Below are 72,089 nucleotides of genomic sequence, written 5' to 3' on the forward strand. Positions count from 1 at the left end.
GATTAATTGGAGAAAAGAGTCTCATGGACTTTTCTGCCCAAGCTGGGTTCAAATCATGATCCTCAGATCTTAGGTCTTCTGAGTAGCTAAGATTATAGGTGTGAGCCACTTGGTACCACACTGTTTATAGGATTTTTTAACCAAAAAAAAAAATGGGAGAGATTTTAACAATATGACAGAAGAATTCAAAACTTGTGAAAGGTAACTTTCATATAATAGATATTCAATATAGAGTTCTTGAGGCAGTGAAATCTGTTTACTGCAGCAGTAGAACCTTCAAGAGTTCTAGCAAATTCCATGATTCTGGCCACTCTATCAACCAGTCTGTCTCAAAAGTCAAGTCGGCTTGAAGAAAGGCTGGTAGGGGCAGACCACATTGTAGAATTCAAATCGCTTTGAGATATTTTTAAATCTCCACTTCCTTTTATAAATAAAGCACCCTCTTTTTCTTATTTTGTTGAAGCAGGGTGAGTTCATTAAAAAGGAACACTGGAAAAACATGGAAATGCCCACATTCCCAACTCCATCTTTTCTCCAACCGTTTCCACTGAATTCATTTATCATGTATCACTAACCCTAGCTCTTTCCACACTTATCAGATGCTGACACTAAATTAACAGGTAGATTTTTAATCCTTTGATCTCAATTCAAATTTCCATTCCACCAAAGCAATCAAAACCACCAACATCTAGTTTTAGCCTCTGGGTAAATTAGGTTCTCCAAGTAAGAAATGAAACCAGAGAATAAATGACATTGTCATCTTCAATCAGAAAGTCATTACTTTTAGCAAAATGGAACAGAGACAGAAAGGTCCAGGATGAAGAATCAGGAAACAGGAGTGTCCACCCCATGGGACACTTTTAAATACATCACTATGACAGCAGCCCTTTCCAGAGGTAATAACACTATTAGGTCATGGTAATTTTCTAGAGACCCCAGCAGCCCCAGATGAAGAACATCTGGACATGGTTCAGATGATACAAATGTCTGTTTCCTGATGTTAAGGTTCCAATCATGTTGCTCTGTTTCATGGATCACCTTTTTTTTTTTCCAAAACCTCCTCTCAGATCAGGAAGTATACATAAAGTGCAAGCGGGATTCACTCCGATGTCCCAGGATCGTGTTTTGATAGTTGGTATCCCCAAGTCTTTCAATTAAACTGCTGGCCAATGACGATGAAGTTAGAAAATGAGCTCATCTGGTGAAGAGGGCATCTGAGGTGGGTGCAGACCTGGCAAGAAGACGCACTAGACAGGGGTGGGAAGCACGCAAGCAGTAGCGGGGATTTATGGTCACTTGAGGAGGCCATCTTTGGATCGCAACTCTTAAAGAGAGTTTAGGAACCATTCCAAAATGAATGAAGCCAGCAGATTTCAGAGCAGTCAATCTTTAGCAAGGGCAGATTCTGTTTTCCCTGGGTTGGAAACAGGAAAGAAAAATAAAGGGTCAAATTTGATGAGGTTTATATCAATTAAATAACTTTTCTGTTTGTATGTGTGTATGTATGTATACGTGTATTTATTTATTTATTTAGTGCCCGACATGGAGCTTGAACTCAGGGCTTCAAGCTATCACTTGTCCTTTTCAAACAAGGCTGACATTCTACCACCTAAGCTGCAGCTCCACTTCCAGTTTTCTGATGCTTGATTGGAGATAAAGTCTCAAAGACTTTTCTGTCCAGGCTGGCTTCAGACCTCAGATCCTCAGATCTCAGCCTGCTGAGTATAGTTAGCATTATAGGTGGAGTGTCACAGCTCCCAGCTGACTTCTCATTTTATAAAGCAACTTAAGCCTTCTGGTAATTTTGCAAAAGGTGTCTTGATAGGTAAACAGATCAAATGGTTCATAGGTTAGGTAATGTCACATACATTTCTTCACTGCAGACTTTTTTCTTTCTGGGGCTGGGGATTAAACCTAGGACCCTTTTCCATGGTAGGCAAGCACTTTATAACTGAGTTATAATCCCAGCTTTTACATCGAGACTACTGAGGGCCTTAGTGAATGGCAGTGTCGTACTTCAGGAGAGGGACTGTATACATTCTACAGCACTTCCCATATTTGATGGGGACCAAAAATGTACCTTTTCATTAACCAACTTGGCAGGGTTGATATTTTAGTGCAATATTTTCATTTTATTTTGAGATAGTCTTATTATGTAGCCCAATCTGAGCTCAAATTTATGATCTTCCTGCCTCTGCCTCTCAGTGTTGGGATTACAAATGGGCACTACCATGCCCTGCTTATTGCAATATATTCTGGGAAATGTTGCCTTAATATATTGGTGAGAGAGGACTGGAACGTTAAGTAAGACTCATTTTATGTTACACAAGCCATTTTAAATCCAGAGTTGTAATCCTATGCCAAAATACTAAATTGGTCACTGTAGCTGGGTTCCATTATCTTTGTGATATGCCAAAAATCACAATCCAAATTTAATATTGCACATGTATAGCTGACACTGATGACAAAAGTTAATGTCTATTATAATCACAATAAGTGGGCATCCTCAAGTGACATTCTTTACATTCTTTTTTTTCTGATTACACTCATCATATATGAAGCTAAGCCACAACTGAGATTAAACATAGTACATTATAAAAATCAATAAAATGCAAGTTATAAATTAAGTTGATCACAAGCCACAGAAAATGATTAAACACGTACTAGTTAAACTCCTGAATTTCTTTTTGGCTTCTGCCCTTTCTTCTGCATCAAAGTACCAAACAGTCATAGCATATCTGTGAACAATAAACAGGTGTTAGAACTGAGATTACAAAGAAAAAAACCAACTTATTATGAATCTCACATTTTAAAAGTCATTTGTTAAACCAACACTTGACATTTTACCTATCATTCCAAGTCCAACCCTATTTTCATTCAATAGCAATTTCTCTGGTTTCAACTGTGTGTCCATGGAAGAAAATACATAAGGACTCCTAGGTTGTGTGGCAGGTATTACCCGAGCGAGAAGAATTCAAATGATCCTATCAACAGAATCTTCCTTGAGTTCCTCAAGAATGTCAGGCCCACATAGGGAAGACAAAGATTCAACAAATTATTACAAGGAACTATGGCCTCAATAGAAAGGACTAGAAAGAATTCATTCTGCTAAAGACTGAGAGGCTCCAGTGGACATTAGAAAACAAAGCAAAGCAGATGAACGTGAGTGAACCTTTGAAAAATAACTTGGTGACATCACAGAACAGTGAAAACTCATGGCTTGCTTTGTCCAGTTTGGGACACTGAGGTATGGCTATAATTTAATAATGATGACATCAAGCTTCTACTTTGTTCCAGTGATTTGCCTTATCAGCTCCATGAGGTAGACTCTAATGGGAACTATTTCATGCATGTGGTATTTTTTAAGATTACTTTTGTAATTATTATAACTAGCCACAGTAATTTTTACAGCACCTCACTCCTTCTTTCTCCCCGCCAAGGTCTTCCAGTCAACCTTTGCCAATGTTTTTCCTGGACTAGGTCATACCCAGAGAATTCTGCCGCAAAAGACAGGTTCCAATGACTGAATCCCATAAACGAAGCCACAAACAGACTTTGGTGGTAGAATTAGAGAAGTGTTCTCTAGAGTACACTACAATTTGGTATTGAAATGCAATTCTGTTTGGGTTTCAGTGCAACTTGGAGATGTCTGGATGGGGACACAGGTGACTTTATTGAACTAGACTTGTTAAGGTTTTCATTCCAAAGCTCATATCCTACCTTCAGCTACTATTTATACTATTATTCCTCCTAATTACACCCCTATCTATATCTCTGGCCATACAATAAAGGTAAATAAGAGGCAGAACTGAGAAGATTTTATCAGGATCCCCTTTATCAATATTAAACATTACTAAGTTGTTCAATAACTGAAAACCTTCACATTCATGTGTTTAAAAAAAAAAAGATGTATATGTAGGTATCAGTGGCTCACACATTTAATCTGAGCTACTCAGGAGGCTGACATCGGAGGGTCAAGGTTGAAGGCCAGCCTGAAGAGAAATGTCCTTGAGACCTCATCTTCAATTAACCATCAAAAAGCCAAGCTAGAGGCATGGTTCAAATGGTAGAGCACCAACGATGAGAAAGAAAACTAAAAAAGTGTGAGGCCCTGAGTTCAAGTCCCAGTACCATCAAAAAAATTTAGAAACTTCTTCCACTTTTTGAGATATGGATACATTTAACCTAGGCCAATATTAAGCTAAGGGAGGGATAAAAAGGAATCAAAACAAAAAATACTCTTCCCTTTCTCAGCAATCTTTTTATGCTTGTAAGTAATGTTTTATAATCTTGCCTAAAGTGCACAGAATTCCTGATCTGTGATGGCCAACATTTCCTATGTTAATGTTTTTAAAGTGGAGGAGAAAAGGGAAGGCAAACGAGGAGAGAAAAACATAGAAATCTGGAATCCAATAGGCTCACCTAACAGAAAATAATCTAATAATCATTATTTTAAAGAAAAGTTAGATTTGTATACTCAAGACTCCCACGTTTCCCCTTTAATTCTTACTACTACAAACAAGTCAGGCTATAAGCTTTAGGGTAGAGCCAGTCTCTCCTACGCACAGATGTGATAAGTTTAGAGTTTTCTGGGAATTGGGGTTTGCATCATAAGCCCCTCAGCAGGAAATCAGGGCCTTGACTATTACCTGGTTGCATAGGAAGGCTGGACTTCATGTGGGTTCCTACGATCTGACCAGAAGAACAGAAGTCTATCAAAAATGGGCTCCACATCAGCTATGAATGACTTTCCTTCTGGAAATATTCTCAGAATCCCACCATGCAACTGAGGACAAAAACAAAGTAGATTACTTCCTGGCCTCACAGGCAACCATGGTAGTTTAGTCCCAACTAGAAACCACAACACCTTCTAAACGCCAAAATAATTTTTTGTTGTTTTTGTTTTCGGTGCTGATCCTGGGGTTTGAACTCAGGGCCTGGGCTCTGTCCCCTTTTGTGCTCAAGGTTAGCATTCTACTACTTGAGCCCACAGCTCCATTCCAGCTTTCTGGTGTTTAATAGGAGATAACAGTCTTACAGATTTGCCTGCCTGGGCTGGCTTTGAACTGTGATCCTCAAGTCTCAGCCTCCTGAGTAGCTAGGATTATAGGCATGAGACACTTTGTCAGCGAAACTCCAAAATTTTAACTTTAACCTCCTACTCAGTATCAAATTTTATCTCTATCTTAGCTAGAGATACTTTTCTTACACAAAGTTCTTCTATCTGTACAAAGAGGAAATACTGATTACTATGAGATAACTTCACATACAAGGGCCAATATCTAACTGTTCAGACCTAAAACAAAGTAGATAAAATCCCAAATCCTACTAGCAAGTTCCATCTCCTACTAACATCCTAAGAAATTTACCACACAGAACTTCCCTGCCATTACAATTTCTAGTTTTCTTCAGAACTCTTCTTGGTCCTATGTGATTGTGTTGGTTAAACATTATATATTCTTTTCCCTGAACTCTCTCAAGCCACTTTATCTGCACTTTTAATAATATATAACACTCTCTTGAACTGATTTATTTTTTTTAACTGTGTATTCCCAATCTGTCCTACTAGATCTACATTCTAGGTGGAAATCAAGCCTCATCCATCACAGCACAAAGCCTACCATAGCAGAAACTCCAATATTTGTTGATTCCACTCTGGGTAATACACTATTACTGACCCAATAACTTCATCCAGCATAGCACCCCTAAGAATTTTAAGAGACTTTAATGGATGTAGGTTGGTCATGTGACCAAATAAAGATAAGCTTTTTCGCTAATCCATTGGTTTCCTAGCTATTATTCTTTGGACCCCAGATACAATATTGCTTTATGACATCTAGATTCTGCTCTCATGAACAGGAAATGGAAATGAAGAAGGTTCAAAAAGTCAAACAAGCTTGTAAAGTTCTCTGACTTCTCAGACTCCTAAATCATTCTGAACTTTCGGAGCGCATCCAAAGTCCAGCCAAATATTCATAAGCATGGATGCAGACTTCATGTTGCAGTCTGTGTATAGCAGCTAAAATGCAAAAATGACACCCCCCCAAAGCCTCTGGCATTCACAAACCATGACATCTAAGTATGACAACAGGCCATGGCTGAGCTGCATGGCTGTGTGGGAAGACTCTCTGGAAGTGGTTCTATATTCTATAGTTCTGTTTTTGCAGACATCTTTCAATATTACTGCTGGCAGGGAAAAGCATGTATACTACTATGCGTTGAGATCACTTCAGCTCTTAATTAGACTATAAAATTCATTCTTAATCCTAACATAGTTAGTTATCTTTTCTTCAGCCATACTCTCCGCATTTTAACACTCACCTACCTACATTCCACCAAATTAATTTCTTAGTCACTTTTTTTAAGAGCCTAGCCAGTACTGGGGCTTGAACTCAGGGCCTTGTACTTTGCTAGGCTTTCTTGCTCATGGCTGGTGCTCTTCCACTTGAACCATCCCTCCAGTCCAGATTTTTGCTGGTTTATTGGAGCTGGAGTTACACAGACTTTCCTACCCAAACTGGCTTCAAATTGTGATTCTCTCCCTGAGTAGCCAAGATTACAGGCATGAACCACTGATTCCTGGCTCACAGTCATAATTTTTACCTCATGAACTCTAACTAGTTCAATAGGTGAGAAAAAGAGAAAATACAAACAGATGTAGAAATGATTCAAAAGCTGGAGACAGGGCTGGGAAGGTGGCTCAGTGGTAGAGCGCTTGCCTTGCATGCTTGAGGCCCTGGGTTCGATTCCTCAGCACCACATAAGCAAAAAAGAAAAAACCAGAAGTGGTGCTGTGGCTCAGGTGGTAGAGTGCTATCTTTGAGCTGAAGAGCTGAGGGACAGCGCCCAGGCCCAGAGTTCAGGCCCCACGACTGGACCAAAAAAAAAAAAAACAAAGCTGGAGACAGGGCTAGTTGGGATTCAAATCCCTTCCCAAGTGACCTGAATTCTTTTCCTAGTTGGAAATGGCAGGCTCTTTATCATGATCTCCCAAGCCTACCTTATCTGCCTCCACCCACCTTGCCAACACCTACCCCAGAACAATTTCCCATTATTCCAACATACCTTAGCATCCCAATTCTTGTTCAAGTAGTAGATGCAGGTGATACAGCGTCCATCACCATTGGGGTTGTCCACATGGCGAACATAACCTGTGCCATTTCCTGGATAGCAAGCCACCATTGCCTGCAGAAAAATCCCAAATAAATTGGTTGACAATTGGTGAACAGACATGCAATAACCTTCTTGATTGCTATCTGACATTCACATGTCCAATACCTAAACTTGAGTGATTACCGTAACAGAACATTAATGTAAATTAATATTGAGCATGAAAGTTTAACAAGCAGGCCACACCTTATGGCTCAGTCCAGATGTAACAATATCCCCGCAGGTCTAGAACCTTGTAGACTGTTAAGGTAACCTGTCTCCATCATCATTAGGATAGCCTGCCTTTCTTTTATGTTATTTTTGAAAGAAGTAGGTTCTAGGTTCCTATTGGAACCCTGATGGAGTTACTAGGTATGGGAGTTGGGTATGGCAGCACATCCTTATAATCCCACCACTAGGGAAAGCTGAGGCAGGATGATGGAGGTCAGCCTGGGATCTAGAAGGAAAGTGTAACAAAAACGAATCAAGAGCAGGGTGGCTTACGCCCATAATAGTAGATACTCAAGAGGTTGAGATCTGAGACTTGCAGTCCCTGCCTGGGCAGGAAAGTCTGTGAGACTTTTATCTCCACTTAACCACCAAAAAGCTAGAAGTAGAGCTATGGCTTAAGTCATAGAGCTCTAGCCTTGAGCAAAAACAGTTCAGGTAGAGAGTTCAAGCTCCAGGACCAGAATTAAAATAAAACAAGAATCGTTAAGCATGAAGCCTTAGAGATTGTCTGTTTAGAGAGCACCTTTGAATTGTGAAAACATTACATTTTATTTACAAAGAAACACTTCCAATAACAAAGGAAGCCAAGGCATGGTATACTAAATAAAAAGTTTAGAACAGAAGGAAGAGAGAAGGAAAAAATTAGGGGCAAAGAAAGCAATACTTGTTAGCCACACACCCAGAGAGATGTTCTTCAGGAAGAAAGATACTCAAAGTGTCTTACATCATATCTTTCTTCTGTTTTTGTTTTTCTTGGTTTGTACTAGTACTAGATATTGAACTCAGGGCCTCACCCTTTCACTCAGCTTTCTTAGTCACAGATGGTACTCTTCCATTTGGGCCATGCCTCTACTCCTGTGTTTTTACGCGTTAATTAGGGATAGAATCTCAAGGACTTTTCTGTCCAGTCTGACTTGGAACCTCAACCCTCAGATTTTAACCTCCTGAGTAATAGTTAGGATTACATGCATGAACTAGCAGCACGCTGAACATTATGTATTTCTTAACCATGTTTCTTTTTTTTGTGTGTCCGGTCGTGGGACCTGAACTCTGGGCCTGGGCACTGTCCCTCAGCTCTTCAGCTCAAGGCTAGCACTCTACCACTTGAGCCATACCACCACTTCTGGCTTTTTTTTTCTGCTTATGTGGTGCTGAGGAATCAAACCCAGGGCCTCATGCATGCAAGGCAAGCACTCTACCACTGAGCCACCTTCTCAGCCCTTAACCATGTTTCTTAATGTTTGTCCTCTTCCTGCCTGATAATTATTAAATCAGGTGACAATCTGAAGTTCTCTTCCTTTGCCTAAGTACTATCTACATCAACTAGGTGTGAAAAAACTGAAAGTCGCTTTAAACACGCTACTGAAATTACTATTATGGTACATTAAGCTTCTGTTGGGTGGGAAACTTAGAAGATTTAAAGAAGGCAAAGCACAAAATTCTTTTTTCTTTTCAGGACTCTCCTATCTTAAGACATTATTTTTATAAGGAGTTAGGAAAGTTTGGGGATAGAATAAAAAATACAGAAACCGTTCTGTTCACTGCTGTGATCTCAGACTAGGACTGTGCCTGAAACACAAAAAGTCAAACAATGAGTCAGTGAATAAATCAAAGAATTAGTGAATAGTTTTGTCTAAAGAATAAATTTATATTCTACCTAGATCAATGCTATTTCAGAGACCTTCCACAGACATACTTTCACTCATACATTTGGGGATCCAGTTCAGAAGATTCTCTGATGAACAGCCGAATTATTCCATGGGTAAAAATGACCAGTTGGGTAGAGCCCCATACAAACGCACTAAAGGCTCAATGAATCAGCTTCAATCAACTTCAAAACACTCCAACAGTAGCCTGAAAAATGTGGAGCTGGCACCTCGTGGCTATCTATCTATCTATCTATCTATCTATCTATCTATCTATCTATCTATCTACCTAGCTAGCTAGCTAGCTAGCTAGCTATCTTACCTGTTTGTCTATCTGTTTATCTTTCAAGGCTGAATGGTGGTCTGACTTTATAACAATATTAAACCTCAACTCATCAACTCCCTTATACTTTTGGACACACATGCAGCTAGTGATCCCCATATCCTGACTCTGAACCTTGAAAATGTCAACACAGGAGGTAACAGTGCTCAATAGGAAATGTTCTCATTATCTTACTCCTGTAGCTGTAAACTCCTCTGTACAGTATCTTTACAATATAAAAAAGAAAATGTCGGCACAGTCTTATCCTTAGAGTCCAAGTTTGACTGTTAGCTTGGAAGTGGGATTCCTGGAAGTGGAATTTTGAGGTGATTGCCAAAAAGATTTAACAAATGATGGTCTAACGAGCAGAGGATGGCTGGGAAAAGGGGATTGAGAGCAGATGGAAACAAGGACTTTCTAGAGAGGAGGAGATAAATGAAGTCACCTGGGATGGGTAGAGAAGATCTGTCAGGATTATCAGGGCCAATAATGAAAGTCACTATGGCCACAATCACTGGCTGGACTTCCTGCCATCTCAGCCTCCCCCTCCTCCCACTATGGGTGTCTGAAAAGAAAAGAGTGCTGTCAACTTTACATTCTTAAGCAGCTCTACTCCGAGACTGAGAAAGGTCAGCGGTCTGGATGCCAGCCATCTGTTTCATTCTACAATTCTACTGAGCTCAGGCTGTTTCTCTCCTATACAGAGGGACCTGTGTCAAGTAAACTAGGACTTGATCTAAACATCAAACCTAGGAAAAGCAACCAAGTTCTTTGGGGCATTTTGAAGTGTTTATTGGCACTCAGAACTCAGATTAGAATCCTGAAAACAAAACAAAACAAGGGAGCCAACAGAAGTACAACCTCTACTGTTGGCAGCAGGTATAAAACACATACAGAAAGGGGGCTGGGAAGGTGGCTCAGTGGTAAGAGTGCTTGCCTTGCATGCATGAGGCCCTGTGTTCCTCAAAATTCCACTTCCAGGAATCCCACTTCCAAGCTAACAGTCAAACTTGGACTCTAAGGATAAGACTGTGCTGACATTTTCTTTTTTATATATATATTTTTTTTATTGTAAATGTGATTCCTCAACAACACATAAGCATAACAAGCCAGAAATAGTGCTATAGGTCAAGTGGTAGAGCGCTAGCCTTGAGCTGAAGAGTTGAGGGACAGTGCCCAGGCCCAGAGTTCAGGCCCCACGACCAACAAAAAAAAACACATACATAGAGAAAGAGGACTTAGTGTTAGAGTGAAAGCCTGAAATGGAAGCAGAGTACCAGACTGAAAGAGAGCAAAGACCATTTATCTGGCCACAGTGCATACACATCCTCCCTCGTGGTTCCAGAAGCCTTGCTGTGCATCGTTTTAAACAATGGTAGGAAGTCATTGTGAGCCTCTGTGGGCTTGTTGAGACCCCACTGGCCAATGGGCTCCATGAGTTTTCCGGATTGGTGTCCTAGAAGATGGGTCTTAAATTGAGCACATTCCCCACTATGTCCTGGTCTTTGAGGCAGGATTTAAAACAACCAAGCTAAGGATGTGCTGAGAAGCAGAAGTTACTTAGTCACAACCCATCCATCCCATGCCAATTTTGTGCACGGGGCAGAAACAAACTCCGGAAATGGATCGGTCCAACTGTACTGCTATCTAAATCTCATTCAATCCAGGAAGGGATCTAACCTGTATACATAGAGGAAAGCGCTTCAATGCTTTATTGTGACGAGAACAGAGGGTTCAAATGATTATCCACCAAACATTGGCAAGCAGTGTGCACTGACACTCATCAGGAGGATGTCTTATTTATTTATTACAGGCTTTTCATTGACTAAAACTTCCTGAGTGGACTAATAGTTGAGATTTACACAAGTTTCATAAACACATTGGTGTCACTTACAACAGCACATATCTTGGGGTCTGGTTCTGTTCTTAGATGGATGGTCGAATCCATACATCCCCTAGCCTCCACTGGCCACCTCTTGGCCTACCCCTCCCCCACTCCTCCCCAGAGGCTGCTTTGCAGCTCTGTAGCAACAGGAAATGAGAGGAATGAACCAGGTGTTGCCGGGTTGGCTCTAGCCCAGAGATATGTGCTCTAGGCACCCTCCGTAGTCACGTTCGGGCAGGAAATGTGTATGTGTTCTTTAAAGATGTACACATAAGCTGGGTGGAGTGGCTCCCACCTATAATCTTAGCTATTTGGAAGACAGAGATGGGGAGAATCAGGGACTGGAGACCAGCCCAGGCAAAAAGTTAACAAGACCTCCACCTGTACCAATATAAAAGGGGCGTGGTAGTGTGTACCTGTCTTCTCAGCTACATAGAAAGTAGGAGGGTCACATACTTCAGGCTGGCCCAGGCATAAATAACAAAAGCAAAAGGGCTGGAATATGGCTCAAGTGACAAGAGTGCTTGTCTAGCAAGTTCAAGGCTCTTGGTTCAAACCCCAGTGCCACCAAATAAACAAATAGACCACTAAATAGATGTATACAGATCAAGCTGTATCTGGCAAATCCAAGTATAAAATCTGTTTCTCACATGCCACCAGCAGAACAACACAGTGGCTCTGTTGATAAGGGCTGTTGGTGAGCTGACTTCATAAAACACTGAATCTCAAAGTCCAAAGGTCAAGTTGAAAAATAAAAGTCTAAGATTCCTAATTGGATGCCTAAATGGGATGCTCAATCAATTGCAGGTCTTAACTGCATGTACAAACCATTTTAAACATTGGCATCAATGATCTACTGTCCATTCAGCAATGTTCATTCTTAAAACTTTCTGGTTACCACTCTAATAAATCACACTGTTCATCAGGAAGGTGGTTCAGTGGCAGAGTGCTCACCCAGAAGCCTTGGGTTCAATCTGCAGCCCCCACACACAAAAAAAAGGAAAAACACCTCATACCATGTTTGTTCATGGAAATATTTAATATTGTTCATGACTTTAGTGTCAGAGTCACTAGCAAAACTTGTTCTGACAAGTTACAGCAAATGGCCTTTTATGCAAAGTCCAACTAAGCAAATTAAAATACTCATCTTTTCCCTTTACAAAATTTGCAACAAATGAAAATCTATTGTTGCTTGACATTTAAACTTGCATTCTGATCTAGTAGTGAATATGAAATCTTTCTAGCTGCTAAGCAGAAATGCCCACCAACTTTTATAAGACTGGTTGTGAATTAAAAATGGTTTTGTTGTGAGGTACCAGTGACTCATACTTGTAATCCTAGTTACTTAGGAGGCTGAAATCCAGAAGTTCAAGGTTTGAAGCCAGCCCAGGCTATCTCTAAAATAGCCAATAAAAATGGCAGAACATCTTGTTAGCAAGACCCTATCTCAAAGATCTTGTGCAGAGCATGCTGGGAATAAAATACAACCTTAGTACAGCATAATCTGTATTTACTCTCTTCACGTCCCAGTTTGTTTATCTGTAAATTCATGAGGTAGCATGCTTATCTTCCCCTTTACTGGGATTTCAAAATGTCTTTCAAGAATCCAATGTAGCTTCCATTTCAGGACTTCCAAACCAGCCTGTGACCCTGCTCATGACAATAATTGACTATAGCCAACCGGGTACTCCCATGTTAGGACTCTGGTGGGTGTAGTGTGCACTGCTACCTACACTACCAGATTGGCTGCCATTTGCAAGAACAAATCTTCACATTTGATGACATTAGGAAGCAATGAGATCTTTAGGGAAACTCTCCTAAATGTTGTTGGTCTCAACTTGATAGTCAAGGTCAAAGATGGCACCTTCAGCCATCTCTCTTTACTAGGCTAAGCTACATCCCATCCAAAGTCAAATCTATACCCTAAGTACTATCATGTGTTACATGATAGTACACATCCCTGCTCCAAGTCTCCTTCCAATAAGTCCACTGGATACAGAGCAATGGGGACTCACAGCCCTTCCCTCCCACCATAACACACGACTATAGATAACTACATGTGTGAAGAATTAGTAAAGAAACACACAAACACTACTTAAGATTCAACAAGGCTTTGTTAGCCTAGAAAAACAACCAAATTCTGGATGCCTGTGGCTTATGCCTATAGGATTATAGTTGGAAGCCAACAGAGGCAGGAAGTCTGCAATTATCTCCAATTAACCACCAAAAAGCCGGAAATGAGTTGTGGCTCAAGTAATAGAGCTGCAGCCTTGAACAAAAAAGCTAAGGGACAGTACCCAGGGCCTGAGTTCAAGCCCCAGTACCAGCACTGAAAAAGAAAATGAAAGAAAAGAAAAGAAAAGCAGCCAAGCAACTCATCACAGCAGACAGCATTTACCAGGACATGTTTTCTAGCCAGACACAGGACTCATTTATATTCAAGTGGCAACAGCCTAGGTGACAAATTTTCAGTGTTCTCAGTCATCTGCGGACAGAGAAGCTGAGGGCTACACTTCCAGGGAGATTTTTCAGGGTAATCTGTGGTCAGCAGAGAGGCATATTGTTTAAGAGGCATATTGAGGTGGACAATGGACAGGGCAGTCATTGGCTAGATATTTGATACCCTGGCGTTTTGTTTGTTTGTTTGTTTCTATTTGTTTTGCTGGTGCTGGGGTATGAGCTCACCACCTCATACTTGCTTGATTTGCTTGCTTACATCTGGCACTATACTACTTGAGCCATGCCTCCTGTCTAGCTAACTGAAGATAGAGTATAAAATTTTCTGGCCAGGTTGGGTTCAGACTTTGCTCCTCCAGATCTCAGCCTCTTAATAGCTAGAAAAACAGTTCTGCAGGGCTCACATCTTGCATCTGTAAGGTACAATACTGGGATTTGGTAATTCATAGAGGGGTGACAGACAGCAAACAGTCTAGAGACTTTTTTTTTTTATGAAGACATGTTCCATACATGTGCCAGCAGCTCTAAAATCAAGATTCTCCTTTCTTAAAAAGATAAACAAAAAATAAAAACCCTGTAAGTATCCAAACTGCTATAGGCAGACATCATACATGAAAGGGCTGGGGTATTAATGGTGGTTAGGGGAAGGAGAAGGTTGGAAGGGGAAGGAGAAGGGGAACATGGGTCCACTTGCAGATGCTGGCATCTTAATAAAGACTCCTAATTGGACCTCTTAAAGTGTGGCTTCTCTGTGGGCTGCTGATCGAATTCCCCTATAGAAACCTTGGAAAGGAAGGGGAGGGGAGGGAAGGGAGGGGAGGGGAGAAGTTTGGAAGAGGCATTGTCTTTGCAAGTTTTGTTTTAAAAACAAATAAATAAAGACATTTTAAAAACAAATAAATAAAGACAAATTCAGACAAAATGTCAGATTCCATCATTTTCCCTTTCAGAGAAATAAAAGATAAGGTTAAGCTTGGTCTTTATCTTTTATCTAGAGATAAAAAGCTCTTACTCCAATAGAGATAAAAACTAAACCATTGAGAATAGGGAAAGACAAGTCAATTACTTGTTCTAGCTTCTGACCACTTTCTTAGTTCAAGGGTTTGGGGATCTTCAGGGTCACTTGTATCCACTGCTATCACTTATAAACTTATAAAATGAATGATGAACTTATAAAATACAATAAGGCCTCCCTAGAAGATAATGGCAAGGCATTTATATGCATTAAAAAGGGGAGGGTGCTTCTGGATTTTTTTTTCTGTCATGGGGCTTGAACTCAGGGCCTGGGTGCATGCTTGTAGATTTTTATTCATTCACTCCAACCACCAAGACTGGGATAAAGAAAGAGAATTGTAGAAAATGTAAGCATTAGAGAAAAAGTTAGGAAACTGCTCAAATAGTTATCAGTTATCTTGCTTGGCATTTTGCTTGGTATCTTTGTTGTTGGTTAAGATCACACCTAAGCTATTTCCTTCCTTCTAGTGCCTTCTAGTGAAAGACTGATGTCACAAAATGTAGGGGGAAATAGGAACTATGGTAACATAAGCTGTCTCCAGCTACTCTGCTTCCCTTTCCCAAAGTTCCATCAGATAACTCAAAATTCACAATGCCAAATAGTCAAATACCTATCAAGTTAGTAAGCCTTTTAAGAACCCAAAATTATTCATGAAAATATTTTCTACTATTCCATGTCCACCATAAAAACTATTTCTGTCTTCTTCATTCATCCTAAATCTATGCTAAACAATAATTCCATTCCCAGAACCTGTATACCCAGAACCCTACCCATTAACTTCTCCTCACAAGGTAACACAAGGCCTCACACTGAATTGTTAGTGCCTTAGGAACTTCAGTACTTCTGCATATGAAGAGAACGTATTACCCACTCTCAGCCTCCTTGACCAGATGAGTCTACCCGCCCTTCCAGGCCTGGTAAGAATCCTGTCTGTGGCTGGAAGGCTGGGAACCTATTATCTTCATTTTAAAATGTTAGGATGCTGAGATAAGCTTGGCCTTAACTTTTGGATCAGACAATACAAACAAGTATCAACTATCTAGACTTAGGAACCTTCAATTTAATTGTCTGGGTCAGAGGCAGCAGATCCAGACTGTGTAGTGTGTGTGTGTGTGTGTGTGTGCACGTGCATACACACACACACACACACACACACACACACACACACACGTGCATACACACAAACCACAAACCTCAGAATGATAGGTAAGATAGGTAAGGTGACAGTAGCTCATGCCTGTAGTAATCCTAGCTATTCTGAAGCATGAGACCTGAAAAATCACAATTGGAAGCCAGGCCAGAGAGGAAAGTTCATGAGACTCTTACCTCTAATTAACTAACAAAAAAGCCAAACATGGAGCTGGGATTCAAGTAGTAGAACATCAATCTTGTGAAAAAAGGAACAGACGTAGGCCCTGAGTTTAAGCGCCAGTATGAGTACCAAAAAAAAAAAGGGGGGGGGGATTAGAAATGTACTCATTATCTTGCCCATGTAATTGTAACCCCTCTGTACAGTATTTTCACAATAAAAAAAAAAAAAGAAAAAAAAAAAAGAAAAGGGATAAGCTCCCACTCCATCCCTGGAAAATATGTACACATTCTCACATTCTCTATGTCTTTCTCTCCTCCTTCCTTACTGCTTCCCCTTTGTCCCCCTTACACAAAACCGCAGGAGCTCCCTAGGCCTGTAAAATCTAGCCTTATGGACATGGTCAAGATTCCAGAGAGCTGTGCACTTCAGACATGAAGGCAAGAGAGAACTGTCCTCCCCCAAGAAAAACCACTGGAACTGTCAGACAACTAGAGATTTCAGAGAATATTGTCATTCCTCTCTCAATTGTGGTTAATTCCACCCTTTGGAGGGGATTCAGCCAGGGCCCTGCAATTAGGCACAGTAAACAGGGCTGGCCCCATGGACATATCAATACAGGCTGTTCGAGTTTGGGAAAGCCGCCCTTCCCGTGGAAGCCTGGCTTGCAGCCAGCTGGGTGATGACTGGGTGACAGGGCTACGTGCACTTCGTGAGGGTGGCAGCCAGCCCACACCCCAGCCGGCAGAGCACAGAACACAGCCAGTCAGCCTGAGAAGGGAAGGGCCACGGGGGAACCCTCCGCTCCGCCCCCATCGCTAACCCTGTCACCAGAGAAATGCTTGCAACAGGGGCTTCCTCACAATTACAAAACCAGCACAAGTCAGTCAAGCCCCGGCTGAGTCCATTTAAATAGGTCAGGCATTTAACCAGATCCTTTCAGCTGCCTCTCACCCAATGTTAACAGAACAACACCCCCCTCCCACCCCCTTCCACCGCCAACCACCCAGGTGGCACTTGCACATATCTTGTTTAATTTCTTGTTTAATGAGAAGGTAAGGAGCAGCCAGGTTCTGAGTCACTAACCCCTGTAAGTCATATATGGGCCTGGAAATGAGCATGTTTCTAAACAGAACAAATCCATGATTAATCCTTAAGGTAATGGGGGGAAGAGACAAGACTCATAACATTAAATGGTATTTCAACTTGAGAAAACAGCCTCATCAGTAAAAAAAAAAAAAAAGAAAAAAGAAAACCTCACCTGCAGCTCTTTAAAACTGATCTAGCTGGGCACAAGAGTAGCTTACTCCTGTAATCCTAGCTACACAGAAGGCCGAGATCTGAGGATCAAAGTTTGAAGTCAGCTCAAGCAGGAAAGTCCATGAGACTCTTAGCTCCAATTAACCACCAAAACTCCAGAAGTGGAGTTGTGGTTCACATGGTAAAGTGCTATCTTTGAGCAAAAAAGCTAAGGGACATCACCCAGACCCTGAGTTCAAGCCCCAGTACCAGCACCAAAAAAAAGAGAAAGAAAAGAAAAGAAAGAAAGAAAGAAAGAAAAGAAAAGAAAGGACAGGAAGGAAGGAAGGAAGGAAGGAAGGAAGGAAGGAAGGAAGGAAGGAAGGAAGGAAGGAAGGAAGGAAGGAAGCAATAAATAAAAAAGAAAAAGAAAGAAAGAAAGTAAAAAATCTGCTCATCTAGAAAAGATAAGGGATGCTGTGAGCTGCCCTGTCAGAGAATTACATATAGGTCTCTTTACATTTTCCACTCTGATCTTATAACACTGGAAGGAATCCATGATAACTTCAACAGAACTGGTAAGACAATTCTTTGTGAGTGGATAATATATAAAAACATCATTATCCATCAAAACATGCCAGGAAAAATGCCTTGAAGCAATGTTCGTGAGACAGGAGAAACATCCATATGCACTTCAACACTTGGAAAAGTCTATGTGCTAACATGAGAGGACTGACACACAGGAAAGCAGCGCAGTTAGAAATCATGAAACTCAGCCACCATATTTATGGACTGAACAAACACATATAGCATGCACTGTATGCCTGACCTGTGCTGGGAGCTTTGCACCTCTTACCTCATTCCCTCATAATACCCAACAAGGAAGGAATGTTTTCTCTAACTTACAGATGAAGAAGTGAAGGTACAAGAGGAGGGGTTTGTAACTTGCTTTTTTCCAGTGCAGTCTGTTTGTTTGAAGAACATAAAGCCTAAATCAGCTACACTTTACCAGTGAGGCTTTCTAGTGTTTTAACCAATGTACCACCATTCTACTTTTGAGGGAACCAGGAGCTTCAGGTCTAAAAGGCATAGTTATTGCTGCCAGACACTGGTGGCTTATGCCTCCAGCTGATTGCTCTGCTGATGGCTCAAGCTAATCAAGAGGGTGGGATCTGAGGATCGCAGTTCGAAGCTGGCTGGCCCTAAACAGGAAAGTCCATGAGAATTCATCTTCAATGAACCAGCAAAATACTGGAAGTAGAACTGTGCCTTAAGTGGTAGAATGGCAATCTTGAGCAAAAAAGCTAATGGACAACTCAGGGTCTAAATTCAAGCCCTCCTGCCAGTGCATATTCCTTATCTCCCCCCCTCCCACCCCACCCCCTCCACACACACATACATATACTCAGGGGAAATAAAAAAGTAGTATCTCTTAATATCCATATCCAGGTTCTAGGACCACCTCCATGGATGCCAAAACTTAAGGATGCTCAAGTCCTTTCTATAAAATGACAGATTTGTATGTAATCTAAACACACCCTACCACAGACATAAAATCATTTCTAGATTACTTTCAGTACCTAATACAATATAAATGCTAAGTAGTTGTTATATTATATCATTTGGGGGAAATGACCCAATTCTTTCCAAGTTTCAATACAGAACTAATTTTTTCAATATATTTTTTGATCTACAGTTGGTTGACTCTAAATATACAGGAAGATAATTGAATCTAAAAATACAGGCTGACTATATTTGACTCATCTTTCCAGGGTGATAAAAATGAAAAAAAAAAGAAAAAACAAAAATATGAGTATACTTGAAATTCAGTCTGTAAACTAAAAGCCTAAGAGGCCATTTGAACAAGTGCCACAAGGAAAGAAAATGGACTCTGAACCTGTGACAAAGCACCCATGTCTAAGCTGTTGTGCTTTTACCATTGCTGGGCTGATCTCAACCCACAATCAAGTTTCTGCATCTCCTATTGGACCCTCTTGCCTCATATAGAGTTGTCATCAGCCCCCATCTTATCCCAACACCAGCCTATAGGCTGAGCTATTCTTCCTTCTTACATTATGCAGGAGGAAGTCAGTCTGTCTTTAGAATCTTCCTGCATCAGGTCAGACCAACAGCAGCTACAATTTCCAGACTGGTGTCAGTCAGATGATACATGGCCAATGCAGAAATATGGCAAAGGATATGCAAAAATATCTTATTCCTAGGGGGGAAAAGACCCTGGTAAAAGACTCCAAGGGTGAAATCCATGTTCCCTACTCACATAAGCACAAAGCTTGTTTGTACAATGTCTGCACTCTACTACCACATCGATCAGAATTCACAGGATGTAGAACTTGTGTTAAATTAGGATTCGCCCAATATATTCTCACTGGCTTAGAGAAGGGCTGACATCTATAAGACCTGGTGATAGGGTAGAAAGTAGAAGGCTCCTCAGAGAAAAACACGTCTCAACTATTGTCAGGAATAGAAAAAGAAACCAGAAATAAAGGACTTAGGTCTGGGCCTGGGAGTTAGGGAAGTGGTTAATTTAATTATTCCCACACTCCTCAAAGATAGAAGATTTCCAAATATGGAAATTGAGAGAAACAAAAGCATGACTGGTTGGATATTATAGAGCTGAGTAGGTGAACCCACATTTCCAAACTGCTCCCAAAATATGGGAAGAGAAACATTACCTGAAAACAAGTAGTGTGATCTCCAGAGGGACCAGGAATGAAATTGCCTTCCCTCAAACTCCAAGATAAAGAACAACAACAACCAAGATTCTCTGACAGTGCTCCTGACTTATCAAACACAGACAAGCTCAAACCTTTAAAGTTCAATCAAAGCCCAGGAGAAGCACGAGGTAGCCACTCCCCCACCCCTACCTGATCAGAACTTTGATTCCAATCAAGCTAGTTTCCATTGATTTGTCTAGGTTTTCCCTATGAAAACCCCAAACCTCAGCCTTCTCTAACTTCCTACAGGCCACCCTCTCAGCCTGGAAAGCCACACTTCAGTTTTCTAGCGGGTGTTCACAGCTGGCACATAATAGATGCTCACTATTAAGGGAATCATCTGCTTCCAGGGCACTCTTTTCCAAACTGTACGCCTCTAGAGTCACTATGGTTCTTTGTTCTTCCTGGACCTTGAGCTCACACTTCTTTCCAGGCTGTTGGCTAAGCGGAAGGGAGTGACACCCATAGTAACTAATAAAGATTTTTTTTTTCCCCTTTGACTCATCACTACAGGGGAAAGTTGGGTCTAAACTTCCTAATAGATCTGGAAAACTCATCTGACTGGTACAAATCATAGAAAAGTTATAGACATATGTTTAACATGTATTCCTGAAAATCTTACAAATGAACTAAAAAATACCTGCTATGTTGAATAAGTTCAGATTTCATCAATCAAATTCACTGATTGTGATTGATTTTGTTTGCGTGTGTGTGAGCCATTGATTTTGTGTGTATGTGCAATTGATTGGATTGATTGATTGATTGTGTGTGTGTGTATGTGTGTGTGTGTGTATGTGTGTGTTCTAGTACTGGGGCTTGAACTCAAGGCTGGCACTCTACCTCTTGAGCTAAATCCACTTCTGGCTTTTTGCTTGTTAACTGAAGATAAGTGTCTCTTAGATTTGTCTGCCTGAGCTAGCATTCATAGCTGACATTACAGGTGTGAATCACCAGCACTCAGCCCAACTGTGATTTATTAGCTTTCCTTTCTATAGAGGAGCTGCAGAAAGACAAAGCACCAGTCCTCATGAACTTCACCCAGTGGTTCTCAAACTTGAGCATACAGTAGGGTCACCTGGAGAACACGGGCATTGCTGATGTACTAGGTTTGTGAAGAAGGCCAATAATTTGAATTTCCAGCTTGGGCCAAGTTGATTGTGACCACAATTATTTTATGTCAAAACCAAAAAAATTTCATGCCTCCCCCCTCTACCCCCACGATGATAAAAGATAAAAGAATTAGCCAACTTCACCTGTTAATTTGGGGAACTGAAAGGGAGAGAAATACCTAGAGCAATCTGTGACACAGGCTTTGTGGTGTCCTTCCTAAAGCTGGCTGGAAACATTCCAACTGCCACTTGCTAGCCTGCCTTTATAGGCTGGGCTTTGCCTATGAGGATTACTGTCATGTCACGGCTGGGACTAGAGGAGCCTGCTCTCTCCAGGAATCCAAGAAGACTACTTTCCTTCTCAGATGAAAATTAAGGCTCAGTTTTCACTTCATTCCTGTGTGTGTGTGTGTGTGTGTGTGTGTGTGTGTGTGTGTGTGTGTGTGTGTGTGTGTGTGTGTGTGTGTGTGTGTGTGTGTGTGTGTGTGTGTGTGTGTGTGTGTGTGTGTGTGTGTGTGTGTGTGTGTGTGTGTGTGTACTAAGGCTTGATACTACCCCTGAAGTCTTTTGCTCAAGGTTAGCACTCTACCACTTGAGCCACAGCTCTACTTCCAGCTTTTGGAGATAAGAGTCTTTCGGACTTTTCCTGCCCAGTCTGGCTTTGAACGGGAATCCTCAGATCTCAGCCTCCTGAGTAGCTAGGATTACAGGAGTGAGCCACCAGAGCTTGGCATTGCATTCTTTATAATCTGGTAGTATTCTACCTATGTTATAGATAAAGAAAGCAGCTCAATAATCTCAACTTACTATTGAAATTAAATAAAAATGTGAAATGTCCATCTCAATGCTTCTAATGCCTAGTAGTAGGGACTGACCAAAATCAAGTCATACATGTGGGGGGCGGGGTATGTGCGTGCATATGTATGTATATATAGTGTGTGTATGTACATAGATATGTATATATGTGTATATATATGTGTGTGTATATATATATTTGTATATATATGTGTATATATGTATATATATATATATATATATATATATATATTTCATCATGAAGTAGAAATTAAGCCAAGCCTGGTAGCATATATCTGCAATCCCAGCACTCAGAGGCTTAGGCAGTGGATTGTGTGTTTAAGACCAGCTTGGCTACATAGAAACACCCTGTCCTAAAAAAGAAAAATAAGGTTGGGTATAGTGGTTCATGCCTGTAATCCTAGCTACTAGGGAGGTAGAGGCTGGGAGATTATGGCTTGAGGACAACCCAGAGCAAAAAGAAGTCGTCAGAGACTCCAAGCAACAGCTAGATATAATGGTGCATACCTATTATCCTAATGACAGGGGAAGTACAATGGCTGGGAAGAGAGGCACAGGCCTGTGATCCCCAGGGGCATGGGTAATTACAAGTAGGAAAACTACAGCCCACACAGACCCAGACAGCATGAGGCATTACCTTGAAAATAACTAATGCATAAAGGGGCTGGAAGTGTGGCTCAAGTGGTAGATTGCATGTCTAGCAAGTCTAGCCCTGGGTTCAATCCTAAATACCACCAACAAAACAAAACAGAAAAGAGATGGCGGCATAGCTCAACTAGTAGAGCCTGAGATATCTCTTGCCAGGGACTGAGCCAGGACCTAAAGCTCTCTTCTCTCTCTCAGCCAGCCCTGTATGTAAGGAATATCAAGATCCAACTATGACTCAGTACGTAGAAGGAACCACGGATTTGGGCAATGAAGAAAATACAAAGCTAAGTTCTTGCTTTGAGGTGGTCTCTCATAGCATGTCAAAAACTTAACACTCAACATCTACTGGAGACTGTGCTGCAGGCTTGTCCTTTTCCTAACAAAACACAGGTGGCTTTTTTTTTTTTTTTAACTTTTTTGGGTTCCACTGCTATCCAAGTCCCTTTTGAAAATGTAAAAAAAAAAAAAGCAAACAAGAACTTGAGAATTTAAGAGACTGTTCTCAGTATTAAAAGTACATACAAAACTAAATAATCTCTGCATTCAAGAAACTTCCAAATGGAGGGTCAACAGAGTAAGCAATCAAATATCTTAGGGCCACCTACTGAGTCAGGAATAGCATTCTAGGAAGCAGATGCAATGGCTTCTGGGAGCATGGATTCTGAAGTACAGAAGACCATGGTGATGCTCTCAGGGCTGTGTGTCTGGCAAATCCTTTCTAGTATTTTAGGGTTAGGAGAGAAAACTCCAGTATCAGCACACACACAGACACACACAGAACGTGTGTGTGTGTGTGTGTGTGTGTGTGTGTGTGTGAGAGAGAGAGAGAGAGAGAGAGAGAGAGAATGAAAAATAAGCAAGCTAGGCACCAGTGTCTTATGCCTATAATCCTTGCCACTCAGAAGGCTGAGATCTAAAGATTGCAATTCAAAGCCAGCCCAGGCAGAAAAAAGTAGTGGAGCTATGGTTCAAGTGGTAGAGCATTAGCCTAATGAGGAAAAAAAAAAAAAAAGCTGAAGAACAGTGTGTAGGCCCTGAGTTGAAGACCCAGGCCCAGAAAAAAAAAAAGAAAGAAACAAGGAAGGAACGAAAAAAAGGAAGGAAAGAGAAGAAATAAGAAAAAGAAAAAAGAAAAAATAGCCAGGATTACCTGGGTAGGAAGAAAAAAAGTATTCATACATCATCACTTAGCAGCTCACCAAACACATGAACAGAAATTCACCCACAAATCAATGTCAAAAGAAGATGCAAAATTCAAGTGAGTGCCACACTGATTTAAGAAAAATAACTGCAAGAAAGGGGGCACGCATTCCATGTATAATTAACCAAGTTAGCTAATCTTACTTGGCAAACAGACAGCGCTCTGAATCAGAGCCAAATCAATGGTTCCTGGAAATCTGCCAAAGCTGAATTCCTTAGTCTGGCATCATAAAATGATTTGTCTGTTGTATTTACAATTCCAAAGCCTCTGCATTCAACTACCCGCTGGGCACTCCTGGCAGATGCCCAGCAGAATAAATCGGAATTATCATTACCGTCAGAACATGTACACTGACAAACACCAGAGAAAAGTGACACTCGTTTCTTAAAACAACATTAGTCAACAGCTACAAAGTGCTGTTCCAAAGGAACTGTTTGTCAATACAGTCAGAATTATATTTAAAATGCTGAAATAAAATGAGAAGGTAGCAGAATTTACATACCAACTCTGGACTGCTGCAGGCTACCTGATAATGTAACCCTCTCTTGTGCAGGCCCTTCTTGAGGACCTGTTCAAGATGTCTTCTCTCCATTTTATTAGAAATAATGTAGCTTCAGGAAGAAATTACTCAAAGGATATGATTTACAGAACACAGTCCATTCCCTTCCATAAAGATGTTCAGTACTTCAAGCTCAGTGCCACCTTTCCTAAAATATCTTATTCACAGATACATTTTAAAGATTTTAATTGTAGAGACACCATTTATGGTAGCCAATTCACAATCTCTATGTTCTAAAACCTATACTTGTCCTGGGGGCTCTGGCAACCATATTACCGTATTTGTGACATGATTCTTCATGGCTCTCAACACCTCCAACCAAGATTCATAGGTCCCCTGAGTCAAGGTGAGACAGTCTTATTTGTCTCCTAAGCCTCCAACTGAAGGGTAAGGAGGCCATAACTGGCAGCCATCTTGAGCCATGCACATGGAATCAGAACAAAAGCTACATTGGAAGGAGAGAGAAGAAACAAAAAGCACAAGCAGAGAAGCAACACCCAAAGAATTAATGTACCCGTTGGCCATGATATGAAGGACCATTTCATGGTCCCAGTCTTCCGAAAACCTTGACTGCATTCCCTGTAGTTGCGTCCTACGAGAGACCTGGATGTTCCCAGCACATCATTCCACTTTTGCTTAAAGAAGCTTCCAATTAGGATAAGCTACACTAAGTAATGGATATTCCTGACATTACATGAGAAGGGTAGGCCAAATTTATTACTGCAAGACAGCAGGGGAATAAACCCACTGCCCTGTAACACCTTTTCTTTTAATCATGAACTTTTTTGCAATTTCATCACTTCTCTGGATTGCTTCTACAGAAGGCCTGTCTTTCTGGTCACAATGCAGCCTCACAACACCATGGTCAGAGCCACTCTGGTAAGTGTCTTCACAACACACCTTGTTAATGCTTTTCCTAAAAATAGCAATAGGAGCATACTAGCATAGCATTTCATTTTCTTGTCAAATGTACTCCATTAATCCATTTCAATGTTTTTTTCCCCCTTTCTTTCTTGATTGTATGCAAATCTTCTGACTTAATCTATCTTGAACTACAGAAACCTGTAGTTCAAAGAGACATGGCTACTCAAGAGGCTAAAATCCACCAGGCCCTGGTGGCTCAAGCCTGTAATCCTAGATACTCAGGAAGCTGAGATCTGAGGATGGTGGTTCAAAGGCAGACTGGGCAGTAAAGTCCATGAGACTCTTATCTCTAGCTAACCACCAGAAAACCGGAAGTGGCACTGTGCCTCAAGTGGTAGAGTGCTAGGCTTGAGTGGAAGAGCTTAGGGACAGTGCCCAGGCCAGAGTTCAAGCCCCAGGACCAAAAAAAAAATTAAAAAATTTAAAAAAAAGCTAAGATCTGAAGACATTGGTCCAAAGTCAGCCCAGGAAGATAAATCTGAAAGACTCCCATCTCCAATTAACCACCAAAAAGCCAGAAGTGGAGGTATGGCTCAAATGGTAGAGTATCAGCCTTGAGTGAAAATGTCAAGTGACAGTGCGTGCAAGACCCTGAGTTCAAGCCCCCATACCGGCAGAGAGACATTTTTTTTTTTAATAGATGGGATTGGAAGCTTGTTCTCAGTTGTGCTCCTACCTTTGCACAGAACCCTAGCATGAACACTCCACAGGCGCCCGCTGAGCACATGAAAAGAAGACAAGTAGGAAATCATAAAGGTCAAGAACATAGACTCTGGAGTCAGAGATGTGGGTTAGAATCTCATCTCCATTTAAAGCCTTTAATAATGATACATGCTTAGAATTCTAAGAACTTTACGTATATTATACTTAACATTCCCTTCCTTCAAAAGCATTTGTTTTTCTCATTTTACACTAGATGAAACCTAAGAAATTTAACTAACAGGCCATAAAGTTTGGTAACTCCTACCCTAAGCTGCTAAACCCTTTTATAAACCCTTCTTGAGACTTTAGGTCAATTATTTAAGCACTCTATTTGTTTTAAGTCCTGGCTCTGTTGATTAAATAAGATAGTATTTGTACAGTGTTTAATACTGTGCCAGACAGAGCAAGCTGCTCAATAAAATGTATTTATTATTATTAGAGTTAACTGGTAAGTCTACAAGGAACTGCTTCAAGCAATGGGGACATTTAGTTCTATAAATTACACGTTCTCTGGAAAATGGCCATTTACAAGATCCGGACAGCCAAAGAAAAAGAAACAAGTTATAACCAGTATTTATCTTGGATGAGTTCTAAAATCTCCAAAAGGGAGTAACAGATAAGAAATCCTTTGCAAGTCTAAAAGCAATGCTCATGCTTGAGGTTAGGGGGCGCCATACTGCTGTACATTATAGGGAACTACTTACCCAAAGGGTCTTCACCCTGGATATATTTCTTTAAAATGTTATGTTATTATAAAGGTGATGTACAGAGAAGTACCAGTTATATAAGTCAGGTAAAAAGCACATTTGTTTTTGGAAAATGTCACTCCTTCCCTCGCACTCTCTCCCAATTTCACCCTGGATTTCTCACCAACGAAGTTGACAAGTATCAGCTTTTTTGGCAAGAAATGGAACCATCTAGTATATCTTTATAGACTCTTCCACACCAAATGCTTTGGCTATTGCTTCAATGAGATAAAAAGCATTATTACATTTCACCATTACTGTTCTAAGTTCAGCTCTCCCAAAAATTAATTAGGGCATATGAATTACTAAGTGTAACTCCAAGACTATAAAGTACCTAAAGTGGGAGTGGGAGGGAACCTAAACTTAATCTATATACAGCAATTAGCCTCTCTACATTTGTATGTGTTTAGAAAATTAGCCTCTCAACATTAGTATATGTTTTGAAATTTCCTTAATAAAGTATAAATTCTCTTTGAAAATTTTAATTTCTACCCAAAACTTGCAGGAAACTAGGTCCCTCTATGCCCTTACCCTGGGATGGATACAGAAAAGCTCTTACACAGAAAAGGACTCAACTAAAAGATAAAAGCAAGTAAAGAACTCGGTTAAATTAAGGTAAAAGTGAAATACATCATATAGAACTGGAATATGTTTCCAACAACGTTTTAATAATGAACTTTAAGTTAGAGACTCAAGTCCACAGACACCCTCATACAAGCAAACTAAACTTGAAAAAGAAATGTTTTCGACTCTACTATTTTCTTTCCCTCAAGCTTGGATTACTTTTGGTTCTCATTAGCCAGGGAATGTTCCAATCTAGAGGTGATCTTTCTAAAGGGCAGGGCAGAATAGCTTTGTGCCAAAACAGCCAAAGAAAAAGCTGAAATCTGGATATGAGATGTCTCTTCAGGCAACAAAAGGAATGATTTGCTTTTCAATTCAGTCACCTTGTGACAAGTTTAAATGAGAAGTTGTTTATTCCATCTAGAAGACAGTGTTTAGACAATTAGACACATCTAATTGTTCTCCTTGCCGCAACTTACATGGTGCTTTTTATTCCATCTGAATGAAATTCTAGCCTGAAACCCTACTCTCATCTATTAAGTCAACGCAAAAAAAAATTTAATTTTCAACTATGTTAGTGACTTCATTCTACCAATTAATTCTGACTCCCCTCCAAGCGAAATTCATTCCTAGAATGCTGGGAGGCCAAGGGTAGTAGGTGGGGTGGAATTCCTAACATCTGAGTTAAAAGAACCTTTAAGTGATAAGAAGCCATTGGCTTATCCAAGTTGAACTTACAAGAAAGAGCCCAGCAATGCAGAAGCTAACTTTCCCCTCCCCCATATCTACCCCAATCCCCAGCCCAGGAAACAAGACAGGTCCTTAAGTGCAAAAACAACTTGACCAAAAAGATGTGACAAGTGTGGTGGCACTTCAGGAGGATCAAGTTCAAGGCCAGCCTGGGCTACATAGTAAGACCTCGTCTCAAAAAAAAAAAAAAAAAGTTTACAAAGTTCTCTTCGTATCAGGCCCCTACTGCACTCATCCTCTGCAGCCCCTTCACCCATTTTCAGCCTTAACCTTCTCCTCACTAACGGGATAAACAAAACAACAATCGCTTATTCCAAGACCAATCATACACTGGGGAATATTACAGTTATCAAAGAATGCTACCAAGATGAGGGTTCACCCTCCCTCACGCGGTGCCACACTCTGCTGCGGTTTCAAAAGGTTTTTCCAAGTTTGAGATCAGACCACAAAACAAAAGCAAATCACTCAGACTTGCCACAGGATGGACTCCCGGCTGGACTAACGTGTGAAGTGGATGAAAGAAAAGCAAGTAACAAGACCACTCCAAAGTAATGTACTTGCACCCACATGATGGCATCTACCTGCTCCCATATTTCTGTTAATCTACCTGTAAATGTTTCCAAAATAAACATCTCAGTCTCTTTCAGCCATGTGGACAAAACCCCAAGTGTCTACACAGAGGTACTAATGTACTTCTCTGATGATTCTTATCTGCTTGTTTGTGTGGCCGTCACTAACGACGGGCAGTTAGGAAAAGAAGGTGGTAATGGTGGTGAGAATTTTCAATCAGGCAGATCAATGTCCTGGGTCCTATAGGTCAAACAAGGGCAGCACTCAGGAATGAAGAGAGTTTTACCTTTGTTCACAGATGAAATCCTCCCTTCCCACCCTTGTCAAAACCCACAAACCAATTTCCACAATGCAAAAATCACCACTGCCTCCAGAATTCAAGAGCATTTCTAGGAATCCGTAAACGAAAGGCAAGTTTCGGTGTATTTTACATAGCCACTGAAGATCATAGCTACATTGAGGTACATCTCGAAGTGTCTAATATCCTGTTCCTCCTTCGGTTACTTGAGAAATCCCATGTCTTAAAATCAAACTAAAGGCCACTTTCGTCCAGGGCGATCGTTTCAAAGGCAACAGACAACCCATCTTGAGCCCCCTTCTGAGAGGAGTTGGCACGGGAGGCGGTGGGGTTATAGGGCAAGAGACACACCAGGTTGCTTTCTTGGTTAAAAGGCAAAGTTCACAGCCCGGCGAAGGTGACGTGCACCGGCCTCGAGGCTCCGGGTTGCCCCCACCCCGCCCCAGCCGCGGCTGCACGCACCCGGCCCCCCCCCCCCCGCGCGCGCGCGCGCCGGTCCTACCTTGGATCTCTCCTTCACGTAGTATTTGCCCAGCCGGCTCCCGCAGTACAGGACCAGCCTGTCGATGAGGGACAGGAGGAAGTTGATAGCCTCGCAGCCCTCCTCGTTGCCCCCGATCCACGTGATCTGGTCACCCCGCAGGTGCCGCTTGGAGACCCCGGCGCGCGGCCCCGCCAGCTGGCCGTCCCGCAGGACCCCGTTGTAGTGCAGCTGCTTGACCCGCTCCAGGACGCAGTCGCCCACCACTTCGCCCAGGAAGTTGTCCAGGTAGCAGAAGCCCACCTCGTGCAGGCAAGGCACGATGTACTCCAGGGCGATCTTCTCCAGATCCAGCCTCATGATGTGTCCCAGAGGCATCTCGCCCGCCGAGCCGAGATCCGGGACCCCAGGGTGCACCCCGAGAGAGGGAACCACCTCCGGGAGCCTGACACCGAGGTGCAGGGGGGGGGGGGGTGGCCGGGGCTCAGCAACCTGCGGCGGCCACGATCCCGGAGCCACCCGCGTCGCGCCAGGGAGGGGAGAAAGTTGTTGGTAACTCTGGGCACCAGGGATCCCCGTCCAGGGCCCCGCGGGAGGTGCACGAGACTCCACCAACCCAGCGCTGGACTGGCCCAGCCGGGAGTCCCAGGGCCCCTAAAGGAGTTGCGGAGCAACCTCCGCTGCCGCCGCGGCCCGGGGGCGGGGAGAGGCGGAGGCCAGGCCCCTAAAGCGAGGACCGCGCGCGTCACGAGCCCCGCCCACCGCACGCCCTGACCCCGCCCACCTCAGCCCCGCCCACCCCTGCCCCACCCCCCCTGGCAGCCCTTCCCCTCCTCCGCCCGTCCGAGTTAGAGCTCACCAGCCCCAAGCGGACCTCAGTTTCAACCGAGGAAGGGAAGCCGAGAGGAGTCTTTTGAAGGCTCTCGATTTGCGTGCTGTTTCCCCACAACAAACTTGAAAAGCTGGATCCGCCATCTGGAAATGTAAATGAAATAAACTGCTTACTTTAGCTGCCCTATTCACGTCTAGGGAGCCAACGCGTGTGTTAAGCCATAATCTCGTTTCTAGCTGTCCCTGGTGCCTTTGCTTGTTTCCTTTTCCTTTGCTTGTCTGCCCACCAGCTCCCCCCTCCCCCCCCACCTCCTCCCTACCCCGGCTCAGGAGGGTCAAGCAACTAACAATAGAGGGCTGTGGATTTTTCGGTTGTAACTGAGATGAACACATTAATGAATGTTTGCCTGAGCCCCTACTATGTGCAAGGTCCTGTGTGCTTCCATAGGGAGTGGGGGAGGAGTGTGTACAGGAAGGAAATGCTGGGTCATATCTGCTGAACGGCTCAAATAGTGTATTTCACCCAATCACCAGTCAAGCTTCTTACTGCAGCATGATGCTGTGAAATTCTACCTTCTAATTTAATCACATGCACCTGTAACAATAGACCTTAGTATGCACCCTAAAACATACACTGGATTCTAGGTCTCTCTTGACTTCTTTCACAAGCAACTGAATCTCACAGGAAGGTGGGACATCGCCTAGAAGACTTTTTAACTATCCACAGATAAATTGATTTTTAACTCCTTTATCACCAGAGATTAAAATCAGGATTTTTAAATTTTTATTTTAAAGATGGCATACAGGGGCTGGGAAGGTGGCTCAGTGGTAGAGCGCTTGCCTTGCATGCCTGAGGCCCTGGGTTCGATTCCTCAGCACCACATAAGCAAAAAGAAAAAAGCCGGAAGTGACGCTATGGCTCAAGAGGTAGAGTGCTAGCCTTGAGCTGAAGAGCTGAGGGACAGTGCCCAGGCCCAGAGTTCAGGCCTCACGACCGGACCCAAAAAATAAATAAATAAGTAAAGATGGTGTACAGAGATGTTACAGTTACATGAGTAATGAGTACATTCCTTGTGGAGCATTGTTACCCCTACTTTGTTGTTCTCCCACTCAGAATCAGCATTTTTAAAAAGCATAAATTACCTGCAAAGCGATTTCCATTTTGTACAGAATCTCCTAAACTTTTTCACTTTTTTTTTTTTTTTACAGTATTGTTTGAACTCAGGGTCTTGTACTTTCTTGGTGCTCTACCACCACTGAATTGATACCTCCAGCCTGGCTCTTTGCTGGTTATTTTGGAGATGGAGTCTCTCAGACATTTCTGCCTGGGCTGTCTTGGAACCTCAATTCTTCTGATCTCATTTATTCCGCTAGGATTACAAGCATGAGCCACCTGCACACAACCCGGCATTTAAACTTCTTTTTTCCTCCAAATAGCCCACTTCTGTGCCTCTGAGGGAAGTTCAGGCCAAGAGCCAAGGAAGCAGTTGCTTCTATGATAGAAGCAAAGGCTCCTGGTCAAGTAAGGACCTACAAGATGTTCTGGAGGGAAGTGGAGGAGGGGCTAAGCAACTTTGGTGGGAAAAGGGGATCAGCCCAGTCAGTGCTAAGTGCATGCCTTTGGAATAACCATCCAGCAGGAGGTGCTGCCCCCTGGGGTAAAGACTCCACTTGGCCAGCACACAGGAGCTGCCATTGAAATCCCACAACAGCTGCATGATGGCAGAAGCCAATCATCATCCTCAGACCTCGGTTGCTTAGTAGCTGCCTAGTGAAGACTATCAGACAACTGGTGTCTGACCCTGAGCCATGCATCATATACATGGGATTCTGGACCAGAGTCCTGCAGGAGAGTTTTACTTGCAAAAGAGACTGAGGCACCTCCTGAGAATGTGCTGAGAGAGTATCAAGCTGTTAGTCTAGTCCAGAAGAAAACTTCAAAGGCCAGTGGAGGGGGCAGTCAGAAGTTCCCCAGAGCATTTATCTCTTGACTTTGTCTCCCCTGTGGGCTGTGGTGGATGGTCCTGTCCTGGGAGTGGGAAACCCCAAGTGAAATCTGTTTTCCCTACTGCTGCTTGAACCCAGTATGGCCAGGTGCCACAGGGATCCTGCCAAGGTCTCCTCCATCTTCCATGGATAACAGGTAACCAGAGAAGCCTGGTATAAACCTTGAGGAGCTTGCTAAAGATTTTCTAGCTTTAAGTTCTTTGTAGATGCAACTGAAACTCCTACAAATGATTCAGAGGGAATTTGGAAGGACTGGTAACCTACAATAGCTGGTAGATAAGGTGTGGCCAATAAAGCACAAAATACGATATATCCACTTCCTAAAATGAACACGTTCACCCAGGACTTTAAATCCCAGGGCTAGAACAGGGTGTAGGTGCTCATGCCTGTAATACCAGTTATGGAGGAGGCTGAGATGTGAAGCTCAAGATGTCAAGCCAGCTTGGGCAGACAAATCTAAGGCACTCTTATCTCCAATTAACCAGCAAAAAGGCTAGAAGTGGAGGTATAATTCAAGGGATAGATCATCAGCCTTGAGCAGAAAAAAAGCCCAGCAAGAATATGAAGCCTTGAGTTCAAGCCCCATACTGGCACAATAAACAAACAAATCCCAAGGTTGAATAATTTAATATTCCAAAAATATTTCAATTATTTCAGAGTAAAATTACAACTAGTTGTAAGTAGAACAGTCATGGGAGCAAGTTCTTCTGTTTGATAGCCTTAAGCTAGTCTAGATGACTTTGGTTGCAAAGCATGGGCAGTTTAGGGAGGAGTTCAATCCAGAGGCACGATCCCAGCTAGGCAGGACACTTAGCAATCAATCAAGGACCTCCCAATCAGCTTGGGCTGCCAGCACTGCACTTGGCAGAGGATGGAGAGATACTGTGACTGGCAAACATCAGTGTGTGCTTAAACAGGGGGGCATAGACAGGCTGGAGCCAGGCATGGACTCTGAAACAGAGCAACAGAGACAAAACCCAAGCTCATTGTGAAAGTACATGTACATTAGTTATTTGTCCATCAATCTGTGTCCTTGTAATAAGGAATATTATTAGAGTCTCCAACTTTTGGCCTAGAGCCAGCCTTGGACTGAGACCCTCCAACTTTCTCATACCTTCTGCATAGCTGGGATTATAGATGCACACCACTGTGCCAAGTTTCTTTGAGATGGGATTTTGCCAACTTTTTTTTTTTTGGGGGGGGGCAGGTCTGGGCTGGTCTCCAACCATGATACTTCTATCTTTGCTTTCTAAGTAGCTGGTATTATAGACATAAGCCCCTGTGCTCAGCTTGTTTGCTTATTTTTACAAAGGCTGTTCCATTCACTAGAACTTTTACCTTCTAGTGCTTTTTTAAGAAAAAAAAAACCCACCTTATGTCACAACAGTTATAGAATTACAGGAAAACTGGGAAGATTTATACAAAGTTCCTGTCTACCCTACAACCAGCCAGGGCCCCTGTGGTATAGTAGATTTGTCATAATTTAAGGGCTAATCTCGATACACGATTCTTAATGAGTCCTTTATCCAGATTTTTTTCATTTTTATATAATGATTCCCTCCCCCCCCCCCCCCACACACACACCCCTTAGGATCCTGTTGATGTTGTGCAGAGTTTGAAATTAAATCCACAGAACTTTCCAGGGTGCTTGCCAAGTCATGTCATCTTCCCAGCCCTTCAGCTACTACAGAAACTGGCCCACAGAGCCCAAAGGAAGGAAGGAATGGAGAGCTAGGAACGAGCCTTCTTCCTTCCCGTTTGTTCATTAGAGTAAAAGGAGAAGATTTACACTAGCTGAAGAGAAAACAGTATTGTCCACTCATTTTAGTAGCTGAGGGCTGGAGGACCACTGGGATGACCTGTCTGTACAGCCAGTCTCTGGGTCCAGCTAGCTGATGTTACCTTCCAGCTGATATCACTGGATAGCTGATATCACCCCCTACCCCCAAATCTCTGCTATTCTCCTATTTACCTCCTCCCTCTCTCCAGAGAAAGAGTCTGCCTAATTAATGTAAGGTGGGGAAGGGGGGGGTGTCTCTAACTAGATTGTCCTTGGCAATCAGCTAGCATGCAAGATTGTTAACACAGATTGCTGAGCCTTGCCCCAGAGTTTCTGACTCAGTAGGTCTTGGGTGGGGCCTCTAATTTGCATTCCTGACCAGTTCCCAAGAGTTCTGCTTCTGCTGGTCTAGACCTACTCTAGGGACTACTTGGCTCTAACCAGATCGGCCCACGCAGGTAAGTGGGCAAGGGAGCAGATGGCCTACACCAGCTGAAGCTAGAGCCTTAGAACGTTGGATGGATGTTAGAGGGACTTGAGAGTTTCTAAAACTGCACCCAGATTAATAAGTTAAGATTTCTGGAGCTAAAGCTGGTCAGTTTAAAAAATATATATATATATATAATAAGTTATCTGCATAAATAAAAGTATAACACCTAATTAATAGTCATTTTTTCAATTAATAGTTATTTATGCAATGGTAATGAGAATCGCTGGCCTGCTTTGGACACAAGGTAATTTATATTGGAAAACGTCTCATTCCTGCTCAATACAAAGAAAGAAAACTCAGTCCCATGGCTTCCAGCATCCATCTTGTCACTGTGAAGATAGACAGTCACCAGATGAAGGCAACATGAAAAAAGGCAAAGCAAAATGCTGAGAGAATTTGGAGCAAGGTGCTGGTAGCTCACACCTGTAGTCCTAGCTACTCAAGAGGCTGAGATCTGAGGAATCTGTTTCAAAGCCAGCCCAGGCAGACAAACCTTTGAAATTCTTCTCTCCAATTAGCAGCAAAAAGCCACAATTGGAGCTGTGACTCAAGAGGTACAGCACCAGCCTTAAGCAGAGCAAGAGCAAAAGGTCCTGAGTTTAAGCCCTACTACCAGAACAAAACAAAATTTAAAAAAATAAAATACAAAAGGATTTGGGACCTTGGTGACAACCTGTAGTTGCTTGTGTTTCAGTCTTTGGAGCCTGGCCTACCTCAGGACTTTCAATGATGGGAGATAATACATTTCCTCACTTTTTTGTGTGTGTGTGCCAGTCCTAGGACTTGAACTCGGCCTGGGTGCTGTCCCTGAGGGTGAAGTTTTCTGTGGGGGTGGGGAATTGGTGTTTAACTGGAGATAAGAGTCTCAACTTCCTGGGCTGACTTTGAACCATGATACTCAGATCTCAGCCTCCTAAGCAGCTATGATTATGGGTTCCAGCCACTGCTGCCTGTCACATTTCCTCGTTTTGTTGTTGTTGTTTGTTTATTTGTTTTTCGGTGGTGGGGCTTGAACTCTGGGCCTGAGCACTGTCCCTCAGCTCTTCAGCTCAAGGCTAGTGCTACCACTTGAGCCACAGTGCCACTTCCAGTTTTCTGGTGATTAATTGAAGATAAGAGTCTCATGAACCTTCCTGCCAGGGCTGGCTTTGAACCAAGATCCTCAGATCTCAGCCTCCTAAATAACTAGGATTACAGGCATGAGCCACCAGCCTGCAGCTACATTTCTTTTTTTTTTTTTTTAAGCCAATCAACATCAGTTTTCAACTTCTAGCTTTAAATGCTTTGTAACAATTAATACCCAAGACTTGAATATTCATGTGAAACTACAAATCAACAGTTTCTACTCTTGGCTATACTGTTCTTAGGTCCGGATGTCTCACACCTTGCAGAGACTGGCTTCTGACTCAGAAGTCTGACTTAGAGAGAGCAGACATACAGGGGTAATAGACAGTTCTAGTAGGTTCTGCAGCCAAAGTACCTCTCTACCTCCTCATTGCACATGTCCAGCCTGGAAGTTCTATGAACTTCTCCCCAGCAGAGGAAATGAACAGATAAGCAATCACCTAGCATTTTGCTTTACACATAAAATATTTAGGGGTTTTCCCCCCTTAAACAGATAATCTCAAAGTAGTCAAATAGGAAGTCATAATTATATTCCTCACCAATTGTTATCTTCAATTGAAAACTTGTATTCAAGCAAAAATTCTTTTCTTTATAATAGGAAGATGTGGTAAAAACATAAACAACCCCGGAAGATTGCTGGAGCATAAGAAATGTCTATCAAATGCTTTACTGAATACCTTTGGAATAGTTGGCTACCAAACAGAATACAAGATAAGGAAGGGGGTGAAAGGTACTAAATGGTACAAGCACTTGTTTCTGAGTATATGGGAATATGGAACTTTTGGATGTTCATTGTATTTTCTAATTTTTTTCCATTGTAGAAACTTAAGTTCATGTTTTATGCTGATACTAGGGCTTGAACCCAGAGCTTCTCACTTGAGGCACAGCTCCACTCCCAGCTTTTTGCTGGCTAATTGGAATTAAGAATCTCACAACTTTCCTGCCTCAAGGCTTGGCTTTGAACAGTAATTCTCAGCTCTAGCCTCCGGAGTAGCTAGGATTATAGGCATGAGCCTCCGGCACCAGCTTGATTTTCCTATTTAAAGACAAATCACCCCAGTTAAAATGACCATTATCAAGAAAACAAATAATAATATATGCTGGCAAGGATGTGGCCAAAAGGGAATGCTACTACACTATTGGTGGGAATGAAAGCTGGTTCAACCACTCTGAAAAGCAGTATGGAGGTTCCTCAAAAGACTAATCATAGAACTCCCCTATGATCCAGCAATCCCACTCCTGGGCATTTATCCAAATGATCACAAGCAAGGCCGTACTAAATCAACCAGCACAACTACGTTCATTGCAGCATTATTTACCATAGCTAAGATACAGAACCAACCCAGATGCTCCTCAGTAGATGAATGGATCTAGAAAATGTGGTATACATACACAATGGAATTCTATGCCTCCATCAGAAAGAATGGCATTGCCCCATTTGTAAGGTAATGGAAAGACTTGGAAAAAAAATCATATTAAGTGAAGTAAGCCAGGCCCAAAGAAACATAGGCTCCATGGTTTCTCTCATTTGTAATAATTAGTATATGTCTAGGATAGTCCTAGCAAAGGATCAGATCACTATAGCTCAATAGCTATGTACATATGACAATATAAAGTGATGCTAATTGAAATGAACTCCAAGACATGGAAACAACACAGGAATTTTTTGGTTGTTGACCTCATTGTCATTAATGTACTATATCAAGTTCTTTCTTTTTATTTTATTTCATTTTTCTTTTGCTTTTGGCTTATCCTTGGCAATCACTATCTTTGATTCTGGTACCCTGAATCTTGTATATACGTTTATCTGTTTGGAGAAATGGAAGGGGAATAACAAAATGTTGAAACAAGGACAGCGGATGACTCAGTGCAACAAAGATACTTTACAACTTTGGGGAGGGGGAAGTAGTTGGGGAGGGAAGGGATAGTGGGAGAAAAACCAAGGAATGGTAACAATGTTTGACAAGAAATGTTCTAATTACCTTACTTAAGTAACTGTAACCCCTCTGTACAGCACTTTTACAATAAAATAAAAATTAAAAATTAAAAAAACTAAGACAAATCTCGAATTGCTTCCTATGCTGGTCTTTGGGGTGTTTGAGCTAAGTTCCCTTGTGACATTCTGTGCATCTTGCTTGGCTGGGGATGGCTGAAGTCTTGTGAATTCCCAGACTTCCCTCCCCCCCACCCCATCCTGCCTCTTCCCCCCACAAGCTGGCCTAGGACCCTGCTGCCAGTGGAAAGTGATGGTGAGGAGCTGCATGAAATGAGAGAGAAACTCTCCCCCACCTTCTTTATAAATAAAGCCTTGACAGTGGTGAGGCCAGTCAAAGGCCAGCAGTAGTGGGTCCTGTAGCCTTTAGCAGTTCCAGCGTGGGCATCAACCACATAGGCAAGACCATTTCCACCTGCATCAGTATCTTCCCACAGGGTCTGAGGCCATGGGAGCATTGCATCTCCTTTTATTCTTCCAGCCACAGTCATCACAATGACTTCCTGCAGCTGCATAGCCCTAGGTCACCACATCTTCCCTTCTTGCTCCTTCCAGCTTTCCAACCTTTGTTGTTGTGATTGTTATTGTTGTTGCTTCAGTTATATTTCAGAGAGGGTCTCAAGTTTTTGTTCAGGTCTGAAAATCCTCCCTTCTACATCCTTGAACAGCCTTGCTGTGATCATGGACTCACACTATCACACTCAGCTTTTTTATTGAGATAGGGGGCTTAGGATTGTTTTTGGTGGTGGTGGTGGTGGTGATTGTGAAGCTTGAACTCAGGGCTTAAGCACTGTCCTGAGCTTTCTGCTCAAGGTTAGCACTCTACCAGTGTGAACCACAGCTACACTTTCAGTTTTCTGGTGGCTAACTGGAGACAAGAGTCTCATGGACTTTCTTGCTTGGGCTGGCTTTGAACCATGATCCTCAGATCTCAGTCTTCTGAGTAGCTAGGATTATAGATGTGAGCGACCAGTACCTGGTAGGTCTTAGGAACTTTTTGCCTGGCCTGACCTCAACCTATCACCTCTTGATCTCTACCTCCCAGAGTTGCTGGGATTACAGGCGTGAGTCCCTGTGAACTCCTCCCCCACCAATATTTTTCCATGTTAAATACCCTTTATTGAAAATGTCAACAGTGATTTCTGTCCTTCCAGCTGGACACTGTTTGATAGGCTCAAAGATGACAGTGAATTCAGCAATTCATCAGCCAATCTGCCAATTCTACGGCCTCTGGTCATCTAACCTCCCCTGATCTCTCAGCCTCCACTGCCTGCATGGCCAGTCCATTCTGTGTCATCCCCTATGTGGATGACTGCAACAGGCAGCCCTCAGCCCACCCTGCTCTGCACTCAGCATACAGACACCAGAGCCATTGCCTGTGACACCCACTACATGATGTCCCTGTCCTATGTGAGCCCCCTGCCCTAGTAAAAAAATAAACTCAAGCTCTTGAATACGACCTCTCTGAGTGATGGGCATCTCACCATCCCTCTGGCTCTTCATTTTTTTTTTTTTACTCCCACTGCCTTCCTTTCAGTTCTTGTTACTGGTCAAGCCCTCCATCCCTTCGGCCATGTTGCCTGTGTACCTCTCCCAGTCCTTCAGAGGACTGCGTCAAGCCACATCCTCACCACTCTGCTCATTTCAGCTCCCAGCTTACTTCCTTCAGAGGCTCCAACAAAACCTGATTTCTACCAAGCACCATTGATGCATGCCTGTAATCCTAGCTACTCGGGGAGGCTGAGATATGAGGATCAGGGTTCAAAGACAACTAAGGCAGACAAATATGAGACTCTCTCATCACCAATTAACCAGCATAAAGGCAGAAGTAGACATGGCTCAAGTGGTAGAGTTCTAGTCTGGAGCCAAAGAAAGCTAAGGGACAGTACCCAGATGCTGAGTTCAAGCCCCAGTACCAACACAGACATACACACAGACACACATACAGATACACATACACAAAAAACAAAAACAACCTAACATTTTATGGCCAAGTGATGGTTAAGGCCTGTAATCTCAGTGCTTGGGAGGTTGCAGAGGAAGAATTGCAAATTTGATATCCTCTTGGGTTGGCCTGAAACAAACACTCCCATTGTTTAACTGGGTCTTATTCCTTTCGCACCCAGGAGTATGAGTGCAGGAACATGTCCATGGCACATTGCATTTCTGTGCAGTGCCCAAACCAGCAGTCCTGAAGCTTCATCTACTCTCTGTACATTCATGCATACACATAGAAGAAGTTTGGTTCCTACCAATAAATTCTGTATTGTCAGATGTTGACATTGTTATGTTTAGCTGAAGAATAAACTACAAGTTCATCAAAAGCTAAGGGAAAGTATGAAGGACAAAAAGATTTTCGAAGAACAGACCAAATTCATCAAAGGTGAATAAAGACCTGGAAAAGAAAATCTTCTAATGAAACAGCAGTAGTCTTCTATCAATTTAGTTCAAACTCTTATGTTCACAAATTTGCTTTTGCCTACATCGATTTAACTCTGTTAACATAAGCTGTCTCAGAAGGGAACCTTACTGCATTGTTGGTGGGAGTATAAACTTGTTCAACCACTTTGGACAGTAGTATGGCGGTTCCTCAAAATACTCCACATAGAGCTTTCCTATGACCTAGCAATCCCACTTTTGGACATTTGCCCAAATGATCACAAACAAGACAATACTAAAGCTACCAGCACAACTATGTTTGTTGCAGCATTATTTACCATAGCTAAGATATGGAACCAACCCAGATGCCCTTCAGTAGATGAATGGATCAAGAAAATGTGGTATATATACACAATGGAATTCTATGCTTCCATCAGAAAGAATGACATTGCCCCATTTGTTAGGAAATGGAAAGACTTGGAAAAAATTATATTAAGTGAAGTAAGTAAGCTAGGCCCAAAGAAACATAGGTCCCATGGTTTCCCTTATTTGCAAAAACTAGTTTATGTCTGATATAAGCAGAAAAGGTCAGATAGGTTGATGTTAGGGAAATGAACCCCAAGATAAGTATTCAAATGTTTTTTTTTTCTTTCATGCAATTGTTTCTAACATATTTATAAGATTATTTCTTTGTTGCTTTGTATGTCCCTCCCCCACGGTATAACCCCTGCTTTTACTGTATTTGATGTCGGTATAATTTGTGGAGGGGAAGGGAAAAAACAAATCATTTAAATAGGGATTCAGGTGGACTCATTGCAACAATGAGATGTACAAGTTGTTATGTGGAAAAACGAACTTTCCAACTTTGGCCCAGAGGGGTGGGGTTGAGGGATGGCGGGGGTCGGAGATGGGAAGGGATGGGAAGGGGAAACAAAGGAGGAGGCAACAATGCTTGATAAGAAATGTACTCATTACCTTGCCCATGTAATTGTAACCCTTCTGTACGGTATTCTCACAATAAAAGAAACAAAACAAAACAAAAAACATAAGGTGTCTCACTCTCCAAGCTGGTTTCTAAGTCCCTTTTAAGGGACCGTTCACTAGATCTCCTTGTGGAATCAATGTTAGCCCTCAACTATCTTGCTCATTCTCTTCAGTCAACAAATATTTTCTTCTATGCCTTGGTGTGCCAAGTACTGTACTTGTTGCCAGAGGCAAAGGTAAATATAACCTACAGGGCTGGGCATGGTGGCTCATGCCTATAATCTTGGCTATTCAGTAGATAAAAGGACTACAGTCTGAAGCCACCCTCCCCTCCCCCCACAAAAACAGGAGACCCTACCTAGAGCAATAAATAAAAGCAAAAACAGGGTTGAAGGCCTGGCTCAAGTAGTAAAATAACTCTGCCCTCAGGCCAGAGTTTACCAGACAGAGCAGAAAGACCTCACAGAGACCAGAGAGGCTGTAATGGGGGAAGATCATGTGTCTTCCCTCCCCCCCTAACCCCAATAATGAGAAATGAACACAATCAACCAAGGCTTAAAATAAGTGCAAAGAAGATCAACAAAACTCGATTTCTCCCTAATGGGAGATCTAAAAATCAAATCCTTTCCAAATTATTTTCTTATTTTTAGTCTCCTGTTTGCTGACTCCCCAAGTATTTGTCTAATCCATTAATTGCCTTAGGTAACTTTCAGGGCTGTTCATACAAAAATCTGGGAGAAAGAACATTCTAGAAAGGAGGGTAGAGCAAATACACTGACGTGAGAGCTGGTACCTACAGCACAGGAGACAAATAAAGGTTTATTGGAATAGTCAGGCAAGTTTGTCTATTGTCTCTAACTACCTTCATATCAGGACAATAGACAACTCTGAGAGTGACTGTCCTTAATCTCTGTTTCCTCCTGACTCTACCCCTAGGGCCTCACTTACCATTGTCATACAATAGCACAGTAGCCACCTTACATCAGGAAAATCCTAAATTATTTACCCTATGTCCAGGAACAGAAAAAGTGTGAGACTCTTGGGCACTTATTTATCTTTGAAGTGAGATCAGGAGCTATTGGACAGTCTTCAGCCACAGAGTTCTGTGCAGTTTCAACAAAGCCTGTCTCCCCACCATGGGCTCTTGGTGGATTTTTCTGAACAATACTGCCTCCAGCTCAGACTCTGATGATAAGAGGTAGTTCCCATACTTTTAACAGTTTACTATAAAGTTGGGGTTGTCAAGCCAAGTGATAGTGGCTCATGCCTGTAATCCTGGCTACTCCGGAGGCTGAGATCTGAGGATTGTAGCTCAAAGCCAACCAGGCAAGAGAGTCAGAAGTAGAGGAGGAACTCATGTGGTAGAGCACCAGCCTTGAGTGAAAATGCTTAGGGACAGCATCTACATCCTGAGTTCAAGCCCTAGTACTAGCACAAAAATAAACAAAATGAAATGAAATAAAATAAAAATAGGCATAGAAAATGAACAGCTATCAGAAGAAGAAATGCAAAGGATTAATAGACACAGGAAGAAATGTTCAACATCCTTAGTCATAAGGAAAATCTAAACCAAACCACACTAAGTTTTCATCTTTCCCCAGTCAGAATGGTAGTCATCAAGAAAACAAATAACAAATGTTGGCAAAGACGAAGGTGGAGAATTTCATCCACTGCTGGTGGAAATTTAAACTAGCAGTATGGAGTTTCCTCGAAAAGCTAAAAATGGACCTACCTTATGATCCCACCATGCCACTCTTGGGCATATATCTGAAGGAGAGTAAATCAATATACAAGACAGATATCTGCATACCCATGTTTATTGCAGCTCTGTTCACAACAGCCATATATATATATATATTCCATGGACTATTCCACAGCCATAAAGAACATCGAAACTATGTCATTTGTAGATAAATGAATAGACCTGAGATCATCTTGTTATGTGAGATAAGCCAAGCTCAAAAAGCCAATTCATTTTTATGCATTTGTGGAAGCTAGACCTAAAGAGCATACATACATACATATATATATATATGTATATATATATGTATGTATGTATGCTTCATACATTTACAAAATTCACTTTGATATATATGGAGATGGCATTAGGAACCTCACTGAAAGCTATGGAATGGTAGAGGGGTGAGAGAACAGGGAAAAGAGTAATAAAGGGGGCCATTCTAATTAAAATATATGCATGTGTGAAATACATGTGCCCCTTGATACAATTAATGTACACTAACAAAGAAAAAATAAGAAAGACAGGAAAGTAGAACAGGCTCTGGAGAAAGATATCAATGGCAGAAGGAAAGGAAATGGAGAGGGTGAATGAGGGTGAGTGAATATGTGATATAGTTTATTTGCATATGTGAAAACAGAACAATAAAGCCTGTTGAGATTAATTTAAGAAAGGGGGAGGAGGGATTAGGGAGAGAAATCGAGAGGGTAAATTTAATAGAGATGTATATAGGTGTGGAAGTGTCACAATGAAATTTCCCTTATATAAATAATATATGCTAATAACAATCTCAATTAAAAACTATTTAAAGCCAACAGCTGGTGGCTCACACCTATAATCCTAGCTACTCAGGAGGCTGAGATCTGAGGATCATGGTTTGAAGCCAGCCCAGGCAGGAAAATCCATGAGATTCTTATATCCAATTAACCACTCAAAAACCAGGTGTAGAACAGTGGATCAAAGTGGTAGAGCACAAGCCTTTAGCAATAAATGCTCAGGGACAGGGTCCAGGCCCTGAGTTCAAGCCCCATGACCAAAAAGAAAGAAAGAGAAGGAAAGAAAGAAAGAAAGAAAGAAAGAAAGAAAGAAAGAAAGAAAGAAAGAAAGAAAGAAAGAAAGAAAGAAAGAAAGAAAGAAAGAAAGAAAGAAAGAAAGAAAGAAAGAAAGAAAGAAAGAAAGAGAAAGAGAGAGAGAGAAAGAGAGAGAAAGAAAAAAGAAGAAAGAGAAAGAGCAAGAGAGAAAGGAGGAAGGAAGGAAGGAAGGAAAGAAACAAAGAAAGAAAGAAGAAAGAGAGAGAGAAAGAGAAAGAAAAAGAAAGAGAAAGAGAAAGAGAGAGAAAGGAGGAAGGAAGGAAGGAAGGAATCAAGATTTGGAGCTAGATAGCCTTGGGAAGTATTGCCATTTTCACGATGTTAATCTTTCCAATCCAGGAGCATGGGAGGTTTTGCCATTTTCTATGTTCTGTTTTGATTTCCTTTTTCAAGTTTTTAAAGTTTTCATCATAGAGGTCCTTCACTTCTTTGGTTAAGTTAATTCCTAGGTATTTTATTTTTTGTGGGGCTATTACAAATGGAGTTGCTTTCCTAATTTCAGCCACACTTTTCTCATTGTTGGCATACAGAAAAGCCATTGATTTTGGGGGGGGGGGGGGGGGTTAATTTTATACCCTGCTACTTTGCCAAAGTTTTGAATCAGCTTAAGTAATTTGGGAGTGGAGTCTATGGGATTCTTTAAATACAAGATCATGTCATCTGCAAAGAGGGAGAGTTTTATTTCTTCTTTCCCTATTTGGATCCCCTTTATGTTTGCATCTTGTCTTACTTTGGAAAGCAGTATGGAGGTTCCTCAAAAGACTTCACATAGAGCTCCCCTATGACCCAACAATCCCACTTTTGGGCATTTACCCAAATGTTTACAAACAAGACCACACTAAAGCTACCAGCACAACTATGTTTATTGCAGCATTATTTACCATAACTAAGATATGGAACCAATCCAGATGCCCCTTAGTAGATGAATGGATCAAGAAAATGTGGTATATCTACACAATGGAATTCTATGTCTCCATCAGAAAGAATGACATTGCCCCATTTGTTAGGAAATGGAAAGGCTTGGAAAAATTATATTAAGTGAAGTAAGCCAAGCCCAAAGAAACATAGGTCCATGGTTTCCCTTATTTGCAATATCTAGTATATGTATGAGTCAAGCAGAAAAGGTCAGATAATGTGATATTAAGAAAATGAACCCTTAGATATGTATTTTAATGTTTTTTTCTTTTATGCATTTGTTTCTAACGCATTTATAAGATTATTTCTTTGTTGCTTTGTATGTCCCTCCCCCACAGTATAACCCCTGCTTTCACTATACTTGATGTCGGTACAATTTGTGGAGGAGGAGGGGAAAAACAAGTCGTTTAAGGATAACTGTGGACCCGTTACAACAATGAGAAGTACAAGTTGTCATGTCGAAAACGAACTTTACAACTTTGGTGGGGGGAGGATTGGGGAGGTGGGGGGAGGCTGGGAAGGGATGTGAAGGGTAAACAAAGGAGGAGGCTGCAATGCTTGACAAGAAATGTACTCATTATCTTGCCCATGTAATTGTAACCCCTCTGTACAATATGTTCACAATAAAAAATAAAAATTAAAAAAAAAAAGATTTGGAGCTAGCACCACCACCCTCTAAAAAAGAAACTATTTGTGAGACTACTGGTCCACATTTCAACAGAAAAATTTGGATGTGGGAACACAAGCCTATCATTCCAGGAATGTGGAAAGTGTAAATAGGAGGATTGCAACCTGGACTGACCCAGGCAAAAAGCCAAAGCTTATGTGACAAACAACCAGAGCAAAAGGGCTGGAGGTTTCAGTCAGTACTAGTGCACCTGTGTAGCAAGAACAAAGATCTGAGTTCAAACTCCAGCACCGTTAGACAAAACAAAAGTAAAACTCACGGGCTGGGAAGGTGGCTAAGTGGTAGAATGCTTGCCTTGCATGCATGAGGCCCTGGGTTTCATTCCTCAGCACCACATAAGCAGAAAAAGCTGGAAGTGGCGCTATGACTCAAGTGGTAGAGTGCTAGCCTTGAGCTGAAGAACTCAGGGACAGTGCCCAGGCCCAGAGTTCAGGCCCCATGACCGACAAAAAAAAAAAAGTAAAAATTTTCCATAGATGTAGTTGGGGAGTAAAGTGCCCTGCTGCTTCAGACACATTGATGTATAACTAGACATCAAGAATCAATAATTTTCTAAATTATTTTTTAAGATGGACCTGATACAAGATTTATAGGTGATTTATAGGTGAGCGTGATTAAGGAGATGGGGGTAGGTATCTCACAGTAGAAGCCCTCATATGCAGGACTCACCACCTATCCAGGGAACCACAATTTGAGATCTGTTTGACTCCACAGAGTCAGTTATCATGTCTTCAAAGTCATCTGCACTTGACTTGGTATAGCCCAACTTCTCTCAGACGTGGGTCTTCTGCAGCAGGGAACTTGAACTTGGCACTCTGTAGAGCTTCAGTCACATGATCTTTCTTCTGCAATTTAGTTCAGAGTGACAAAACCACCTGGCCAAAGTGCCTTGTGCTTCCCAAAGTCTCCCCAAATACTTATCTGGAGCCTGTTAGCCTCAACACACCTGACAGGCGCAAATGGTTTGAAAAGGAGGGAGACACCTTGGAATAGAAAGGCATCTTTGCCACCATCTTTATATATTTCTACTTGGCACAAATAAGGTGGCCTCTAGGCCATCAGAGGAGAGCTTGCTCATATTCAGGACACTGAGTGGTCACAAAGTGGCCACTCAGCCACATATACTTTCTCCCACCCCCAGGTCATCAGTAACACCTTGAAGCAAGAAGCAAGAATTGGCACTGCCTGCTTCTACAATACCAGTAACAGAAAATCTCAACTGCCCCTCTGTCTTCCTTCTATCTGGTTGCAAACTCATTATAAACCCAGCCCACTGTTTCAAACTTTCCAGCTAAAGAAACTCTCTCTTATCATGCAGGGCAACACTAATTCGTTGTGTGATGGTCACAACTATGCAGACTCCCAATTATCTGGGGGGGGGGGGAGTTGTGTGTGTGTGTGTGTGTGTGTGTGTGTGTGTGTGTGTATGTTGTGTGTGCTGGTACTAAGCTTGAACTCAGGGCTTTGCACTCTTGCTTGGCTTCCTCACTCAAGGCTGGTGCTCTATTATTTGTACCATACCACTACTTTTGGATTTTTGCTGTTTAATTGGAGGTAAAAGTCTCATGGACTATCTGGCTTTGAACTGTAATCCTCAGGTCTCAACCTCCTGAGTAGCTAGGATTATAGGTGTAAGCCACTGACACTTGGCCAAGAATGCTGAATTTTCTACTTTTCAGAAAACCACTAAATCCAAACCATGTAAAAGTTCATTACAGTTAGCACTCTACCACTTGAACCACAGCCTCACATCCAACTTTTTTTTTTTTTTGGTTGGTTGTGGGGCTTGAACTCTGGGCTTGGGTGTTGACCCTGTGCTCTTCAGCTCAAGACAAGCACTCTACCACTTGAGCCACAGCGCCACTTCCAGCTTTCTAGTGGATTTTATTGGAGATAAGAATCTCACGTACTTTCCTGCCCAGGCTGGCTTTGAACTGTGATCCTCAGATCTCAGCCTCCTGAGTAGCTAAGATTACAGGTGTGAGCCACTGATGTCTGGGTCACATCCAACTTTTTTCATGTTTAATTAGAGATGAGAGTCTCGTGGACTTTCCTGCCTGGGTTGGCTCAGATCTCAGCCTCCTGAGTAGCTAGGATTACAGGTGTAAGCCATTAGTGCCTCACCAAGTTTACATGTTCTAAGGCTTCATTCCAACTCTCTTCGCACTCACTATTATCCAATATGTCCTTAGTTTTTGATTATTTGTAAGTGTGGGAGACTTAGAATGAATCACTTCCTCTTGGGCACAGAAAGGATCTGCCAGATTCTCCCAAATACCACTTCCCAGCCTATGCAAACGTTACATTCCACCACCTTCTCCCATCCAGGTGAGGGTCTGTGTTGATGCTGCTGGACTTGCAAGCTGCTCTGGTTTACAGGTACTCACTGTGGTGACGTGGAGGTGACAGGAGCTTAAAGCTTAGTATAAAGTGGTTGGGTCACGGGAATGGGCTGCCTTTGGAAGTGATCAGTGCACTTCTTGAGGGATTCCAGTTAGCCCTGCCTTCAAGAGCGAATTGCTATTTAAAAACCAGCAAGTCTGCCCTGATTCTCTGACTTCTAAGCTCATCACATAGTCTCTTCCACATCACCATTATGATTCCACCTCCCATGAAGCCCTCACCAGGTGCTAGATGTGGCTACCTGGATCTCCAAAGATCTAATCTCATTCTTTTCTCAATGATCCAGCTGTGATTAGTTTGTTATAGCTGCAGAAGATGGATGAAGATACAAGTAAGTGAAGATTCTGTAGAAGGAACTATATCTACTTATGGTGCAGCTTTCTTTCAAGTTAGATACATTGTCCTGTTCCAGTTGCATTACCACCCAGGCAGGGATTCTTCTGCACCTGGCCCTTAAAAGACAGGCACAACTGCTGTCTTAATGTGATCACATGACTCCGATACATGAAAGCTATTCAAAAGACATGGCTCAAATGTATTTGAAATCTAGCCTGAACCTGATGGTAAATCATGTCATACAAAAAATTACCTAAAATCTTTTATTTGTTCCTCCATTCTTTAGTTCAAATTTCTCTTTCCCTTCTATCTTCCCCCCTTTCTTCCTATCTTTCCTCCTTCTCTTTCTCCATCTTCCCCTCGCTCCCTTCTTCCTTCCTTCTTTTTTTTCTTTCTCCTTTGTTTCCCAGGATCTCATACATGGACATACTCTACCGCCTGAGCCATGCCCCTCCACATACATATCTTTTATTTTGTATTTTTCTTGTGAGTCAGGGTTTCCCTATGGAGTCCCACTCGCTTTGAGCTCCTTCTTCTACTTCTGCATTATCTAGAATTACAGGCATATCCAGCATGCCCAGCTTGTTTTTTGACACTTGTTCTTTGATAATAACAGACAGTCACACATCACAGAACCCATGTTTGCAAGTTTTGTGGTACGTGGCCATTTGATGACCTTTAACAGGTTTCTTTGAGGCAAAAACACTCCTAAAAAAGCTAGACATTTGTCTCTAATTCCTGTTTTAGACATGTTATAAACTTGCAAATTTATTTCCCAGTGGATTCAATCTGCCATCCCTAAATCTTTAGGGAGAATTAACAGGAATGAAGCTGAAATCGTGGTAATTTATTCAATTTTATCACTTCTACTGATCCTATAAAGAGACTCCATCTGTCAAATTATCTTTTCTTTAAAAAAAAACAATTTTCATCATTTTCTTTATATGGGTATGTTGAAAATGAATAGTTCAAGTATCTGTGTCATGAAAACTAGGTGTTCCAATAAAACCTGTTTCTTTTTTTTTTTAATGATCTATTCCTTAGCCTCTTTCAAGAGGAAAACTTCAGCTTCTATCATGTGTTTATAATTCCCTCATACGGCATGGGATTTATTGCTCTGTGTGTGTGTGTGTGTGTGTGTGTGTGTGTGTGTGTATGTGCATGCGCGCGTGCGTTTGCATACTAATACTAAGGTTTGAAATCAGGGCCTTGAGCTCTTGCTTGGCTTTTTCTGTTCAAGGCTAGCACTCTATCATTTGAGCCACAATTCCACTTCTGGCTTTGGGGCGGTTAATTCTAGATAAAAAGTCTCGTGTATTTTTCTTCCTGAATTGGCTTTGAACTGGGATCCTCAAACCTCAGCCTCCTGAATAAGTAGGATTAGATGGGAGCCAGTACTATCTCCACATATATTTTCAACCTTGTTTCTGTATTCACAGGCTGTGGGAATGCCCATGTGCCTGGTAGCTGGGCTCCCAGAGAAAGCCACCCCTCCTGTGAGTTCTCTGTGTTGTAATCTTCATTGCACTAATCTTTCCTTAGGTCTCTTATTCAAGGCCTCATCTAGGATTGGGTGACAAAAATATAAGACACTATTAAACACTCTATTAAATATAAGTAAGCAATACATTTTTTTTTCAATAGCTGTCCCTTGTGAATTTGTTTTTAACAGTACTGGAGATTGAATTCAGAGCCTCACACTTGTAAGGCAGGTGTTCTACCATTTGGGCCATACCTCTAGCCCTTTTACAGTAGTAGTTATTTTCGGGGAAGGGGGCAGGTCTCACTTTATGCCTGCCAGTCTGGGCTGCAGTCTTCCTACTTGTGCTTTCCCAGGCCCCTGAGAATGACAGAAGCACAGCCATTGGCTGACATGGAGTCTCATGAAATTTTATGACCAGGTGGTCCTCAAACTGAGGTCTCCAAGTCTACCTTTCAAGTAGCTAGGATGACAGGCTTGAGCCACCATACCCAGCTATATTCCATATTTAAATTTAGGAATAGGGTACCCTATTCCTAAATTTTCTTTCTCTCACACCTAACTTTTTCTCACTGTTAAAAATGGAGGTCATTAGCAGGAACTTCTAATTCCTAACATACTGGTTACCAATTTACAAACCGGAAATCATCCCCTTACCTGTCACTCCCATTCTTGTTACTGGCCTGCTAAGACCAGCCTCTATGAGGCTGCTCAGATTCTTTACCACAGTAAAGAATAGCTTGCTCACCAGCTGTGTTAAATGTCCTGACTGAAGAAAACACAGAGCTTCAAAGCCCAGCACTGGGTGGATGGATGCACTTAGTGGAAGCCAAAAGCCAGTCTATGGAAAATGGCTGAAAGTTACAGCTCATATAAAAGAGATCATTTTCTAAGACTTAACAACAAGCTTTTTGCTGGCAGTGCTTGGGTTTGAACTCAGGGTCTTATACTTGTAAGGCAGGCACTCTACCACTTGAGCCATGTCCCAAGCATTTTTTGCTTTCATTATTTTAGTCATTTTGCTTTTAGTTATTTTTCAGGTAAGGTCTCCCATTTTTACCTGGACCAGTCTGGATCTATTTAAGCTTCTTGGTGCATTACCCCACCCAATTTATTAGTTGAGATGGAGGTCTCAATAACTTGTTGCCTCAATTGGTCTGACTGTAATACTCTCTATCTCTGATCTTCAGCCTTTCTAATTCCATTTCCACATATATACATTGACTATTACAACTGAATTTGCCCACCCTTCCTTTCTCCATTCTATATGCATTCTTTTGCATTCTTTTTCCTTTATGGGAGGTACTGCTGTTTGACTTTAGGACCCTCACACTTGCTACATTTGTGCTCTACCACTTAAGCTACATCTCCATGCTGATGAGTCTGGAGATATGTTGGAAACTAGTCTCTCTTGCTGGCTTTAACTTCCATCCTCCAGATCTCAGCTGAGTAATTAGGATTACAGGTGTGAGCCAACAGCACCTGTGTTTTTCTTAGAATGGATCTCTACCATTGTGTGGACTTCAAGGTCCCATCCAAACCAGAACTTCCTCCCTCCCTCACACCCCAGAGGATGAACAGCACAGGAAGCACATTCTCAGTCATCATTGGTCCAGGTGAAAAGTATAGGTGATTTCTAGGTCAAAGAGCTAGAAAGGGAAAGCCAGATGTGAATTTGATAAAATCCAGAGGCAAATTGAATTTGATACATTCTAGAAAGGACAAATCAGGTTCATTTTGAGATAAACAGCCCTTCTTCCTTTGCTCTGTCCTCATGAAACATTCCTCAAGATGCTGTTCTTTGCCCTTCCTTCCTTTACCATTTAAAAAGTAATCATGCCAGGCACCTGTAATCCTAGCTATTCAGGAGATTTCAATCTGAGGAAGCCAGCCTGGGCAGAAAAGTAAATGAGACTTATCTCCAATTAACCAGGAAAAAGCCAGACATGGAGGTATGGCTCAGGTGGTAGAATACCTACCTTGAGGGAAAAAGCTAAGGGACAGCCCCAAGGCCCTGAGTTCAAGCCCCAATATCAGGGTTCACACATACAAACACACATACAAACTTCTCCTTACTTACATAGTATACTCATCTCTCAAAATATAATGATTCTCAGCTCTATTTGTAGGACTCACCCCTCTGTCCCATAGAAGCGTCTCTTGTCAGGAGGTCCTGGCACTCATTTTGTGTTTTTGTCTCTCTGTCCCCCATTGGTGGGGTCATGAACAGAGTTAGGTCATAGTTGAATCAGAGTTTTCTTTCTCTGTGAGAAAGTCAGGAGAGAAGAGGAAAGGTCCATTGTCTTGTCTTCTTTTGAACACTCTGGCCATGTGTTAAGGTTGAACTGTAAGGTGAGCTTCCTCAGGAAAGAATGGAAGATGCACAGGGTAGAATAAGAGAAGATGGCCCACGTATGGAAAACAACACAGGAGCCTACAGCTAAAATAGAGGCCTGGCATTGCAGGTCTTCATGGCAGAATCCCCTCACCCCTGCAAGAAGCCATAGGAAATAGTTCTGTATCCTCATAACAAATTTCACCTTTGAGTTTAAGGGAGCAGGAACTGATTTCTGATGCTTGAAACCAGAAAAGCACTTCTGTTAACATTGCTAAGTCGTAGCAAACTCAGGCAAGTCAGCCTAAAAACATGATGAAATCAATTAGCACTCGTTGGGAGGTATCTGAGAATTTTTTCCTAAGTAGAACTTTGGGAGTTTCAATTTGATTCCAGAAACTACATTATTAAGTATCATAGTAGCTTTAGAATAGTCATTTGGACACCAGTCCAGCTGGGTTTTTTTATGGATATATAACTTGATGTAGATTCGATTTCTCTATAGGAGATTTAGATTAGTTCATATTTCCTAGAGAGATAGAATGAGCTATAAATTGATAAAAAAAAATTTGTTCTTCTGGGCTCTACTAATAATAATTATGAGAATATTTTTTTCTAACATGGCATATTAGGCTATCTGGAAATAAAGCCTTCATTTAAAATGTTACGAAGTGACTTTATTGCCTTCAGGATTATAATTTTCTTAAATGATGCCTTGACTGCTTCTGAAATAACTTAAGAATGTAAAGAAAAATTTCTAGAAGTATAAAATACATAGGAAACTAGTTCATTTCCAGAGGCTTAGGGGAAAGAGAAACTTTAAGAATTCTTTTTATAAGCTACTAGTGTACTTATTACATTATCTAAAAATTGTAAGCTCACTAAATGTTAATTGAATAAATTTCAGGTTTCTATGTTGCTATAAAAAATGATGATGGCTTAAGCCTGTAATCCTAGCTATACTATATTAACTAGAGGATTGCAGCTCAAGGCCAGCTTGAGCAGAAAACTCCAAAAGACTCCACCTATAAAATAAGCAGCAAAAAGCTTGGCTGGAGGTATGGCTTGATGGTAGAAACCAACCAAGAGCAAGCTAAGCAAGTGCAACATCCTGATTTCAAGCCCTGGTATTAATAAAATAAAAACAACTACAACAAAAAAAGATGATATAATTTTGCAGTTGTTAATATGGAAATTTATTTTATATGCATGCAATATATCCAATGGGGGTAAGACTGCTTATAAAGCCAAAGGTGCCTTTTCTACTTCTGTAAAATAAATATATGAATCTGAAAATCTAAATGGTGAAGTCACCTTTTCATAATTATTATTTGTGACAATATATTTGACAAATAAATTTGACAAAGAAAGTTGACTTTCTTTGAATGATTGAAATATAGACATCTTTGGGTGATGAGCTATTTCAATTTCTGTATTATCTTTTTGTATAATCTGTGGGTCTTTTTATCAGTCATGCTAGAGATCAAATCCATGGTAGGCGAGGGCTCTGACCACTGAGCTGTACTTCTAGCGCTTATGTGATATTTTTCAAACAATGCTCATATATTATTTCAACTGGCATTTTCATTTTTAAAAATCTCTTTACTTCTGAAAGGTAGATTCAGAGAGTTTTAATATAGCAACATCTCCCCACCTCTAATGAGAGTCCATCCCAGAGATTTCTGGCAGAGGGCCACATATAATTAATAAGGCAACTCACTACTTTTTAAGTAAACAACATAATTCTGTTGGCAGAATCCCAGTTATAAAGTCAATGGAGTATGAAGACCTACAGAATACTTTGGGGGTATTTTGGTGTACAATGGTACACCCAAAGGATGTATGGACACTCATGCCAAAGTGCTGAGATGAAGAGAATAGTGTGTGTGTGTGTGTGTGTGTGTGTGGTGTTTGTTTTTTGTTTCTTTGTTTCTTTGTAGTGGGGCTTGAACTCAGAGCCTGGATGCTGTCCCTTCTCTTTTTCACCTGAGGTTGGTGCTCTACCACTTGAGCCACTTGATTAATTGGAGAGGAAAATCTCACAGAATTCCCTTCCCATGCTAGCATTGAACCTTGAACCTCTGATCTCAGCCTCCCGAGTAACCAGGATACAGGTGTGTATGACTGGCTAAGAATGTGCATGTTCGATTTTTTATTGATTTTTTATTTTTATTGTCAAAATGATGTACAGAGGGGTTACAGTTACGTAAGTAAGGTAATGAGTACATTTCTTGTCAAACTTGTTAACCCTCCCCTCAATTTTCTCCTACTTTCCCTCCCTCTCCACCCCCAAGTTGTACAGATCATTTCTAATATATAGTCTAATGTATATCGCTTTGCATTGGTTCCTCCCTCGTCCTTTGTCTCACCATTCTGTTGTTCTCATTCCCTTCCCTAATTCAAATAAACATATTACAATACCAGGGTACCAAAATCAAATACAGTGACCACAGAGGATATACAATAGGGGGAAGAACATACAAAAGAAACAAAAAAAAAAAATCACATAGTATATAGAACAATAAAGAGCAACCTATTTTGTCCATGTCTTGGAGTTCATTTCCCTTAGCATTATTTTATATGTTCATATGTACATAGCTATTGAGCTACTCTGCTCATTGGCTAAGATTATCCTAGATGTATACTATTATTGCAAATAAGGGAAACCATGGCACCGATGTTTCTTTGGGTCTGGCTTATTTCACTTAATATGATTTTTTTTCCAGTACCTTACAAAGGAGTGGGAAGGGTTTGCGGAGGAAGATGAGAAGGGAGAGGACACTTTGTGAAAAGCATGGGGAGAGGCTAGAAGTCTACCTAAAGGCCCATAGGGCTTTTCTGTTTTGCTCTGTTTTATCCTGTAATATGATTACCTTTGCTTCACATTTGTGTGTGGGCATGTGTGTGTGTGTGTGTGTGTGTGTGTGTGTGTGTGTGTGTGTGTGTATGAAAATCAAAGTTGAGGATGGTTTTTTGTTTTGTTTTTGTGCTAGAATTGGGTCTTGAATTGAGGATCTTGTACTCTGTTTGGGCTTTTTTACCCAAGGCTGGCACTCTACCATGGTAGAGCCACAACTCCATTTCCAGCTTTTTTCTGGTTAATTGGAGAGAGAAGAGAAGTCTCACAGACTTTCTTGCCCAGGCTGACTTTGAACCTCAATCTCAGATCTTAGCCTCCTGAGTAACTAAGGTTATAGGCATGAGCCACAGGCGCTTGGCTAGGACGTAGATTTTTGTTTGTTTTCCAAATCTGAATTGCTGTGCAAAACAATGAAAAGCTAGCACCTGCAGTCAGCATTAACCACAAGAAAACAACTTGTCAAACTTTGGAGGCTAGCTCTGACAGCCACTTGGTGGAAGGAAGAGGGCAAGTCAATGTTATTGAGATGTCTACAGACAGGGGCCCCAGGTGACCTATGGGCTACAGAAGGCAGATCCTCCATCTTACAGTTCTGTTTTCTGGTATTACAATCTGCCTCTGTACAGCTCCATTCTTCAGCCCTACAACATAGAGTTCCTTTAATCCTTGTTCCAAATGAAAGATAAAAGAAGCGTGATACCTTTGAAATATGCAACCACAGTCATTTCTATTCCCCATGAGTGGTGGTGACCTATGACCCCTCTCTCTCCAAATCAATGCATTCCCCCCCCCCCCCCACCTGAAGGAAAGCTGCATACCTAACTAGAAGGGAGTCATCACTCAGCTTAAACTGTCAAACTCGATTTCTTCAGCTCACAGCAAGAGGATTCCAGGCTTTATTAAGAGAAGAAAAGTTTTACCTAAATCCACAGAGTTCATCTTTTCAACATTTTAAGAGCAATACTGGTGAGTCTGAGCACAGAGCTTACTGGAAGGATGTAGTTTGCCCATGGCATGCTGGTACTTAATAAGCCAGGAAGTGTGTGGTCACTGGTAGTGCTAAGGACAAATTTTTTTTGTTTGGGTTTTCTGTGCCAGTACTGGTGCTTGAACTCAGGGCCTGCCTGGGCACTGACCCTAAGCTTTTTTACTCAAGGATGGTGTTCTACCACCTGAGCCACAGCTCCACTTTCAGCTTTTTGGTAGTTAATTGGAGATAAAGGTCTCACAGACTTCCCTGCCTAGGTTGGCTTTAACCTAGGATCCTCAGATCTCAACCTCCTGAGTAACCTGGATTACAGGTGTGAACCACTAGCATGCTGATAGGACAAAGGTTTTGAGATCATCAACTTCAACCTTCAGGTGTGTTCTTTCCTAAAGTTCTCTACCTCTAGAACTTGCGTAATTTGCTGCTACTCCTTTCCTAATCCCATCTACCTTTTCTAGTGATTTCCTATTCCTATTTTACAAAAGAAAGTCATACCTCTTACCATCCCAAATCCTAAAATAGTACTGTCCCCAGGAGACAAAATCTCTGAGGGGTTTGTGTGACTAGGTAGGATGGCCAGATAAGCTCAAAAAACATTCTTTCATACAGGCTGTGGAGACAGATACCTCATTTGCCTCATTTGTGAATTGGAGTTTTTCTATAGGGGGTAGGGGTGGCTGCTTTTTTTGAGATTTCAACTCAGGGCCTTATACTGGTTAGGCAGATGCTCATGTGGCTAAGAAATACCTCTACTTTGTGTGTGTGTGTGTGTGTGTGTGTGTGTGTGTTGTTGTTTGTTGATTGTTAGCCTGTTTCAGGGCTTCAACTCAGTGCCTTGAGCTCTACCTCAGGTTGTTTGTTTATAGTTGCCACTCTCTCAGTTGAGCCCACACCAGCAGCCCAACTTATTGTTAGTTAAGTAGAGATGGAATCTCTCAGCCTTTTCTGCCTGGGCTAGCTTCAAACCATGACTCTTCCAATCTCAGACTCTTTTCTTGCGTGGCCGGGGGAGGGTCTGGTCATGGGGCTTGAACTCTGGGCCTGGGCGCTGTCCCTCAGCTCTTCAGCTCAAGGCTAGCACTCTACCACTTGAGCCACAGCGCCACTTCCGGCTTTTTTTTTCTCTGCTTATGTGGTGCTGAGGAATCGAACCCAGGACCTCAAGCATGCAATTCAAGTGCTCTACCACTGAGCCACCTTCCCAGCCCTCTCAGACTCTTGAGTAGCTAAAAAAAACAGGTGTAAGCTACCTGTACCCAGCCTGTGCTGGCTATTTTGAGATGGGAGTTTCACTTCCTGCCCTGGCACATACAGAAGCTCAAAACTCCTATCATTTCAGAGATACCAAATGGGCCAGGCACCCAAGGCTCAGACCTTTAATCTGATCATTTCTATTAGGAAAATTTAATCTACTGTCAAAAAAAATGGTATTGAAACAAGGAAATTCAACAAGAGTAACAACAAATTAGCTATAAGTTCTCAACAACTCCTTCAAATTAGGCTATGTCTTTGTAATATCAAACCACCAAGGCTGGGTACCAGGGGCTCATGCCTGTAATCCTTGCTTTCCAGCTTTCCAAATGTCTTTTTTTCTTCATACGAAAATTTAGATTTCCCAGGCACTGTTGGCTCCCATCTGTAATCCTGGCTACTCAGAAAGCTGAGATCTGAGAATAAAGGTTTAAAGCCAGCCCAGGTAAAAAAGTCTATGATACTCATCTACAATTAACCAACAAAAAGTTGTGGCTCAAGTGCTAGAGTGCCAACCTTGAGTTAAAAAGCTAAGAGAGACTGCCCAGGTCCTGAATTCAAGCTCCAGATCTCACACACACACACACACACACACACACACACACACACACACACACACACACACACACACACACACACACACACACACACCATGAATAGATTTACTTAACCAATCAACACAAAGGAGAAAAATCTTGTCATTTAATATCTTTTTGGCTAAAGCAAAAATAAAAGTGTGTTGATGTTTTTGCTCTTTGTTTCGGTCCCATTAAAGATAGCCTAAAAGGCAAGAGAAATTATGACCTTCTTTCTCTCCCACCTCTCAGGTTGGGAGAATGCGGTTTTCTCTTTGTTCCACATGACACTACAGCGTGAGCTGGGAAGTAATTAAGTACTTTAGGAGCTAATCCAGCATACACTTTGAAGCAGAAGCAAATCCATGCACACGGTTTCTTGGAAGATTGATTTCTCCTTGTGGTTCTTGAAATTGTACATAGTAATTGTCCTGGAATTTAAAATTCATCTGGGGGAATTCCTTGTTCTCTATTTAAAGTGCAAATAGCTAACAATTTGGACATATAGTGGTGTGTGTGTGTGTGTGTGTGTGTGTGTAGTGGGGTGGGAGGCAGTGCTGTGAAAATCACAGTATAGATTTTTAAAAATGGTATCTCTTCTCATTATAGTTCTGAAAATCCCTTACCTGAAAAAAAATTGTAAAACTGAATTTCAAAACCAATGATTATCTGTTGGCACTTGTGCTGGCAGGGTCACGGCAGGAAGGAGCTTCTTAAGTGGATACTGCCCTCATGCTGGGTTTAGTGGCACTGTCTTCATAGCCATAACTTAGCTGATTTTCTCAGTAAAGATTTTGCTCTTAGCCAGGCACCAGTGGCTCACACTGTAATCCTGTTAGCTATTCAGCTAACATGACTCTAGGATCACAGTGGAGATCCTAGATCCCACCAACCGGAGGCTGAGATCTGAGAATCATACTTTGAAGCCAACCTGGGCAGAAAAGTCCATGGAACTCTTATCTTCAATTTCCAGCACAAAAAAGGGAAGTGGAGCTGTTGCTCAAGCGGTAGAGTGCCAGCCTTGAATGAAAAAGCCACACAAGAATGTGAAGCCTTGACTTCAAGCCCTAGTATTGGCACAACAATTCTTACACTGTTGTCTAATGGTTTCTCTCATGCCTATCATCTGGATTTGACTATTAGACTGTGCTCTGCACATCAACCTTTCTAACCTACCCCAATTCCCTAAAGACTCAGAGGGTAGCTAAGGCCATCCTCCATGTTCTTCCATCTTCTCCAATTGTTTAAGTCTTGTGTAACACTTAGTGTTCAAAAGAGTCACCGCCAAACCGAACTGTCTCAATTGCTACATTTCATTTGTATTTGTACTTTCTATTATCTCTCTTCAAAACCCTGGGATGATTCAGATGAGACTGACAACTACTGTGAGCTGTTCATCAACCAATCTAAATTACTGTCTTTTTAAATGGACCCTGGTATCTCAGTTGTTTGAAATAATTGAACCCATTAATCTATTCCCAAACCAGATATGAGCTTCTGGTGTGGGGACAATTCAAGGAATCGGCGAAGAAGGAGTTATAATTTTATTATGGAGAGAAGAACCTTGAAATTATGGTTCTTGCTGCCAGGTAGGCTGTGGTTTAATTGGACGAGACGAGACTAATAGGCATCGAGAGAGGTGTTTTATTTCTTAGTCTTAATGGTGTTCTGTAGGCTCCAAGTGGGATGGAGCATGGGTGGGAAGGGATTCAGCTGAGCCAAGTTAAAGGAGGAATGATGGAAAGATGTCTACAAAGATAAAGGAGTGAAGGCAGGCATTCCCACTGAGGCCTGATGGAGCCAAAGCTATGGCGGGGGAAAGGAGATGCGTATGTGTGCATGTTTGTGTGTGTGTGTGTGTGTGTGTGTGTGTGTGTGTATACTGTAGTCAGTGAGGCAGCCAGCCTGTCTAGGGTAGATGGTGGGAAACAACTTGATAGGAAAGGGTCAAATTCTAGGAGGTCATTAAGGCTATAAGAGCTTAAAGTTTATATAATCTAAAGTAAGGAGACACTAAAAGCATTTTAACTTAGGGAAAATATTTAGAGGGGGCCAGTACTGGAGCTTAAACTCAAAGCCTTATGTTTACATGATTTGACTTGCTTGCAAGGCTGGGACCCTACTACTTGAGCCAAGCCTCCAGCCCTGTTTTGTTTAAGTTTTTTTTTCCCAGTCCTGAGGCTTGAACTTAGGGCCTGGGCCCTGTCCCTGAACCTCTTTATGCTCAAGGCTAGTGCTCTACCATGTGAGCCACAGCACCACTTCCGGCTTTTCTGAGTAGTTTATTAGAGATAAGAGTCTTGTAAGGTCCGCTCCTGGATGGCTAGCAGATTCCACCCTCCTCGCAGCAAAGTCTCCATCCAGTACCTGCGTTACCTAGGCAACTGGCACACCTGCTGAGGTCACATCTGAATTTGATGTGGCCATGCCTTTCTCCACCCATACCCTAGATAAGGCCTAGCCCAGGCCCAGACGCTCTCTCTGCTCTTTTCTAGCTCTTTCTCAGCTCTTTCCTTCTCTTCTCTTTCCCAGCTCTCTTCTCTTTCCTAGCGCTCTCTTTCCCACCTTTCCCAAACTCTCTCTCTGCTCTTTTCTAGCTCTTTTCTCTCTCTCTCTGCTCTCTCTGCTCTCTTCTAGCTCTTTCTTAGCTCTTTCCTTCTCCTCTCTTTCCCAGCTCTCTCTTTCTCAGGCCTTTCCCCACCACGTGGAGGACCAAGATGGCCTGGTGCCAGCCAGAATGATGAATAAACCTACCCCTTACCTGAATACCACGTGCATGGTGCTGTTCTTATCAGCCTACCTCTTTTTAAAAACCTAACAAGTCTCATAGGACTTTTCTGCCCAGGCTGGCTTCGAACAGTGATCCTCAGCCTCCTGAGTAGCTAGGATTACAGGCATGAGCTACTGGCACCTGGCAGCCCTGGTTTTTTGTTGGTTCTCTCTCTCTCTCTTTCTCTCTTTCTGTTTCTCTCTCTCTGTATTTGAACTCAGGGCCTGAGTGCTGTCCCTGAGCTTTTGTGCTCAAGGCCAATGCTTTAGCACTTTGAACCACAACACATTTCCCACTTTTGGGGAGTTAATCGGAGATAAGAGTCTCACAAACTTTCTTGCTTGAACTAGCTTTGAAACACAATTCTCAGATCTCAGCCTCCTCAGTAGCTAGGATTACAGGCATGAACTACTGGTGCCTGGCTTTGTTGGTTACTGAGAACTAAAATTTATCAAACTTTTCTGCCTGGATTGACCTCAACAAGTGATCCTTCAGATCACATAATATCAGAATGTTGTCTTTAAGCTCTATTTTGGCAGTGATAGTTGAAGTATTACCAGGACAAAGCAGGTGAATTACCTGTGAAATACTAGAAGACTTTCTAGCTAGAGTAGGGCCTGTGGGTGAGGCCAAAGGCAAAAAAAGTAGGTTTCGATGTAGCTCAGTAGTAGAAAGTGTGCCTAGAATGCCAAAAGTCCCAAACTTAACTCTCAGCACTGTCAAAATAAACAAAACAAAACTTCTTTATCACATCTCAACAGAAAATCCAGCCAGTATTGATGTCTGGCTAGATATAAAAATAAAAACATAGGGGCTGGGAAGGTAGTTCAGGGGTAGAATGCTTGCCTTGCATGCATAAGGCCCTGGGTTCGATTCTTTAGCACCACAACAGCAGAAACCACTGGAAGTGGTGCTATGGCTCAAGTGGTAGAGTGCTTTCCTTGAGCTGAAAAGCTGAGGGACAGTGCTCAGCCCAGAGTTCAGGCTCCACAACCGGCAAAAAACAAACAAAAACCATAATGAATCAAGGGTAAATTCTGTAGTAGGAAGACCCCTACTCAGGCAGGCAAGCCCACCTAGTTGTCCAGGGTGACAGAGACCACCGCAACAAAGTTGTTAATAAAGAAGCAACTTTATTGAGAATGTTTCTACACTGACAGGCCAGGGCCGCAGCTCAGGCTTAGGAGTTGATACTGCGACCCTGAGAGGCCCCCATTCTTTGAATTTTAAAGGCAAAATCCACGAAGTCAAGCCTGGTCACGTGCAAGTGACCAATGGGGTCATACCAGACCACACACCAATAGGCAGAGTTTACCATAAGCATGTGCAAAAGGCAGGGTTTACCGTAAGCACGTGGTGTTACCAGTTAGAGCCAGATTACAACCTATCTATTTTATCCTTAACTGAACAATCAAGTTGGGTTAGGTTGTTAAGGGGAGGGGGGCCTAGAGGCATTCTTTCCATTCCAGGAACTGGACTGGTTGGAGCCAAGGTCTAGTTGACCTTGTTTAAAGGTTTTTTTCTAAAATCCCTAAAACAAAGGCAAAGCCTGGAAAGAAGCTGTACCAGCTCAAGTCTCCTCTCAGGGCCTATTTCAATTCAAAGGTAGTTTGGTTGGAAGAATGGGTCAGTCATAAAACCAGGGGAACTGTAGAAAGAATTGTCTTTGAACATGAACTTGAAATGAAAGTGTGTCCGAAGGTAACTAACACTATAGAAAACAAGGAAATCTTTTTTCAAAACCAGTCTGCATTATCTAGTTTTACTAACCAGGGACATTGTACCCAGCTCACAGAGACAGGAAGCTGACGGATGAACTGTCAAAAAAAAAAATGAAAAAGAGAAGGTGCTCACACCTGCAATCCCAGCTATTCAGGAGGCTGAGATCTGAGGGTTGCAGTTTAAAGCCAGCCTGGGCAGGAAAGCCTATCAGATTTTTACCTCTAATTAATCACCCAAAGGCCAGAAGTGAAGATATGGCTCAAGTGGTAGAATGCTAGCCTTGAGTATAAAAGCTCAGGGCTAGTGCCTAGGTCCTAAGTTCAAGCCCCAGGACCAACATACAAAAAAAAGTGAAAAAGATTTCAAGCACATACATTTGGCATCTTACTGTGTGTGTACTTCCTCTCCAGAACCATCTGCTGCTCCATCAGTAATAAAAACCTTAACCTCCTGCCCATAAATTTCACTCAAGTATATTTCCCAATACATCATTTCTGGTGGCAGGGACATTGGCTCAGAGGCTACAGCAGTGAAGCAGAAATAAGGTGATGGTGAGGGTCCAGCCCAGAGTTGTAACAGCCTAAGTACACTCTATGTAGACTGATGGGCTCTTTAGGAGGAAGAGATGACAGATGTATTGATAGATGGGCTATGGGAAATGAGTAAGAGGGAGAATAGTAGGATGAAGTCCAAGCTTCTGAAACAGGCCATTGATGAATTATAGTTTAGGTCATTGAGATAGAAAAGGACTGATAGAAGGTGAATTTGATCAAGGAAGAATGTCATGAATTTAGTTTGGGACATCATGATAGGCAGAATAATGTTCCCTCTGCCTCAATGTTGTTCAAATCCTAATTCCCAGAACCTATGAGTAGTATCACCTTCCAAGAAAAAGAGACTCTATAGATGTGATTAAGAACTTTAAGATGAAGAGATTATAATGAATAATCTATCATGGATGAACCCAGGGTAATCACACACACACACACACACACACACACACACACACACGCACACAGAAGATAGGAATAAGAATCATAGTCATGGGGCTGGGAAGGTGGATCAGTAGTAGAGTGCTTGCCTTGCATGCATGAGGCCTTGGGTTTGGTTCCTCAGCACCACGTAGGTAGAAAAAGCTGGAAGTGGTGCTGTGGCTCAACTGGTAGAGGGCTAGCTTTGAGCTGAAGAGCTGATGGACAGCGCCCAGGCCCAGAGTTCAGGCCCCACGACCGGACCAAAAAAAAAAAAAAAAAAAAGATTCATAGTCACTTATGACTTTGAAGATGGAAGGGTACACAAGTCAAGGAATGCAGGCAGCCTTTACAAGCTGGAGAAAGAGAGCGAATGGGTTCTAGAATTTCAGAAGTTGCACAGCCCTGCAGACACCTTCATTTTAGCGCAGCTAAACTTAGGCCTTCAAAACTGTAAAAGAGCCCAGGCCCTGAATCTAAGCCCAACAACCAACATAAACAAACAAAACTGTAAAACAATATGTTTGTTTGTTTGGTTAGTTTTAAACAGCTAAGTGTAAGGTCCGCTCCTGGATGGCTAGCAGACTCCACCCTCCTCACAGCAAAGTCTCCACCCAATACCTGCATTACCTAGGCAACTGGGACACCTGGAAGAGGTCACATCTGCATCCGCTAAGGTCACATCTGAATTTGATGTGGCCACACCTTTCTCCACCCATACCCTAGATAAGGGCTAGCCCAGGCCCAGACTCTCCCTCTCTCTCTGTTCTTTTCTTGCTCTCTCTGCTCTCTCTGCCTTTTTCTAGCTCTTTTCTCTCTCTTTCCTCTCTCTTTCCCAGCTCTCTCTCTTTCCCAGCCACGTGGAGTGCCAACCTTGCCTGATCCCAGCAGGCCTACTGAATAAACCTACTCCTTACGTGAATACCACATGTGTGCTGGTGCTGTTCTTACTCGGCTACCTCTTTTTAAAAACCTAACACTAAGTTTGTAGAAACTTTTTTTTTGGTCAGTCATGGGGCTTGAACTCTGGGCCTGGGCACTGTTCCTGAGTTCTTCAGCTCAAAGCCAGTGCTCTACCATTTGAGCCACAGTGCCAATTCTGGTTTTCTGGTGGTTAATTGGAGATAAGAGTCTCAAGGATTTTCCTGCTGGTGCTGGTTTTGAACCGTGGTCCTCCTGAGTAGCTAGGATTAGAGACTTGAGCCACCAGTGCCTGGCCTGTAGAAATATTTTTATAGTAGCAACAGAAAAGTAATATAGACACATTTGTGTTTAAGAGATAAGAGTCTCACCGACTTTCCTGCATGGGCTGGCTTTGAACTACCATCTCAGCCTTCTGAATAGCTAGGATAACAGACATAAGTCGCTGGTGCCCAGTTTCATTATTTATTCTTAAGGACTGAATTCCACCTGTGAGAGACAACATATATTTGTCTTTCTTAGTATAGGTTACTTCATTTAACATAATATTTTCTAATTTTAATTTACTTTCTTGTAAATTAAACATAATTTACATTTCAGTGTTGCTGACAAGATTTTTCTACTTAGGCCCCTTAAGATTTTCTTCCAATTTCTTGATAATCACTCTGAAAATTTTGAGGTTAGCCCTTTTTGATCTTGTCAAAGCATGTTAACAGAATTCTTCAGATAATAATTCACAGACTTTGCTCAAATAGTCCGTAAGTGTTTTGTTAACTGAAATTTCAGGGGGGTTCATCTATCCAGTCCAGACATTTGAACATATACAAGCAATGAGTCTGATGCCTATTGACAGTGATGATAGATATTGTCAATTATAAGATATATTTTGATTTCACAGGTTTTAAAAAGTTGTATGATTTGTATCAATGACTCTCAGATCTTTAATTCCATTGTAGACCATCATATAAAAATGTTGTTCATATCTCTATTTAAATAACTCACACACCTTAAACACAAATGTGTCTATATTACTTTTCTGTTGCTACTATAAAAATATTTCTACAGGCCAGGCACTGGTGGCTCAAGTCTCTAATCCTAGCTACTCAGGAGGACCACAGTTCAAAACCAGCACCAGCAGGAAAATCCTTGAGACTCTTATCTCCAATTAACCACCAGAAAACCAGAATTGGCACTGTGGCTCAAATGGTAGAGCACTGGCTTTGAGCTGAAGAACTCAGGGACAGTGCCCAGGCCCAGAGTTCAAGCCCCATGACTGACCAAAAAAAAAAGTTTCTACAAACTTAGTGTTAGGTTTTTAAAAAGAGGTAGCCGAGTAAGAACAGCACCAGCACGCACGTGGTATTCACGTAAGGAGTAGGTTTATTCAGTAGACCTGCTGGGATCAGGCAAGGTTGGCACTCCACGTGGCTGGGAAAGGGAGAGGAAAGAGAGAGAAACGAGCTAGAAAAAGGCAGAGAGAGCAAGAAAAGAACAGAGAGAGAGAGAGAGAGAGAGAGAGAGAGAGAGAGAGAGGGAGAGTCTGGCCCTGGGCTAGCCCTTATCTAGGGTATGGGCAGAGAAAGGTGTGGCCCCATCAAATTCAGATGTGACCTCAGCGGATGCAGATGTGACCTCTTCCTCAATTTAACTCCTATACTCTTTTACAATATAGGAGGAGAAACATTGCCTTCAACCTATGTAAAGTTGACAGGTGGAATTTAGAAAATGTCCTGAAGTCCTCTGAAAATATTTAATAAGCAATTAACCATTTTGGCTTCACAAGTACAATGTTAAAGTTAAAAAAAAAAGAGAGAGAGAGAGTAATGACTTTCTTTATTCTTTGAATGAGTACTGAGATGGTTCTCAAAATGTCATTTGCTGTACATTTCCCTTTATGTATACTGCAAATACAACATCATGGCCTGTAGCACTGGAATCTTTCATGAACATCTGAAACCCAAGCCAAGATTGCAAACACTTACTTTTAAAAACTCAGGTTGTGTGAGGAGCATTCATTGCATGTCTCTTACTTCCATGCTTTCACAATCTGATCACAGTCTGACTTCTTTCCCTGGCATTGCCCATCTTACAATGATACAGGGAATCTTAAGAAATGAGGTATCACTAATGTCTCCCAGTTTGGCCTTGAACCCCTGGGTTCAAGCAATCCTACTTCAGCCTCTTGGGGAGCTGAGACAAGAAATATGCATCACCATGTTTAGTTTACATAATTTTGAGAATGGTTTTTGACACATGGACATTTTTGAACAGTAAAAGAGGAAAATTATAATTGAAAGTTAATGCCACAATGAGATGCTGCTTTGTATTGACCAGGATGACAATAATAATAATAATATTTTAAAAGCCTAAATTTTTCAAAAGACTAAACCTAGAGCTCCTCTATGACCCAGTGATCCCACTTCTGGGAATTTACCCAAATGACCACAAGCAAGACTATACTAAAGCTACCAGCACAACTATGTTTATCACAGCATAATTTACCATAGCTAAGATATAGAACCAACCCAGATGCCCCTCAGTAGATGAATGAAGAAAATGTGGTATATATACATACAATGGAATTCTATGCCTCCATCAGAAAGAATGACATCACCCCATTTGTAAGAAAAAAAAAAACGTATTAAGTGGAGTAAGCCAGACCCAAAGAAACATAGGTCCCATGGTTTCCCTTATTTGCAATAATTAATTTATATCTAGGATAATCTTACCAGAGGATCAAAATAGTTCAATAGCTATGTACATATGACCATAAAAAATGATGCTCACCGAAATGAACTCCAAGACATGGACACAAGAGGTTTTTATTTGTTGCTGTTATTTTTAATAAACTATGTGATTTCTTGTCTATATTGTATGTTCTTCACCCTATGGTATATCCCTTGTTGTCACTGTATTTGATTTGGTACCCTGCTATTGTACATACATTTATCTGAATTAGGAAAGGGAAAGGTAACGACAGAATGGTAAGACAAGGGGGGAACTAATTCAACAGCAATATTCACAAGACAATATGTTAGAAATGATCTGTGCAACTTAGGGGGTTGAGAGGAGGGAACGTATGAGAAAAATGAGGAAAGGGGTAACAAGTTTGACAAGAAATGTACTTATTACCTTACTCATATAACTAACCCCTCTGTACTTCACCTTGACAATAAAAAAGTCGCAATACCAAATGTTAGTGATGGTGAAGAAGAATTCAGACACTGTCGGTAGAAATGTGAAATGGTGTAATCATTGTGGATAATAGTTCAGCGTTTCCTCAAAATGTTAAACATGGAGATATCCATGACCTGGTAATTCAACTTGTAAGTATATCTAAAACTCACAATGGAAGCTTACATCCACACAAAACTTCATACAAAAATGTTCCAAGAAATATTATCTATGTAGCCAAATCATAGAAATGATACAAATGCCAAACCACTGGTTAATGAAAAAATAAAATACAGTACTTGTATGGTGAAATATTTCTTAACCAATAAAAAGGAATGATGTATTGACATTCACCACAATAGAGATAAACCGTGCTGAGTGAGAGAAGCCAGTCCTGAAAGATCATGTATTATACAATTCTGTCTGCAGGACCTGTTCAGAATAGGCAGATCCACAGAACTGGAAAGTGCATTAATGCTTGTCTAGGGCTGAGAGAGAAGAGGAGGTGACCTGAGATTGACTGCTAGTGGGTATAGAGTGTCTTTGTGGGATGATAAGATGCTCTAAGAAATTGTGGTAGTGATTATACAACACTAAATATCAATCATTTGAGTATCTGTTGCACTGTGTACTTCGAAGGGGTGAATCATATGGTATGTAAATTATATTTTACTGAAGCTGGTTAGAATACTAGAAAGAAAATGATAGGTTAGCACATCCATTTTAGCTTTACTTTACCAGAAGATGAAGCAACCTAACAAATCAAATTTAGACATGAGACAAGTACTATAAATGTGCACAAGATCTATCCAGATCTAGTGTAGATAACTATAGATTAGATATCCATCAAATGGATCAAAAGCCAGGACTTCTAAAAAATCATTAAGAAGGCATCAGAATCTTTTTGTGTGTGTAACTTAATCTCCCTTCGCTTTTTCACTTAAAGTTGGTGCTCTACCCTTGAGCCATACCTCCACTTCCAGGTTTTTGCTAGTTAATCAGAGATACGAGTCTCAGATTTTTCTGTTTGGACTGGCTTTGAACTTTGATTCTCAGATCTCAGCCTCCTGAGTAGGTAGGATTATAAGTGGGAACCATCAGTCCCCAGATATTAGGATATGTTTTATGTTGCCAGAAAACAACAACAACAAATGGATAAACAAACACAACAAAAGAGGCTCATTCATTCTTTCATTCTTTCTGCTTTCCTTGTCTTCCTAGTGAGATTGAAAACTGGAGTATTCAACCATGTTACTTCCTTTTGACCTTCTGCTTGGCATTTATGGTCCATCCAGGGAATTCTAGCAACTTAAGATCCTACATAATGCAGTTCCCATGCTCTCTTGGTATCATTTGGCTTGACAAATACTTGTGCATACTCTACTTAATGGACTCTTTCTGTTCTTCACGCACCCCAGAGCTCTTTCCACACTGTTCTCTCTGCTTTGTCCCCTCTTCCTTGGTCTTCCTTTACTTTAGCTCTTAAATGTCACCTGCCAGAGATGTTCTGCCTCACACTCCCAAATTAAGTAGGTTCCCATAAGAATCTATCTCATCCAATTAGTTTACTTCACCATATTTATCACAAAGTATATTAAGGACATAATATAAACATTTCTTCATTTCCTACTTCTATATCAGGCACTGTTTTAGATGCTGGGGATATAACAGTACGTGTGTGTGTGTGTGTGTGTGTGTGTGTGTGTGTGTGTGTGTGTGTGTGTGTGTGTAAAGAGGGGGGGGGGAGGGAGGGAGAAAGAGAGGGAGAAAGAGAGAAAGCAGTAATTCAGCCAGGGGCTGGTAGTTCACACTTGTAATCAGAGCTATTCAAGAGGTTGAGATCTGAGCATTTCAGTTCAAAAGCAGACTGGGCAGAAAAGCCCATAATACTCCATCTCCAATTAACCAGCAAAGCTCCAGACTGGAGATGTGACTGTAATGGTAGAATATCAGCTATGAGCAAGAAAGCCAAGTGTGAACTTGAGGCCCTGAGTTCAAGGCCCAGTTTGCACTCATTTTGGAACTTGAACTCTGTTTCATTCATGGTTGGTCTCCAGTCTGGTTTTTTGCTGGCTAATCAAAGATAAAACTTTTGGATTTGTCAGCCCAGGTTTGCTTCTCACCTTGATTCTGGGATCTCAGCCTCTCCAGTAGTTATAATTGTGAATGAGCCACTGGCAGCCTGGGAAAATGTTTGCTTTCATTTTTGAACTCTTTGTTGGAACAAATTCCTAAGTCTTACAGATAGACCCTGTGACCTGTTGATCAACTCTAACCAGTGGCAGGATTCACTGGAATCCACTTACACATCTGTGTCTGTTTTCTCCTGAAGGAGCTTCCGGGACTTTCCAGGCAGAAAGGGCTGCCAGTATCTGAGTTTGTCTACAATCTGGTCTCCATGTCACATGAAAGAACCCATCTGCTTGGACTTGCTGCAAAGCTATTCTTGTGCTTGTCCTCCTTCTCCTGACCGTTTCTCCTTACAGTTAGCCACACTTTCCAGTTTAATAGTTTTATCCACACTAAGACCAAGACAGAGTTGTGAAGAGGATGACTGTCACCAGAATGGTGACATTCCCAATAATTCCTTCCAAGAAACACCAACCAAACCATGCATAAAACACAAGACACCAGCTTCTGTAACACACATATAGAAAAGCAGAATAAATAGAAGTAGAAAGACTCAAGTAATTAAAAACTTTGGAGGTTACTACCAGGTATTTATCAAACCTACTAAGGCCTGGTATTTTTTAAAATGTTCTATGGGGAAGATTAAAAATAGAGGAAAACAAAATACTTTGTTGTAAAAGTGCCTGAAGTGGGCCAGGCACTGGTGTCTCATCTTGTAATCCCAGCTACACAAGAGGCTGAGATCTAAGGATCACAGTTCAAAAACAGCTAAGGTAGACAATTCCTTGACAACTTATCTCTAATTAATTGGCAAAAAGCCAAAACTGGAAATGTGGCCCGAGTGGCAGAGCACCAGCCTTGAGTGTAAAAGCTAAGTTGGCCTGAGTTACTAAATTCCATCAGGGAGAAACTTAGCTTTCAGCCATTTGCAGCTGATACAAGATGGACATTTCTGTTCTAATCTCTGTTTGGTGAATTACTTGGAAAAGATCAGAGTTGGCTCAGTATTCGTCTGCCTCCACCCTGTAATTCATCTGTTTTTTTTTTGTTGTTGTTGTTGTTCTATAAAAAGTTCTTTGGAGGCCTAATATCCAAAATATACAAGGAGATCAAGAAACTAACTCCTCTCCAAGCTAATAAACCAATCACTAAATGGGCAAAGGAGTTAAGGAGAGACTTCTCTGAAGAGAGGTAAGACTGTCAAGGAAGCACATGAAGAAATGCTCATCATCGCTGGCCATAAAGGAAATGCAAATCAAAACAACTCTGAGATTCTATCACACCCCAGTTAGAGTGGCCAATATCGTGAATTCGAACAACAACAAATGGTGGCAGAGATGTAGGGAGAAAGGAACCATACTGCACTGTTGATGGGACTGTAAACTAGTATAACCACTCTGGACCACAGTCTGGAGGTTCCTCAAAACACTAAACATAGATCTTCTCTACGACCCAGCTGTACCACTCTTGGGAATCTACCCAGAACACCACAAGCCAGGATACCGTAAAGATACTTGCACATCCATGTTCATTGCTGCACTATTCACAATGGCCAAGATATGGAAACAGGCCAGATGCGTGTGGATCCAAAAAATGTGATACCTATACACAATGGAATTTTACACAACTACTGGAAAAAAATATTTTGCCATGTGCAGGGAAATGATTGGACCTAGAACAAACCATGTTCAATGAGGTAAGCCAAACTCAATGAGACAAACAACCCATGTTCTCTCATATGTAGAAGCTAGGTCCAAAATACAACTGTATATGATAAATTTTACAAGACTCTAGGCATTCACGCACAGTGAGACCAAAGGAGGATATACTCAGGGGAAGAACACAAAAGTTCAATGCCTATGTGCCCCTGATCATATAAAATAATATTTACCTAAATAAACTCCAGGAAATCTAAATAAAAGGGGTTTATTTTTCTTATCATTTTGTCTTGTTTGTTCATTTATCTCTCTGGGAAGACAAGAAAAGGCACAGACAAGGATGAATAAATGTAGCAGTGGTACTCACTAGACACTATGTTGAAAATGAACCTATACAACTTATGGGTGGAAATGACAGGGAAAAGTGGGAGAGAATGGGGGAAGGGGTGAGATTGTCCAAAAAGAAATGTACTCTTTCTCTGACTTATGTAACTGTACCCTCCCTGTATATCACCTTTACAATAATAAAAAAAAAATTAAAAAAAAAAACAGTTCTTTGGGGGTTGAAACTGAAATCTTGAGTAGCTCTGAGAATCTTTCACAGCCCTGTATGTGTGAGCCCACAGTTGCTCTCTGACTGTGCAGGTTCATACCAACTCACCTGTGTCAGATCCTGACAGCCCGACTATAGAGCCTGACACATGGGTGTTTAGGAAGAAAGGATGGGAGGGGGCATCACTGTCACTGAGACCAGACACCAGACACTGATCATTCTCATCCTGAAGTTAACAAGTGACAATCTGTCAAAAGCTTGAGTGTTTGCTGGGATCTTTAAACAGGAAGATATGAAACAGGGTGAGGTGGATGTCTTCTGATGTGGACTTTGGCAAGACTCCAAAGAAGTGAACCTCATTGGGCCACCAGTGACCTGTAATCCTAGCTACTCAGGAGGCTGAGGTCAGAGGATCCAGGTTCCAAGCCAGGCTTGGCAGCCATGTCTATGAGACTCTTATCTCTGATTAATCACCAAAAGCTGAAAGTGGAGGTGTAAATCAAGTCGCTAGCCTTGAGCAAAAATTCTCAGGACAGCACCTAGGCTCTGAGTTGAAGCCCCAGGATAGGCACACACGTACGCATG

General features: G+C 41.7%; 1 protein-coding gene across 1 annotated transcript; it reads right to left on the reverse strand.

The window, feature by feature from the left end:
* Positions 1–1,051: 1,051 nt before the first annotated feature.
* On the reverse strand, positions 1,052–30,043 carry Egln3 (egl-9 family hypoxia inducible factor 3). The gene is made up of 5 exons (XM_042677941.1): positions 29,378–30,043; positions 7,066–7,185; positions 4,650–4,786; positions 2,665–2,738; positions 1,052–1,414 (listed from the first exon to the last, which is right to left on the reverse strand). Exons 1-5 carry the CDS (start codon positions 29,732–29,734, stop codon positions 1,383–1,385), a joined length of 720 nt encoding a protein of 239 aa, XP_042533875.1. The 5' UTR covers positions 29,735–30,043; the 3' UTR covers positions 1,052–1,382.
* Positions 30,044–72,089: the final 42,046 nt, after the last annotated feature.

The sequence above is a fragment of the Dipodomys spectabilis genome, unplaced genomic scaffold, assembly GCF_019054845.1.
Source record: "Dipodomys spectabilis isolate Male_0828 unplaced genomic scaffold, ASM1905484v1 ptg000042l, whole genome shotgun sequence".
In the NCBI taxonomy this organism is placed as follows: domain Eukaryota; kingdom Metazoa; phylum Chordata; class Mammalia; order Rodentia; family Heteromyidae; genus Dipodomys; species Dipodomys spectabilis.

Excerpts from the sequence above, each read along its gene's own strand:
- Egln3 (XM_042677941.1), bottom strand. The coding sequence starts at position 29,734 with ATGCCTCTGGGACACATCATGAGGCTGGATCTGGAGAAGATCGCCCTG. Across the intron at positions 7,186-29,377 it reads ACGTGAAGGAGAGATCCAAG|GCAATGGTGGCTTGCTATCC; the intron begins GTAGGACCGGCG and ends ATTTTTCTGCAG. Across the intron at positions 4,787-7,065 it reads ACAAGAATTGGGATGCTAAG|TTGCATGGTGGGATTCTGAG; the intron begins GTATGTTGGAAT and ends TTTTGTCCTCAG.